Source organism: Falco biarmicus, chromosome 7 (genome assembly GCF_023638135.1).
Source record: "Falco biarmicus isolate bFalBia1 chromosome 7, bFalBia1.pri, whole genome shotgun sequence".
In the NCBI taxonomy this organism is placed as follows: Eukaryota; Metazoa; Chordata; class Aves; order Falconiformes; family Falconidae; genus Falco; species Falco biarmicus.
Window position 1 is genome coordinate 67174764 of NC_079294.1, and position 58471 is coordinate 67233234.

The 58471-nt window shown below is 48.5% G+C and overlaps 3 protein-coding genes across 3 annotated transcripts; 1 reads left to right on the forward strand and 2 right to left on the reverse strand.

Moving 5' to 3' along the window:
• Positions 1–1074: 1074 nt before the first annotated feature.
• CILP (cartilage intermediate layer protein) lies at positions 1075–13642 on the reverse strand. The gene is made up of 9 exons (XM_056346760.1): positions 12508–13642; positions 10688–10812; positions 9393–9476; positions 8363–8416; positions 6760–6945; positions 5309–5623; positions 5096–5204; positions 4459–4616; positions 1075–3831 (listed from the first exon to the last, which is right to left on the reverse strand). Exons 2-9 carry the CDS (start codon positions 10743–10745, stop codon positions 1490–1492), a joined length of 3306 nt encoding a protein of 1101 aa, XP_056202735.1. The 5' UTR covers positions 10746–10812; positions 12508–13642; the 3' UTR covers positions 1075–1489.
• Positions 13643–20763: 7121 nt separating this feature from the next.
• LOC130153219 (gonadotropin-releasing hormone II receptor-like) lies at positions 20764–29156 on the forward strand. The gene is made up of 4 exons (XM_056347765.1): positions 20764–22840; positions 24098–24607; positions 25168–25369; positions 25651–29156. The coding sequence occupies exons 2-4, from the start codon at positions 24101–24103 to the stop codon at positions 26058–26060; spliced, it is 1119 nt and encodes a 372-aa protein (XP_056203740.1). The 5' UTR covers positions 20764–22840; positions 24098–24100; the 3' UTR covers positions 26061–29156.
• A 3028-nt stretch (positions 29157–32184) lies between these two features.
• On the reverse strand, positions 32185–37873 carry PARP16 (poly(ADP-ribose) polymerase family member 16). The gene is made up of 6 exons (XM_056347224.1): positions 37577–37873; positions 36759–36896; positions 35750–35956; positions 34481–34652; positions 33488–33629; positions 32185–32892 (listed from the first exon to the last, which is right to left on the reverse strand). Exons 1-6 carry the CDS (start codon positions 37760–37762, stop codon positions 32748–32750), a joined length of 990 nt encoding a protein of 329 aa, XP_056203199.1. The 5' UTR covers positions 37763–37873; the 3' UTR covers positions 32185–32747.
• Positions 37874–58471: the final 20598 nt, after the last annotated feature.

The following is a 58471-nucleotide window of genomic DNA, read 5'->3' on the forward strand; positions in this document are numbered from 1 at the left end:
AGACAGCATAGAGCTAGAATTGGCTTCATACCCATCGGAGTGGATTGGATAGGAGAGGGAAATCCATGCTTGAGCACGTGTTTCAATTCCAGTTTTCATCAAGTAGCACTGCCCAACTTTTTGTGATCTCTTTTGATGGAAATTTCAGTGTTGGAGGCTTACTGACTTGCCTGCACCCTGAAAATTTATTGCCAGTGTTTCAGTGTAAACACAGGATGTCTTCTGTGCTGGTGAGGCCCATGATTCCACTGTAGAAGTAGTGGGGGTTTGATAGGGCAACTTAGTATTTCGCTTGGGGATGGATCACTGTCTGTTTGACCCCTTTGGTGGCCGTATGTACCTTCAGCTAAGAGCACCTGCTTGCCCAGTAGTGTCCTGCTCGTTGTTGCTGAATGTGATGGGAAACCTATCTTCTCCCTGTCTGCAGGGCTCTGCGTTGCCTGGTTTCCTATCATTCTTAAAGCACATGTTCCCAGCCCTTTTTTCCTGCCCATCTTCTTCCACTCTGGGAGCCCTGCTGCTGCCTCCTTAGTTCATTCCTTGCCCAGACCTGCTGCTCTGCTTCTCCCAGCGCTGTTGCTGACTCTCCACATCTCAAGGTGGGGACAGATTCCCTGACTGCAGCATACCATGGCCAAGCCCTGGGCCTGGGGAAGCACCAGCTACCTGCCAAACCCCTCACCCATACCCAAGATTGATAAAGCTGTGACCTGTTTATGAACAGAAAGGTGGAATTTTGCAGATTGTTCTTTGGCCAGCTCTACATGTGGTTTATTTACTTGGGCATTTCAAACAAAAAAGCAATGCAGCATTGTCAAAGTTACAAAATTACTTTTTAAATTGACCTACCCTATCATAGAGCATGGATTTTCTTGTCAAATAATGCAAGAAGCAAGAGAAGACTGTAGTTTTATCCACGTGAAGCCTACAAATCCACATGGCTTCTCTGTCCTATTGAGCATGTGAGTTCTTAGAAATGCAGCTGCCGGTAGTTTAGCTTGAATACAGTCATTCTAAACCAAGCTAGAAATAAATAAAATACTTACATTTCAAGTACAAAACCTTGCAGTTGAATTCCATATGAAGAAATAGGTTTATTTCTTTTCATGTTACTACTGTACAGGTACTTGGGCTGGCAAAGTCTGCAGATGCAGAACAGAAGAATGGTTTATGTACATGACTTAATTGAATCATGTGTTTAGTCTTCCCTTTAGGCTATCATGTGAAGCTGTTTAATGTCAGGCAGAAAGAAGATTTTTTTTTTTATGGATGCATTTAATAAGACATGAACTCCCTATGCTACTGGCCCCCAATTTTTGCATTATGTCTTTCCTTTCTGCTGGGGGGAGAAAAAAAAAAAAGGCACCTTAATTATGTCTCAAAAATAATGACACCTACTGGCTTTGAGTTAGGTTATTGGCTGGTAGGTGTTACTTTCAAATTACATTTAATCGAGTGTGATTGACTTTACTGAGACTTCTATACAGCTCTAGTATGTGGGAGAACGTTGACCTCTTGTTGGGATCCTGCCTTGGGTGGTTCGGCGGCTTGCCGGCTGCCTTCGGTACGCAGGGCTCTCCCCTGGCAGAACCAGTATGGACTGCTGGCCTGAGTTCCTCTGAGACTGGAAGATGCTTTGCTCTGCTGCACTCCTCTCTGAACAGGTGAAAGTCAATCCAACGCCGATGTTGCTTTTCATGGTTCTGGAGGTGCCATCAGATGTGCCGTCAAAACACCTGCCCAGGGCAATTTCCTTGGCAATCCTTGGGTCTTGGTCGGTGACAGTGTAGATGCCGTAGTTGTGTCCCAGTGGGTCGAGAGGAGCCAGCATTGTGTACTCGCTGGAGTCGTTGTTCGTAGCCATGGGGAGGTGGTTCACCAGGTACTCGTGAAGCATGCTGTTGACGCTGTCTCGGCGGCAGCTGCCTTGTGGGACCACTTTCACAAGTGTGCGATCCACACGGTCTTGGTCAAAGAGCATGCCGCTGCACTTGAACTCCAGGCAGGCTGCTGACACATCTGGCTGCCCAGGGTCACGAATGCTGCGGACGTCCCTGATGCCGTAGAGCTTGCCAATGGTACGCGGGTGTGTCCCACCCATGTTACGAGATCTTATATTCACCTCTTGGGGTCCGTTTATTTTTACTTTAATGTAGCAGGCCCTAAATTCCATGGGCTTGGGCCACCATGCCAGGTAGTCATCAGTCCAGCTCATGAGGTCATCTTCACTGAAGGGAACAGTATTATAGTCATACCGGTCTCCCTCTATCCTGTAAAACCTGAAGTGAGCAGCGCTGTGTGGGGCTTCCTCGCATTCTCTAAGGTTTTCATAGGCATAAATAGGGCCATTGTTTTCTTCTGGGGAGTTAGGGCTTGGCTTGGCCATGTTAATGCTGAATGCAGTTTTCTTAGTTTTGGGGTCCTCGTGGTCTGTTCTCCTGTAGTTGAGCTTGTTGAGATATGGCTGTGGGACCCCAACAGCGTTAGGGTTGAGTTTGGGAGCAGAGGACACAGCTTCGAGCTCTTCACCCCCCAGGCTTGCCAAGATATAAGCTGCGTAGGCCCTGGGGTTTTGCTCATCGCAGAAGGCAGGCACGCAGGCGCCGTTTGGACCAGTGACCACACTGTCGAAACGGCCCCATGCTCTGGGGTTGGAGGAGAACCCTGGTTCTGGCTCTGTGTTTATAATGGAAATCACAACCCCTTGGATCTGCTCGCTTTGCAGAAATCTCTCGCTTCTGTAGGCTCGAACTTTGACGTAGCACCGTCTGCTCTCTGGGACGTCCAGGTTAAAAAGCCGCCTTTCTTTAATCTCCATATTCCCAACCAAAAAAGTTCTCTCTTCCCTTTTGCGCCGTCTGCTTTTTTCAAGGTTGAAGTCCCCTTCTTCCTCCCATAATCCTGTCTCTGGGTTCAGGGACCAAAGTTTCATCTCTTGCAGGTGCTCTGGCATCTTGACCTGAGCAGCATCCAAATGAACCTTCACCTGTTCGGCATTAAGAGACTCTGTGCCCTGTTCATCAGTGAAGTCCACGGAAAACATGCCGTATGTGCGGAGTGGAAATATGTCCCCTTCCTCATCTACAAAGTTCAGGTCACTTTGTGTCACAGCAGCCATTGAGACTTTTCTTGGGTCCAGAAATGTCACACTGGCTTTCACTTTGCCTCTGTAGGCTTCTCCATTTTTCCTATAAAATGCATTGGAAGGAATTTCTAATTCAGCAATTGGATCCTCTTCTTCCATTTCTCCCAAAGAAATCACGTTGGTTTCAGTGGATTCCAGCGTAACAGGGGCTTGCTTTCTTAGTAGCTTGATCTCATGAAACACAGCGCCTCCGTTTTCCTTGAAAGGCAGAACTTTTGTTGTGTTCACAAACTTCTGCAGCCGATCGACAAAAGTTAAAACTAGTCTTTCTGTGTCTGCTGGGACATGGATAGAGAAGGTTCCCTTGTATCCAGTCATACTCACTCTCTTGTTCCCCAAGTAGATGTGGCCAAACCTCAGGGGTTCACCATTATCTGCTGCTGTGGCTCTGCCTCGAACCATTATTTTGGTCTCAGTGCATTTCTTGCAGCCACATTCTACGACGACTTTAGTGGGGAGCGTGTACCCGTTGCAGGAGATGTCTCTGGTTTCCATCTTGGACACCCCACAGCAGTAGGCAACATTGTCCTTACATCGAAGTCCTTTATCCAGCTTCCCAGCGCAGGTCTTTGCTGGGCACTTGCCCACGTCGTAGTAGAAAGAGTTTGTTGCTTTTTGGAAGCAGTCGTGAGGAAGTCGGATGGGGTGGCTTTGGGGTTGGGAGTTGCAGGCTGCCTCTTGTCTTCCTGTTGAGTAGGATTTCTTAATGAGCAGCATGAAATAATTGTACAGTCATCGCTATGTGGTCTGAAACCCTGAGAGCTAAACATTGCTTCCAATAACAGTGAGGGTTTTGTAGCCATAAACCAGATGTTTTGCAGGATTTGGGTTGGCTGAATTAATCCAGCCTCCATTTCGGTGAGGCAGGTGCTCAGGTTGAACTTGAGGTACCTGATGAAGAGCAGTGCTGTTTGCAGGAGCATCCCAGCTCCTGCTTACCCACCACTGCCATCCAACCCACCCTCAGCTAGATGTTCTGCAGCTGCCTGGCTTTTTGGCTATGGATAGACTAAAATTTGTCCCAAGGTTTAAAAAAACCCCAGCTATACAAACAGAAATATTCACGTCAGGCAGCAAGTACAGGGAGAAATCTGCTGAAACCAGCAGATTGAGCTTGGCAAGTCACCTGCAGTCCAGAGCTTGTAGAGAGCATCTGGTTCAAAAGCAGCTCTGCTAACTCATAGATGCTAACGGATGCATGAAATCAACCCCAAATACTTTTTCCTGTGACTTCCCATATGTATCACAATTTCTGTTTTCTGCACACTGCCACCTCCCCAGCCACTCGGAGAGCATCGTGCACGTTTTCTTACCTATAACAGCAAGCTTGGCGGGTTGGGACTTCGCTGACCCCCCGGCGCTGCTGGCCTTGCAGAAATACTCTCCTGACTGGTCTCTGTTCAGGTTCTTCAGAATCAGGTTGTTTTTGTATTTGTATAAAGAAGGATCCAACAGTGAGCCGTTGTGGTACCTGCCAGGAACAGGCAGGCAGTTAAGCGGACAGAGCTGACCGCCTGGCTGGAGCAGAGCAATGGTCTGATCCTGCACCCGGCTGTGTGGATTGTGCCAGACCTCTTGCCTCAGTTTCCCCATTTGTAGTCTGCCTGTGTAGCATCACCTACAAATTATTCCTCTTCCCCTGGAAGTACTGAGATGTGGCTGCTGGGCAGCTGGCAGGCAGGCAGAGCTGCTAGTTGTGACTGCTGAGGTTTGTCACGCTCTTATTTGTATGTTTTTCCAGTAAATTCCTTGGCAGGTGATGTTACCGCACCTGTGAGAAATGCCAGCTCGGCACATCTCGAGGAAACCATAATTTGCAGCAATCTGTTCTCGGCATATTTAGCTGTTTTATAGCTAAAAATCTCCCACCTTTATGGAGATGGTAAGGAGATAAAAATTGAATCTGTGGGACAGCTGATGCTTCTGCCTGATCAGACTTGAGTTCCTTACCAGAGGTAGCGGTCAGGGACCGGGGTCCCGGAGGCATCACAGCAGAGTGACACACTCTGTCCCACTCTTCTGGCTTTGTCCTCGGGGCTCCTGAAAATGTAGGGTTTGCCTGTGGGAGAAGGAAAAGGCCTTGTTACTCTTACTCTCCTAAAATCATGGTTTATTTCTGGTTACTTTGTAAAGCCTTTACATTCCTCCCCTTTTTGGGGCTACCTGATCGTTGCAGCTGCACTTGGATCGCCAGGTTTCTTCTGTTGCTCTCAGGCACAGTGACAGTTGCTGTTGCATATTTGGCTTTCTTTATTTTCAGGGTGGTTTTGCCATCGGGACAAACCCCTGGGATCCTAAACATGCCCCTGTTATCAGCCATTGTCAACAGCTTGAGTTTCTTGGCTTGCAGGTAGACTCGGGCATCTGCAGCAGGTGACCCATCCTCAAGAGAGACCTTCCCATGCAGGGTTGCATCCTCACACATGCAGGCATCACAGTCGGCATTGACACGGCCCATGAGGCAGGTGATGTTGCACGCTGGAGGAGAGGCAGGCATGTCAGAAAGCAGCCCCAAGTCCCTTAACACTCATGGCACAGTCTCATGTCTGCTTTTAATTTAGATGCAATAAGGCAGATACTGCATAAGGAATAAATTGTATCCAAAACATATTTTTACTGATTATCAACAGCTGTGCATTAGAAACACAGAGACGATGTAATTTTGAACCTGACAATTAGTAGAAAGCAGCCACGTGGATATAATTACAGCTAGGAACTGTTATTTACCTTCCCCAAAGGGCTGAATTTTGGGGAAATTTGAATCCAGATCAGCATGTAAGCTCTTAGCTCAACCCTGGCAAAATCACAAATCCAAATGCCTTAAACTTTGTAGGTTTCTATTACCAACTCACGCCCCAAAGTCATGACTTTGGCATATCTTAAAAACTGTCTCCCTTATTCAATGGTATCCTGGCTTGGGCAGGACACAGGCTAATTGCAAAATGAGCACTACTCGATGGGTTTAACAAATGGTCTCCCAAACAGTGACTCTGAAACATGTTCATTACCTATAGCAATTAATCCTAAATAACAGGATTAATCAGGTCATTCCTTTTACAATCACAGAGTATCCCGGTACAGCAGCTCTCTGATAATTTCTTTAAAGCTGGAAATAACTGGAAGAAATCAGGGAAAACCTGAAACAGCGTTCCTGGGGAAAACATCAACTCTTTTCAGAATTATTTGTTTAAAAGGGGATTATAAGAATAATACAATCAGTAACAAGCCCCTTCATCAGGGGCAGTGGCAATTCAATATTCCCAACTCTTCTCCTTCCAGCAGATTGCATGGAGACAGCTGCCTGCACTTGCTGCTTCCACTTTGAGAGCTGCTGTGATAACAAGACTAATGAGATTTTTCTTGTATCACCAGGATCTTTATGGGTCCCTGATGATCCCCCATATCTGGACACCCCTCTTATCTTGCTGTTTGGCTATAAACTCCCCACGCTCTGCTCCCTCAGTACTTCACAGCCCTGCTGGGAAAGGCACAGGCATCACAAAATTCTGGCAAGGGAGAGAAAGATGGTAAAATGATCACGAAGGGGGTATAACACCTATGCAGTGGTGAGGTAGGACATTATTCCCCGCCCATAAGTGAAGTTATAGGAGCACCTGAGCAAACATGTCCAATGCAGAGCCGTCCCTCCTCAGTTGCTTCATTACAGTGCACACCCCAGACGCGCTCAGCTAGGCAGGATCTGGTACGCTTCTGCACACCGGTTTGGCCACACTTTGCTGAACACTCGCTCCATTTCGACCATGGAGACAAAAACCTTTTTGAATCTTGCACCGGTGGACCTTGAATAACATCAGTGGTGTGTTAATGAGACGCACATTACACATACAGCTGCCTGAAAACAGGCAGTTGTTTTCTTAGCAACTTCTGTATAGCTCAGACTACGCGTTTGGGTGTTACGCACCCCATGGATTAAGCAAACTCAGTGCTTAGGGAGCTGGAAAATAAAGCACAAGAAGGTATGTGAAGGCTTCTGACTTCATTCTCCGCAGGCTACCAAATTCAGGATGATTAAGATAAACCTGAGAGGAGCAAAGTGCATGCAGCTCTTGCTTAGTGTTGAATAACAGTGGCTTAAGGGAAATCAAACACACATTGTCATTTAAATGCTGTCTGAGGGGCAATGCTTGCCTGTGTTTCAAATGTTGTTAAACTGAAAAAAAAAAACCAACACCAAAAGAAAAGGGTAAAGTTGTTGGCATGATTGTGTTGACTGTCTTTAACCATACTTCAACATATGTTCTTTATAGGGGGAGCATGTGTCCTATCATGAGCACCAGTTTTACTGTGTGTAAAACAGAAGCCTAAGACGCTACCAAGCAGGCTGAGCATGTTAGGGGCCTGCTGATTTGTAAAACACACGAGAGTTTAATATTGGATTAGATTTTTAAAGGAATTTCTTTAACTGGGCTACTAGATACTATTGTTTTAAGCTGCTTTGGATGGATGACAGCCACTCGAAGCCTGTGGTTTGGGTTTGTTTTTAAATGACAACATTCTAATAATGTTTATGAGGATGCACTTGTGACTAAAATTGCCAAAAATGAGGTTTCTTGGAGACGTGTGCTGTGTCATCTCCCACACGTACTCTTCCACCCAATTTGTAATAAACCAGGTTGTGTTTTTTCCTAGAAAGGCAGACAGGCACGCAGCTGGACTGATCCAATAGTGATGGGCGAAAACCAACCCCTGGCTTACAAAAGCAGGTGGCTGGAAAACACAATTTAAATGAGAGCAGCCACGGGTGCGTCATGTCTGGTTTGGAGTGAGCTCTTGGCTTAATGGGTGAGTTTTTAATCTGTTTTAATCTGCATCCCAAGTGGCACATCCATAGACCTGGTTTAGCAATTTGGGGGATGCAGGAGGAGGTGAGCTTGGGGATGTGGTCCCCTCCCAGGTGGTGCATGGATAAATACCTGTCTGTACTTGCCCCAAGCAAAAATTTAACATGCAGCAGATTAAAGTGGGGTCTCGGTAAGATCGTAACCTTGTTTGGGATCGGCTGCTTTAATCTGCAGTGATGATAAGAAAGGAGAAGGAGAGTCCTGTGGAGGAAAATAGCATTATATGGCTCTGGGTAGCACCTTGACAGCAGAAAAATCAGAAAGCAGAGGATGAGGGATAAGCTGAGGGGTTGAGTGCTGTCAGGAATGTGGGGAGGGACAGGGCTACCCCGCAGCACCAGCGGCAGGAACGTACTGCGTCTGGCGTAGGTGAAGATCGGGTCTCGCCGGCGAGAGCTGCTCCTCGTACCTGCGGGCAGAGAACGCGCGGGATGGTTTGGGCAGGGTTTGCCTTCTCCCTGGCTGAGCACCATCCCCTCCCGGTGGCCTGGCTCCAGCAAGCCCAGCTGTTCAACCCCACCAGGTCTGGCACACCCTCTCCTACAGGCAAAAACAGTTTTATAGCTCACTGCTGTGAAGGGCAGATGCTTTATTTTCCAGTTGCACTGGTCAAAACCTCGAGATTTTGCTTTCTAGAGTAGTAGGAGTCAGCCCTGTTCTATGAGCCCCAGCCTCAGTATCACTGCCTTGTACCATCACTTTGAGGGGAAAACAATTTTCCTGGTAGTTTTCCTAAAAATACCTGTCAGCAGGTGGAGGGGACTTCTCTCTGAGTGTGTTTTCGGTGCTTTGATCCTCCACAGCGGCTAAGAGAGCTGCTGGGAGCAGGATGGAAGGCTGGGAAAATCCCCTAATCCCTTGGTTATGGCATCGGCACCTCCATCCCTTTCAGTGCCTACTGGAATTTAAATCCTGAGCCCTGGGCAGTAAAGCTTGAGGGGCCGACGTTTCTCCCGGCGGTTAACGAGCAGAGTGAGTTCTACAGGTAATGAACACCCCGTGAGCTTTAATTTTAAAGCAATGGTGTTGCAAACTGTCCCGGGTATGAGGGCAGGCTGGGCAGGTGAAAGGCAGGTCGGAGCATGTGCTTGCCCATCCCTGGGCTCTCCTCACCCTCCCAGCCCGTGCGTGCCTCTGGTGGGAGTTGGGGCTGTGGTCACACACTTGACCTTCACTTTTCCAGGAGAGGAGCCAACAGCATGTGTCAGCAATAGCCAAAACCCTACAGGAGGTTGTGAATGATTAACATTTATTCCATTGCCTGAATGTCCTCATCTACTCAAATAATATTGTTTGGTTGTCAATTAAGACTGAAAAAAATAATACACATGCAAACACCCCTTGTCCCAGCAAGGGAAAGCCACTCAAGCTGGGAAATAACTTACTCTCCAAGCTGAGCATTACCAGCGGGCTGAAGGTTTTCTGTCCTATCTGGATCCTGGCAAGGGCTGGTTTCAGAAGCCTTTGACCTAAGGGTCAATAAATTGGAGATTAAATTAGATTAATTAGATTCAAGGGATTGGGCATCCTTAGGCTCACTTTTTCAGATTTTCCTTTGGGAGAGCTGCCAGTTAGGGCTCCTGTGGGCTGCAGTGCTGGAGATGCCAAACAAAGGGAGTGATGGAGATATCCCACAGTATCACTGTGGCTCAGGTATGATGCAGATTTGCCATTTCCGTTGTCACCCAAGAAAAACTTCTTTGTGCTTTCTGTGTTGGAGCAGCTCAGATCAAATAGTGTTTCTATAGCTGGAGATATAAAATATATCCCATCTCTCCCTGCACGGGGAGAAATTAACCCAAGGTGGGTGAAGTTGGTTGTCACTATGGGACATGGACTGATTTCTGCACTCGCTTGCTGCCTGCGTGCCCAAGGGCAGCTAGTGGTCGTGGCTGATTCCTGGGGTGCTTGCTGGAACCAGTCCCATTTAAACTGGGGAGCTAAGCCTGATGCTGCCCAGCACCAGCTCTCACCTGTGCTGAGCTCCCAGGGGCTCAGCAGGGCTTCTGGGCACCTCCTCAGGGACAAACTGACTCTCCCTGTTCTTATCCCTGGGCGTCTGGCCAGAGCACTTCAGGGCAAAATTCCTCTATAGCCTTGGAAAACAAATCCAAAGAGTCTGTGAACATGTTTTCTCTGTGAGACCTGCCGGAGCAAAGGGGCAGGCTGCTTATCGCTCGGCACTTTGGTGTGCGTGACCCACCAGAGCAGCAGTGGGCAGACCCTGCTGCTCCCAAGCATCTTGTCCTGGAGAAGAGCCATGTTGCTGCTGCTTCCCGAGGGCTCAGCTCAGAGGCTGGGATGGTTTTGCACTTGGGCGATGGATAAGGCACTGGCTAGGGTGGGTGTGCTCGGAGCAGAGGGGAGCTGGGATGGGAGCTGGGGTGCAGGCTGGACGCCAGGGGGTCTCAGGGGTGGCAGGCAGGGATGGTGCCAGCACAGCCGATGGGCAGGGTGGCTCATTCCTTGTCAGCCAGAGCCTGGCTGACTCACAGACAGGCTTTGCCCTTGCTCCGGGGACAGGATGGGTGCCAGCCGGGCAAATGCCACGCTGACCCAGAGCAGTGCCCAGCCATCGATGTCTGCTGGCTCAGCGGCCGCCGACAGACATGCCTTCACACTGGCGGGCTTGCGGGTAGAGGACAGCACCGTGATGGGAATAGAAACATTTAACTTTCACCTAAAACAGATGTTGCCCCCAGGAGGAGGAGGATGATCCATCCTTTTGCAGTGACCATCGTTGTCTCCAGAGGGTGACCAGGGGCTTTCTGGAGTATCCGCAGCTGTCCCACACGTTCTCCAGACCTGCAGAGACCCATGTCGAGGCTTACCCGGGGTCTTGCTGCTTTCAGAAAGCTTCTCCCATGTTGAACCAGTCCAAAACACGCCGTGGGGCTGCTTGTACCCCCTGCCCCCTCACTCCCCGCAGAAAGCCCCCACTTAGCCCCTGAGGGGGGAGCAGCAGGGGCTCCATGTCTGTGCTCCCATCCCCTCTGCTTCTTGTCGTCATATCTGAGACTAAATCTATTCTGCAGAGTGCTGCTTTGTGATCGCATCTCCTGAAAGTGCCTTTTAACAGCTTAAATACTTCTGCAGGGATGCTCTCACAGCCCAGGCGGCTCCATGGGCCCCCCAGCACCCCCCTCTGCCCCCCACATGAGCAGGGACATCTCCACGCCTCCACCCCCCACCTGCAAACTGGGCTTAGTTCAAGGATGGCATCTTATCCTAGAACATCCCAGGAGCGTGGGGAAGGGGAAGGCTCCTGGGCACCTCCAAAAGCAGAAAACCCCATCCACAAGCCAAGCCTTTGCTGCAAATGCGAGCAAGAAGCTAAATGTTTTCCTTTTTCTGCACGCAGAGATGAGGGACTGAGGCTTTGTGTTGCTCTTCCTCAGCTCAGCGACTTCAGATTTTGGGTTGAGTCCCTTAGCCCAATGGCATCAAGCATTTGGGTATTTAGTTTCTAAAGGTACCCATGGAGCTGGTGTTATCCTGAGCGACACCAGCTGGAATTCCAGGTGCTTTATTTTATGCACTTAAAATTAATGAACTTGGGGGGGGGGGAAATGTTGGCTCAGCCTTTCAGTGCCTCAGTTTACCCATAAAATGAGGCTGACAAAGAGCAGCCGGCAGTGAGAACACCCTGTTATTTGTAAGCGGTATTAACCATCCAAGGCTGGGGAATGTGGGACTAGGAAATACTTTGATTATGGCTCAGCAAATCCCAGTCAAGCAAAAATAACAAGCAACACATGAGCGGTGGTTTGTGGGCTTACGGCGCGGTCGTGAACTCGCGGCCAGACAATAACCAGGAAAAATTAATCCAGGCTGAAAGCCTGTTTCCCACTGGACAGCTATTTTGGGAACTGGCTGTGACTTGTTCAGTGCTGGGTTTGGGACAGGATACTGTCCCGTCCCCGGGACACACGATGCTAAGAAAGGGGGGGTTCAAGCAGCTGGATCCTGGCAGCAGGGAGCGCTCGCATTGCCTGTGTCCCCTCTCTGGCGTGGGACAGAGCCGCGGGAGATCAAACAGCCCTGCGTGAGCAAGGCACCATCCCCCCCTCGAAGCCCCCGCTCCAGCTGTCCCCATAACCCTGCCCCAAATCCATTAGCTGGGCTGTGGAAGGGAGAAGTAGAACACCAGGAACTGTGTCCCCATTGATGTTTTCCAGCCCACAGCCTCTGTGCCTTCATCTGCTCATCAATTAATTTCCACCTCACCCTCAATCACAGCCACGCTTAATTATGCTGCCTTAATAACATAACAAAATTGCCTAACCGCTAGCTGCGATGAAGGAGAAAAACTTAGCGGGGTTGGGTTTGGTTTTTTTTTTCTCTTACCTACAAAAGCCATAAAACCCCCAATTAAGAGTCTTGCCCTCTTGCCTCAGAGCCCCCAGCTGAGCTGCGGTCTAGGGACAAGGCGAGGGTTTGTCAGCTGTGGGTTAAGGGATTTGCAGCCAGTTGGGAAGAAGAGAGAAAGTTGCAGCTTACCGAAACCTTCCCTGCGCTGCTGCCGAGCTGGGCTGTGTGCGAGCCTCCCCGCAGCCAAGGCAGTGAGGTTGCTTATATAGCCCCGCGTGTAGCTTAGGGGATGGCAGCGAGCCACCGGCTGCCGAGCAAAAACAGATCGGACGAGCAAGGAAACCACAGGCTGAATAATCCCTTAATAAGGTGATGGTAAACACAAACCCTCAGCGAAACAGCAACTGCTGGGGCTGGCGGCGATGCCATGGCATGGCAGGGTGCTGTTGGCACTGGGGCAGAGTACGGTGTGGGCACCACAGCCTGGCACAGCACTGTCGGTGTTAGGGGTTCACCCTGGGTCTGGATCCAAAAGAGATGCCACTGAGCATTGAAGATGGAGATACAGCAGCCAGGTACATGGTGCAATGAGTTTTGGGGATGCTTTTTTGGCTCTTGCCTGGTCTGGGACACACACAGTGCCCAGCCGGTGCTGCCCATGGGCCTCCCATGTCTTGCAGGCGTTCCCCACTGCTGCCTGCCCATGCTGCCTGCTCACCTCTGCCCCCACGTTGGCTCTGGCAGGGACCAAATGAGGATGCAAGGATGTGGGACAAAGTCAGATGGATTGGTGGTTTGGACACCCTGGGGTAGCACAGAGCTGCAGAGTCAGGACCGTCCTTGCAAATAAATGTGACTGCATCTCACTTGAGCCATGGGGAGACCTAGCAATGACCCCAATGAGAGCTCCCCACTGCCCTGGGCTGGCTTCAGCCCCCTCAGATCCTTCCTTCCTCTGCAATCATGTTTTCCCATCTAACTCATGGCAGCTGGTCCTGGCTCAAGGATCCCGGGCATTGCAAAGAGCGTGTGGCCATGTCCAAGTGAGTATCACCCACGCACGCAGCCCCAGCGCTGTGGGGTCATGCTGCTGGTTTGCTGCAGGGGTCTGGTGCGAAAGCGTGTGCTTTACGTGGTGGGAGCATCCCTGAAGGCTGGGGATGGGTGCTGGCGCAGCCAGTGGTGTGCGGGGTGTGCCAGCGGTGTCCTAGGCTGCCTCTTAGTAATCCTTGCCGGCCCAGCTGCCAGAGGGAGCGGTGCAAGAGGAACATAGATCAAGGTGTCACATAAAAAATAATTGGTAGTGGACTGCACCGGCTCCTGTTTGTGTTTACAAGCAAAAAGGAAAAAACACCTGAAATGTGCCAGAAAGTGGTAGAATGTTTATCCGGTGGGGAAGTAGCGCCTGGTGAGCTGGAGGCCCCAGACCTGCGAGATAAACATGGAGCTCAGCTGCGTTTCCCCGCTGTGATGAGGACAAGATGTGGGAAAGGTGCCGAGACTGAGAACAAGGAATTCATCTTCCCTTGGATGGCACCTATGTCCCGCCACAGCCAGCCCATCCCTAGCACAGCACCGATTCCTCAGCAGGTGGCTCCGGTCCAACCAGCCGCTTGGCCCGACCTGGCATTGATTTCCAGGGGCTGCACTGCGGGGTAAGGAAACATACTGTTCTGCAAAAGGAAAAAAGCGTTCTTTAGGTTATGGAAACAAAGTGCTAGCTCTAGCCCGGGGCAGCTGCAGGTGTTTCTGCATGGAATTTTGCATCCTCCTTGGCACAGGTGTCTGCTTCTTGGTGTGGGTGTCTCCTCTCCAGCATGGCTCCTACAAGACAGGCTCAGGAGACACTTGTGCAGCTTCAGGAGTGGGTCTGGGACATGTGAGTTCATGCAAAAACCAAGTCTCTAGAAAAGTCCGGTTGCGCAATCTCTCTTGGCTTGGCCATCCCTTGCTGTAGCTCCGGCATGTGGCTGATGTCGGATGGAGCAGTGTGAGCAGAGCCCCAGATGTTTTTAGCGCTGAACACCACCAGCTGCACCACAGCTCTGGGAGATGCTCGCCACTTTCCATCCACCCGAGGTGGACAGTGCCTGGAGAGGGGACAAGCGGGGTGCTGCTCTGTGCTGGGGGTGGTTGCTCTGCAGGGCTGTAGCACCTGTGGCCAATGGGGAAGGATGCATCCTAGACCAAACTGCTTTTACCTTTCTGGCCATCACCTGTGGGTTCACCTGGTGCTTCCCAACCAAAGCATCAGCCCCTCAGAACCCCTCCCAGATTAACATTTGGACCCTGCCTGACTCGCATGGATTTTTTTTGCAAGGTTTCATCACCCATGCGTAATTACAAAGTTGTAATGTATTTATGTGAACACTGCCATGCTTAGTGCTTCCTGGGCCACCAGTGCCGAGGCTGGGGCAGTGTCAGAGAAGTGTGACAGTGGATGGTGCAACAGCATCTCCCTCTCCATGCTCATTCGTGCTTGTCTCTGTTGTTCTTCTTGTGTCCCTCTAATAAACCCAGAGGAAAATCAGCTAGTGATGCTCATCCCGGCTATTTGTGCCTCCCACCCACCCTTTCCAATACGGCATTGGCAGAGTCACCGTCACCAAAAGCTGGTGATGCCGGGAGGGCAGCAGGGATGGTGGGGCTGCTCTCAGGTCTGCACATAAGATTTACAGGCTGTGGGGTGCACGGAATACCCTGTGGGCCCATGAAATGCCCTTTGGGACCAAGGCCGTGCTCCATTACCCGCCAGCTGCCCCCGTCCTCCCTCCCCGCACCCTCTTCGCTCCACCAAAGGGAGCTGACGGTTATTTTCCCCTGCTGCGTGTTTCTGGGCTTGCTTCTGTTTACGGAGCTGGGAGTTAAAATAACTGATTGATGACTTTGTTCCATCCCAAACACTTTGGGGAAGCTTGCGTGGTTTAGGAGGGTGAGCTGGGAGCTGGGATTTCATTAAGCACTTGGCTCCCAGCACTTCTCCAGCCATGCTCCAGGGGTGGCTAATGTTGTTTTTTAAATCCTGTTTTGCTATCCCAGGAGCTGGACTGGTGATTTCCATGGTTTGTAGGAGAACTTGGAGATGTAGCGGGTCCCCGGGGTTCACTCTGAGCTCTGAACCACCAGCAAACCTTGCAGCCACCGCAATATTGTTTCACTTAAGCCCTTCTCCACCGCTTCATCAGCACAAAATCACACTCCAGCTGCCTAAAAGCTTTGGAAAAGAGCCCAAAAAATGAACTACTGGAGTTTGTTTTTATTGTGCAGATGAGGATTTACAGGCTGTGGCCGGGAGAAAAAGAGTAAAAGGACCTTTCCCCCCTGGAAGGATTTGCTTAGGGGCTAAAGCCTCGACTGTGGCTCAGCAGTGCTCAGCTCCACGTGCATCATTTATGAAACAGATGCAAAAAGCACTGCAGAGGGGGGATGCCATGAAAGCCAAGAGCCAGGGAAAGACTGATTTTAGCTCTGGAGGTCGAGAAAGCTTTTTCTGAAGCACTGCAAGAGCCAGGAGTTGGGGCGAGCAATCAGCTGTGGCCGAGCTGCTAGTGGGGTCTGGTCATGGGGTGAGCCCCCAAATGTCTGCTGGCATCAGCATAACACAAGTGACACACACAAACACACCTCCAGCATGAAAAACGGGGAGTGTCCCCTACTCTGTGGTCACATCTTCAAGGAAAAGGGCTTTTTTAGTGCTTTTGCAGGGCACAGCTGTAATCTGAGTGCCCAGGGACTGTTACCTGCATCCCTGCTGCACACATAGAGCCCCGTTTCCAGACCCACACCGCCTGTTGAGGGGTTTGCTGGTCTCTGTCATATCCCTGACTGCTCAAGGATCCTGCTGGGGTTTCCCTCTTGGATGCTATGTCCATCCCTGCCATCTCTCCTTCCCCATCACAGCTTGGAAGAGCAGGGATGTGAGATGCTATGAGAGCACCAGAAGTGTCTGAATAGTGAATCCCTTTTTAATTACGCTGCTGAGCTGGCGAAATTAAGATAAGTAGTCTGGCTCATTTAGGAACTCTCTGCGAGATGGAGAAGGCCATTATTTTCAAGCCCTCCATAAGTAATGCACGTCCCAGCCTCTCCCTCCACTGCACCTGGAGCATTAACTCCTCAGGGACACTCGCAGGGCAGCATCACAGTGCCACGTGCCACTACGACACTAACGTTTGCTGGGAACATCCTGCCAGCAGATGTGGGCTTGTGGCAGGGCCTGCACTATTGCACAACTCGGGTTGGTGATGGGAATGCAGTCACAGGATGCGAACAGGCACGATGGGAATGCAGCCAGGTCCGCACCAGGTCTGCGCCTCAATGAGGACATACAAACTGCAGAGGAAGAGCAGGAGCAGAGCTCCAACCCACAGCCTGGCGGCTGTTTGCTTTAGCTTTGGACAGGCTTTGGTGGACAAAGACCATCCTGTGTCAAAGCACATGTTTCTCTGGGCAATTAATCACTTCTGAAGAAATCCTTAATTTATTGCTCTTATTTACGGGCATTAGCTTCGGGCTTGGATGTACTCCAGGCTGTGCACCCGTGCTGGTGGGGAGGGCAGCCTCCCACCCATGCGATGGCAGTCCCTGGTCTCATCTGTGCCTTTTCCTGTGTGATTTTCTTGCTATAAACCAGGTCGAAGTGGGCAGGTTTGCAGCTGATTTACACCAGCAAAGCAGCAGCCAGTTTTTCCTAAAAACCAGCAAAATCCTGCATGACCTGTCAGTGTGCAGGGGAGGGTTTGGGTCTTCCAGCATATCTGGTTTGTGTCTCTCCTGCTCTGCAGGGATCGCGCTGGCAGGGCATGGGAGAGGTGCAGGCTGTGTAAGCTGGACCAGAGGCAATGGTGATGGCGATGGAGGTGGAGCATCAGGTTAAAAGGTGCTTTTTTGGTGTGCTGATGAGCCTCTACTTGGGGTGGACAGAAACTGTGCATGCGATGGAGCTGGGCAGGTGGTGAGCACTCGTTGAACCATGGGTGAATTTATTTCAGGTTAATTATTGCACTGAGCAATGTGGAGCTGAGCCTGGGCTGGGATAATCAGTGCCGATCCACTTCTGAGTTTCAGCTCTGAAAGAGTTTGCCAGCAGCCGCACTGGCAAAGGAGGGCATGGAAATGCCTCCCCTTCCCAGAGCACCTGTGGTCATGGGGGCAACCAGAGCTGTAAAACATCTCATGACTTCATACATCGTGCCCAGGGCATGTTTGGAAAAGCCAGTCTCTGCCGAGCTAATTCCAGCACTGCTGGGATTCCCCCTGGGCAGTTGTGGCCGTATCAGCTTTCGCTGCAGGGTAAGTGCATTTGCTGGCACAGCAGGCAGAGGTGTTTGGTGAGGTCCAAGCGCTGCCGAAGGGAAGGGCTGGTAGCCTCCTGGTGTGAGCACCTTGGACCAGCTGAGAGGAAAACTGCCGGGAGCAGGCTGGGAAGTCAGCATGGGACAAAAGCCCTTCCTGAGAGAAACAGCGCAACGCTTCCAGCATCACTTTGAGCACTGCCTCCTAGAAACACCTCCCCGGGAGGCCAAATCCGGCTAGAAGGAGATGTCAGCACTGATGCTCATCCCAAGGGATATCAGGATCTCGCAGTCCTAGGGCTTGGCTCAGAGTAGGTTTCTTGCAGGAGGGGAAAAATAGGGTGGGGGAGCAGAAACTATATTCCTCCATCTCACTTAATTCAGTATTAATGGCATCTCTCCTCACTGAACCACTGATCCCTTCCTAAAAGCAGTCACGTCCCCACATAAAGTTCACCCAGCGGTGTTTTTAAGCCTTGAAAACTGCTTGGAGATATGAAGCGTGGGGGAAAGAGGTGCCAGGGGAGGTTTTCCCTTCTTCTCAGTCCTGCAAGCTGCCAGTAAAGCTGCTGAGGGTCCGGTGGGGCTTTCAGCTTTCCCCACATCTCACCTCTCCCCCAGTGAAATGGGGAAAACCAACCCTTGAACCTGGCCCGTGTTTGGGAAGGAGCATCCAAAAGGAGTGCTGAAATAACGGCCTTGGGACATGCAATCCAGTTCAGGAGCATGGAGAGAGGAGGGTGTTTGATGTTTGGAGCAACACGATGGTCAGGTCCCACAGGGAGTAAAAAAGCTGGAGGATGAAAGAGGGCACGGAAGGCAAAGACAAGGACAGCAACTAAAACCCATCCAAAAACAAGGGCAAAATTGTTCATTTCCATGCGTTAGTCACAATGAAAACACTGGGATTTCATAACTTCTTCCAGCTCAAGAAAAATACCCAGTTAGGGCAGAGAAAGCCCTGGCTGGGTCAGTGCGTGCTGGAGCCGAAGGGGACCCACGGCCCCTCCATCGATCCCATGGGTGATTTTCCTGGTTTACTGGGGACAGGAGCATCACGGGACTGGGGTGCTGGCTGAGACTTCCCAAAGCAATGCCCCTGTCTCAGGTTCCTGTCTGGGCAAGGAAGCAATGCTGCTGCTGTGGGAAAGAGGACCTGTGGGTGGAGCGGCAGTGCATGCACGCATCCAGGTTTTATTGTGCTGTGGTGAGCGGATAGGGCTCAGCACCAAAGCCCACCATGCTTTCTGGAGCTTGACCTCAGGGTTTGGTCTAGGGTGATAAGCTCACTCTTCTCTCTTGTCTAGTTTAGGGATGGGGAAAGGGAGTTTTGCTCTGGTCCTGGTGGAAGACTGAGGAAAAACACTGAGCGATGCTGCTCCATATGGGAAGACGTAAATCTGGGGAACCTCTGGGAATGATACTCTGGATATCTGGGCTCCCCTGCCAGCAGAGTCCTTGTCCTGTACGCCATTCTGGCTGGGTCCATGACTTGGATGTCCAGTGTGAAGTGCTGGGCTCAGCAACACCAGGAGCACCAGCCAGGGTGTTAAAAGATGGGAATGGCAGCAGATTTGAGCATCAAGAGCATGTTTTTCTCAGTGCTGCTGTCCAATGCCATGATACCCCCTGGAGAAGGGCTTTTACTGGTAAGGTCTCCAGTGAGGCTTCGATATACGACACCAAATCAGAAACAGCATGCTATTTCACCAAGAAATGCTCCAAAGACACAGTTTAGCAAGACACTGAGCCTGTGGGCAGAAGAGATCCCTCCCTCTGTTTTAAACAAGGGCTTTTAGGAGGGGGATGGGATGACCCAGATTATCCCCATGAGGGATGGCAATTATTGTCCCTCTTGGCAGGCTCGGCAGAGCGGCCAGGGCCGGGTGAGCAGGCAGAATGAGATGCTGGTTTATCCCCAGTAACCACTGAGCTTTGGTCCTCTGCCTTTTGTTGCAAAGGTTTCGGGGAGTGCAGGGTGGTGCCCTGCTACAGACCCATCCGTAGCGTACAGCTGGAGGCAGCACAGCACCACACGCAGCCCCAGTGCTGGTTTTTAATAAGGGTGAAAACTGGGAGCTTCACAACTGCTTGACTTGTGAACTTTGGGTAAGAAGAGAAGCCATTCCAGAGAAGCCATTCCAGAGGTGAGCTCATTTCTAACCCCGGGAAATGACTTCATGGACGCTGGTATTTACTCACAAAAACATTGCATGTCAGATGTCCCTGACTAGACTTTCTGTTTCGAGTCCAGTATGAGACAAAAATTTCCTTGGACGAGCTGCTCCTAAGACAATTCAAGGTTTGGAGGAGAAGAAGAATTGGAGAGAGAAAAAAAAAATCAGCATTAAAAACTCTGAAAACATGAGGTTTTTCTGAGCAAAGGGCGATTTTTGAACAGCCACCCCAGCAGAAGCACCTGCCTGGGGTGAGGGTGCAGGTGATGGGTGCTGCCATGGGATAGCTCTGCTTGAAGGAGAGCAATTGTTACCCCCCCATAACGCCCAGCAGCAGGAGTTTCCCTCAGAGGTGATTTTTCTCTCTTTTGCATAGATAAGATGCCAACGATGATTTATTAGGTTGAACAGCAGCAGGTTCCCTGCCCCTTATTTGCATGAGGTTAATGGAAATTATATCCTGTGCTGCTTTGCCTGCATGAGATCCCGATTTATGTGGGGTGTCCAATGGAAAAACACAGCACTTGCATTTTTGTTTGAGGTCTGCTCATGCAAAAATTGCCACTAGGGCCGTATTACCTGGTGTGGCTTTCTGATTTTTGTTTTCTCCAGCATCCCAGAATGATCCGTATGGCTTCAGGGAGGAAAGTTCTATTTGGGGATGCCTGGAGAAGCTCTGGCTCCCCGTGACCCAGCGCTGGGCTGCAGCTCTGGGGATGTACTGGGGCAGCATCCCAAAAGGAGGGGATTTCGGAAAAAGCTGAGCCGGGGTGTATGGAAACAAGCCCTGCCTGCCAGCACTGTTTCCTAATCCTGGGGACCAGAAACCTCTGATTGTTAAACCAGTGTTCAGAGACTCAGCTGAAGGCTGCTGAGCAGACAACATCCAAGCTGACCTTTGAGGAGATGAGCCAAAAAAAAAAGAAAACACAAGGGGGTTACTGTGCAAACGCCAGAGAAAAATAGCCATATTAATAAGGGACCCCACCCTTAAAATAAGACTTATTGCTAATACATGCCCAGGACATTTCTGTGTGATGGCATGCTAAAAAAATCCTCTCTGAATGGGGACCAAAGGCTTTGTTGCGGCATGAGCAAGACTTACGATTCCCAAGAAAAATCCTGTCCCTCTCTTGCATCATACAGTCGTGGATGGAGAGGACATTTCTAGACAAAAAGGCAGCCAGCCAGGAAGGAGGACAAACAGGGAATACATTCCTGACTCGCTATTTAATTGCTTTCGTGCAGGTGCAAAGAACTAAATGAAAGGAAAAATAAGGATGAGCATGTGGGGCCAAGTCAATCTCAGCTTTAAGCAGGAGTCCAGCACCAGAAGGATGTGGCTGCTGCAATAAACAGGCTTTCACCCAACTTCTTGGTGGGTTTTGTGCTTTTTCCCTCCAGGGACTAGGCTCATTCCTGCGGCGCTGGTGGGTGATGGCCCTGCCAGGTAAGGTGATGGGGACAGTCCCCTCCCATGGGGCAGGGGTGGCTGGTGCTCGCTGGGTGCCTGCCCTCCCACACTGCCCGCTGGCAGTGCCGCCGCTGGGTCTGCTTGTCTCTTTCCCCTCGAGTGTAAAGCACTTTGAGTGCATAAATTGCCCTCTGTGGCCCTGAGCAGAATCTCCAGCCTGATCCCGTTTGGTGGTTAAATGCAGAAGTGACGAAGGGTTTAGGGAACTCGGATGGTGATGCCTCAAGGGCTGATGTCCAGCGCCTACAGCGTCTCCTGGGTCTCAGGAGCTGGTCTCTCCACCACAGAATTTGACTTTTAAACCCACAAAGGGGAGAAGTCCTTTGTTGCTTGTGGCAGGGAGCACTCCAGCCTCAGATATGGTGCAACCCCTCCTCAGAGCTCAGGCATTTCCTCCCGAAAATAAGTGGGAATAGGTTTAATGATGGAAAACTTCCTATCCCAGGAGGTGAACTTCCTTCTTTCAGGGAATAATGCAGAGCCACTGCCACCAGCCTGGGTCCTGCCGTCTGGCTGTACACTGGGTACTTCTTAATTTAATAGACCAGGAGGTGTGAAGGTCTGTAATTACAGTCCCCGGGATGTCCCCGGGAGCATGTTTGCCTGTGCGGCCCCAGCAGGGCTTGGGGCTGGCCCTCTGGCATCCCCACAGCTCTTTTACTTTTGCAGGCCAGAGGAGCAGAGTGTCCTTGGTTTCCCTCCTTGCCCTCGCATTGCACATCATATTTTTTAGGCTCCTGTGAGCTCTTTGTCTTTCCCAGGGTTTCACACCACACATCAAGTTCTCACTGCGTTATGCTGAAAGAAATACAAAAAGAACAAGGCAGGAACTGATAGAGTGCAGAAAAAAATGTATATTCATTAAAATAGCAACATAACCTGTTTCTCTTTATTAATTCCCTCCTGACAGCATTTCCAGTCCAGGCACGTACCTGTGTTCATTTGTGATGCTCCCACGGACCTGTGTGGTCCAGGAGCATCGCTGGGGCGTGTGTCTGTGTGTGCTGAGAGTTTTCTGGTTGTCTGAGCAACGGGATGTTCATCACTAACTCCAGAGATAATTAACTCATTTTTCTGTATTTATAGAAAACGGATGCAGGGAATGTTGGCACTTAGCCCTGATGGGGCCACATTTGGCGACAACATCTTGAATTTTGGCCATTCCTTGCAATACGGTGGCTTTGTCATCATCCCCGCTGCCTGCTCATTAAGCCTGAAAGCGGGCAGCTCGTTACGCCCGCAAGGGCAAGGGGTGCCAGCCCCGACCTGGGGGTGAAACACTGGCAGCTGCCTTAGGCTAGCTGCCTGTGGGCGCCCACCTTCGCGTGCCCCGCTCCTGGTTTGCCAGTGCAGGGGATGTTTGCATCAGCGTTGCCATCTCCTGCTGCCTGTGCTAAAAACAGCGTACTCCCAGCTCGGCCACCGGCAAGGGGAAATTTTGCTGCTTCAAGGGGTTTGTTGCAGGGATGTGATGCAAAGACGCGCTGGAGCATCCTGACTTGTCACCGCCGTGGTGGGAGACCCGTGGGGAAAGACAAGGAGCATCTTCTCTCAGCATCAGGGCATACGTATGCCAGGTACGTTCTCACCAGGGACAAATCGAGACCTGGACATGGGTTTCCCCTTGTTTCTTTCAGACAGTCAGCAAGAAGCTTGGTACTTTTTGACTGCTTTTTCTTTTTGCTACTTGCTTGCTGGGTTGGTCTTTGGGGAGGGAGAGGGCAAAGGCAGCAAGAGGGCTTGCTCTCAGGGGCTTGGGGTGCAGGTGGCGGGGCTGGAGGAGGACAGCTTGCTGCAAGGTGTCAGCATTTCCATCCTGCAGAGCCGGGGAGGCAGATTTGATCTCAGCTGCTCATATTCTTTGTGCAAAGGTGGGGAAAGCTTTATTTTGGTATCAGCAAACCAGAAGTGCTTGAAATGGTAGAAGACATTCCCTGCCTGCTGCTGGGACTGGTAAACAGCTCATGTCCCCAGGAGTTGGAAGTATTTGCCCTTGAAATGTGAGTTGTCCCCAAGCTGGTTGTGCTCTGGCAAAAAGGGCAATTAAATCAAGCCATGTGGGACCACCACGCTGCTCATGACCCCCTAGTCACCCTGCACGTGGGTGTGTTCCCGTCTTCACCTCCTCCTCTTTCCTGCTTTGCCTCCTGAAGGCAAAGGGATAGAGGTGTTGAGCTGGTGCTGCCTGGGTCCCAGCAAGGCTCCTAAATACCACCATGATCCTCTCCTGAGAACTGCTGTCAGTCCTCAGGCAGCGTGGGATCCCCGTTCTCCCCTTCTGGCCACCCCAAGGTGCTCTCACGTATGGCCCCAGATCCGGCGCTGGAGATGGAGGCGGACCATTAAGGTTTAACACTCTAATGGGAAGCACCATGGGGTTTCTAAAAAGCTTAGCTTTGTTTGCAAAGCCCCTTTGGAAGGATGAGTCCTTGAACCGAGCACAGCTGCCTTGGTACAGGCTCAGCCAGCTCCAGTGTGACCCATTCCCAGCCAGGCACTGGTGGGCAGCAGCTCATCCTGTGGTCCTGGCCACCTCTCCCACTTCCCAGCTGCTCAACCACCTAGCAAAGAGCTAAAAATATATGTCTATGTGAGCAATCGCTATAGCTACAGCAGGGGTAAGCCAAGGAGGGCAGCTAGGCAGTGTCACTACAACCGGGAGCTGTGGTGGCTTGGCAAAACGGGCAACACAGAGTGGACAGGCAGGGACAGGGTGGGGCTGGCAGGTTGCTGCCAGTGCCTCCAGTATAGATCCCACTATCCCCCCCTTTCCTCCTTATATTGAAGCTGTAGCACACTACACAGCCGCTAAGAGGGGGTTCACTTTTTGGCAGGGGATGAGTGACGAGCAGCTCCCCACAGCTCCCCGCTGCCCTGCCGTGGAGAGGGATACCAACATCTCAGTCTCTGGCTGCCCTGAGCACTGGGTTGAGCCCCGGTTCACGCAAGCAGCGAGGGTCCGCGTGATCTTCACGGCCATCTTCTTCTTGCTGGCGGTGGGCAGCAACGTGGCGGTGCTTGGCAGCCTGCTGAGGAAGAGGAGGAAATCCCACGTGCGGCCGCTGATCCTCAGCCTGGCACTGGCTGACCTGCTGGTGACGTTAACAGTGATGCCTCTGGATGCAGTGTGGAATGTGACGGTGCAGTGGTACGGAGGAGATACCTCCTGCAAGCTCCTCAACTTCCTCAAGCTCTTTGCCATGTATGCAGCTGCCCTGGTGCTGGTGGTCATCAGCCTGGACCGACACGCGGCCATCCTCCATCCCTTCTCCCATGCTCGCCGCCGCAACGGGTTGCTGCTCCGCACCGCCTGGGCCGGCAGCGTGCTCCTGGCTTTACCTCAGGTAGGGCTCAGCGCCCTCCCTGTGTGGTTTGCCCAGGCTGGGGTGGTTTTGGAGAAGGGCTTCCCCATCCTGGAAGCCCCAACGAATTCATCCCCATCCACAGGCTTCCCCACCATCAGATTGGCTTTGCTGAGCAAAGCGGTGTGGTCGCTGCGTTGGGTGCTCAGCACTGCTCTGCACCTTCCTTATAGCACCAACACCATCGGGGTGTTATGCTAAGGGCTGGGTAAAAATCGAGTCTGCTGTTTTTTATTCCTCATGCACATGGTTATCTTCTCCTAAAATATACATCACTGCACCCCTGCAAAACATGTTGGAGCAGACCAAGAAAAATCTGAGCAGTTCCTGATCAAAATAACATTCGGTATGGCCAGAAAAAAGGGGTTTGCAGCTGTCACATCCCCCTGCTCCTGGCCATAGCCGTGAATTAGGTGCCCAGAGCACCTCTCCCAGTCCAATAGCGGCAGAGAAGTGCTCTCCATGCACAGCCAGGAGCATCTGCAGGACATGGTACCCTCTTCCAAACCCTCTCTGAGTTATCATTTGGTTCTCCTTTTCAGCTTTTCCTCTTCCACTTGCACACGATCCCAGGAGGGAACTTCACCCAGTGCGTCACTCATGGGAGCTTCCGAGCACACTGGGAGGAAACCGCCTACAACATGTTCACCTTCACCACCCTCTACATCACCCCCCTGAGCGTCATGATCGTTTGCTACATCCGGATCATTTGGGAGATCAGTAAGCAGCTAAAGAACAATAAAGGTAAGCAGGTCCCAGCCCTTCAGTGTCCACCATGGCTCTATGATAGAACCTGCTCCAGCTTGGAGTGTTGTTGGGTCTGTCCCAACACCCTTTGAAGGGTAATCCAACTAAGAATATTCACACAAACTTCTTGACCCCCCCCTCCTTGCTGTCTTCTGCTTACTGTGGGTCATGGACCCACACGAGATGGTCTCCCCTCTCTGGCAGAAGCACAGTCATGGATGGTTATGTTCTCCACTTTTTCACCCATTTCCAGCTATTCTTCTGACTCTCCCTGGCAGGTTTGGTAAGAAGTCAAAATGACCACATTTCCAAGGCACGCATGAAGACTCTCAAGATGACCATAGTCATTGTTGCCACCTTCATCATTTGCTGGACCCCATACTACCTCCTGGGCTTGTGGTACTGGTTCCAGCCAGCCATGATCCAGAAGATGCCGGAATATGTCAACCACAGCTTCTTTCTCTTTGGCCTGCTGCACACCTGCACCGACCCTGTCATTTATGGACTGTACACCCCCTCCTTTCGGGAGGACGTGCAGTTGTGTCTCAGGGGCGTTGAAACAGCCATTACCAGGCACAAGAGACACAAACCTGTCTCAGTCTCAGAGAAGAACATAAAAGATGGTGCTGTAAATGGTGGGGTGGCATCAGGGGGCTCCAATGGGACGACTGTTAACACAATCTGCTGAAGAGATGTATCCACAAGGACACGGGAGACACAGCTTTGGGGGCTGCTTTTGTCCCATAGGATCATTCTGGAGACTGTCATGAGGAAGTTTGCCACTCAGCTTTGGTGGGTGAGGGTCTCTGGCCAGAAACTGGGAATGCATCTCCTGCCTGAACTCAGGGTGAAAAACATCTGGTGGTATTCACGGTCACTCTTCCGTTCTTGCAGCCCTGTGACAACAAGGAAGCTGTCCTTTTTGTGCCCTGTGCATGCTCTAGCCCTGATTCTGGAATCAAGCATCTGCCACACTTCCAGCATCAACCCTTTGGAGGAGACATGCCGTCTCCTCTGTGGTCCAGGGCCATGTCCATCTGGGATGGCCCTTTGCACCTACACCTGGGTGCGGAGCTGCTAAGTGGTGTCACCCTGAGAAGCTGCAAAGGTGCCATCAGAAGCTTTTACTCCCTTTTCTCCAGCCACTCTAGGAAAAGCTCTCTGGAAGTTTTGGATCTCCAGGCACAGAGCCTGTTCGGTCCTCCCACAGCTGCGTCAAGCCTTGGGGAGGATCTAAATCTTTGGGGAGTGACTGATGCAGGGGCATTAGTCCCCATGGGCATGGTGGGGAGGGAGGAAGTGCTGCAGGGATGGAGGGGCTCAGGCAAGAGGGGTTCAAAGAACCACAGCGGGATGGGATCGGATGGGGATGGAATGGGGTTTCTTCTCCCTTCTGGAGACAGCCATAAGGAAAGAGAGTCCTTGCTGCATTGTTCTGGCATGCAGGGGGTGGTACGGACACATCCTTACACAGTAGCTCTCTGGGACGCAGGGCTGACCAGGAGACTACTTGGTGTAAGCAGAGAGTGAAAACCAGACCCAACACTGCCCAGCCCCCCCTGCCTGCCCCTGCCCCATGTCCTAGGGTACGAGCTGGCAGGTTGCAGACCATGTCCTGGGCTCCCCATATGTGCTTTGCCCTAAGGGCTTGACCCGACAGCAGCACCTCATCTCTGTCCCCAGCAGGATGGGTGCAGCCACCCCACAGGAGATGCCTGAGGTGTCCCAATGAGGAAGGTGATGGGAAGCACCTGTAGGTAGATGGGGCCCATCAGCACTCATAAATGCCAGCAGGGTGCCGGTGGTCTTTGGCTGCGCTGTGGAGGTAAGGGAGGCTGTGGGAGGGATCAGCTGAGCTGTGATGAATGAATTTTTTTTTTTTTTTTTTTTTTTTTTTGCTTTTCACTAGTGTGTTACAAGTTGCTTGTAAAGATGGAAGCCTCTTCTCTGGGTGTGGGTTGAAGAGATGGGTTTATTCAACTGTGTTGTTCCTTTCTGTGTGACTAGAAATAGTGAACTGTTTCTTTGTTTGTTCTCTGCTGATTGTTATGAAATGTGTTTTTTGCTTTTGAAGAGAAATCTAGTTTTGAGCCAGGTGCGTTGTGGGGTTTTTTTGGTTTTGTGAAATCTTTGGGCAGCTCAGGAGCGTGGACTTGGCAGGAGGTGGCTCCCTGGGCATTTCTGTGGCTACTGCAGCTTTGAATGAGCATCTGGACTTTATCAGGATGAAAGAGCTGTGTTTTAAAAACAAATCTTGACTTGCTGTGGTTGCATGTGTAGGGAAGCTGGGAGATGTCTCCTCCCAAGCAAGCAAATTTCCTTTGGTCGCCAAGGGGGCGTTCTCAACCCTGTCTTTAAGAGGGAATGGATCCCTGCTGGTCAGAAGGGATCTGCACTGGTCTCCCAGTGCCCCAGCTAACAAATTAGAGGGGTGGGAGAGCAGTCCTTGCAGGTTGGCTGAGGCTGGATGATGACGGTATGGGAAGCCGTGGTGCTCAGGGTGATGCAGAGCTGTAGGCAGGTATTGAGCACATGCCTTTCCCCAAGCTAGCTATCATTTATGCTAAACACGCTGACCAAGGAGAAAAAAATTCAATTAGAGCTGCAGGAGCCCAGGCAGGCTAGTGGGGATTAGCATGAGTCCTTTAGGAAGCATCCAAGCTCCAATGAGATGCGTAATCACCGTTTGGCTTTCCTGGGCTTGTTCTGCTCAAGGTTAATTACGCAATGCTAATGGCAGCAGGGCTTGCTGCTGCCAGGCTGGCTTGGCTTGACCTGTGTAAAAGAGTTTCTTGTGAGGTGATGGGAATGACTTGTGGTAGGAGAAGCTAATTTATTCATCAGACTCTCATTTGGTTTCTCTGTTTGTATTACTGATGATCGCTAATGGGGGGCAGACCTTGAAGGTGTGTTGGTTTTCTGGCAAGCCTCAAAGAAGCAGGAAAGTGTCTTTAATCTCCTGAAAACAGTCTTCATCTGCTTTCTGCTGAGTGAGAGAGAACAGGTCTGGCATTGCTTGTACGCTTAAGGCCATTTGTCCTTCCTCACACAGCAACGGGAGAGCTCGGAGACCTTCTCTGAGGAGCAAGAAGTACTTTTTCCCTTGTGGGAGGGACCCACCACCTTTACACCCCACAGGTACAGTGAGAGGACAGAAGCAGCTTTGGCTTTAGGTGAAGAGTAGGAAAACTGAGATGCTGGCAAGGATATGTACCTTGGTCCTTGGGGGAAGCACGGCACATCCCTCAGGATGCCCGCAGGCACTCTCAGCGCTGCTCTTTCTGCCTGCCTCTAGGTACCTTCCCTCCTGCTGCTGGTGCTCGAGGCTGGCATTTTGGGAAGCCCAGAGCGTGGGCAAGGTGCCCAAAGTGACAGCTTTCACGATGGAAGGAAAATGTCACTAGAAGAACATGCTGCCAAGCCGTGTGCCCAACGTATGCAGGAAGGGGGGGCGAGCAGCACCTCCCCAGGGGAGCCAGGGCGGGTATTTTCTGAGTCACTGGGGATTGACCCAGGTCTGGGTCCTGCCAGAGGCGGACCAAAGCCCAGGCCTGGTTTGAACATCTCTGAATTTCTGATTCTGTGTTTCTTAAATCTGTTTGTATTTTAGAAAGCAAAAAATTTTTGCATCACTCATCAGGAGCATGAAACACAGAGCCTTGCTGCTCCCCAACCCAGGGGTGGTCTTGCTTTCTGCAGTAGTTCCCTCTCCCTACCTTGCCTCAAAGCCTGGGTCTCCAACAGCACCTGCCTTCCTCCTCAGCTGGTTCCTGAGATCTCTGAATACATAGATTATAAGTAGATAGATTTAATTATTTTTTTGTAGATATATATTTCCCCATATGGGAGGAAAATTCTCCCACTTCCCCAAAATATTCCTGTTTCCCCTGGAAAACACTAGCTGCCATGCTTTTCCTTGCAGTCACACCAGGATCAGACTTGTCTGACTCAGTTACAGTTCCTTAATATTCACCACAGTAATGTAATGAACATATTAATAAGCACAGGTAGCTCTATATTTTACAACTCCTCGACCTCACCCTGGGCTGCCTGCTTCAGACACAGCAGTCCTTTGTTCGGGAGAAAATTCTGATTCATTCCCCATTAGCATTTTTATAGTACTGTGCATGTTCAAAGAGCCACGCAAGTGGCTTAAGAGGTTAATGCGAACCTTGGGTTAATTCATAATATTGTTAGATACTCGGCACAATACTCTCATTAATTCAGCTGACTGCATCTCACCACGTTGGGCAACACATGCTGAAATCAGCAGGGAGCACAGAAAACAAGCGTGGGAGTAGGATATTAAGTATTTTGCTGGCCTGCTAAGGTAGAATCTGGGCACCTTAAATGTATTTATTTTCCCACTGCCTTTGAAGACACGAGTTGCCTCGCTCAGCAGATGTGGAGCTGAAGCACTGAGGAGGCCGGGCTCAGCACCCCTGCAGGCCTAGGAGCATGAGGGATGGGGCTATGAGCCCTCCGAGAGGCACTCGAGACATGTCCATCAGGACTCAGCCCCTACCTGCAGCTACCTCTTTCTTCTGGGTCTATTCAAACTGTTCAAAGCAGAAAAAGCTGTTTTTTTTCCTTTGATACCTGCTGATTTAATTGCAGTGCTGGGCTGTGTGTGTCTGCCATGAGAGCCCTTGCAATAGTTTTCTCTTTGGGGATATAGTATGGAGCAGCTGGTGCAGAAGATCAGCTTGGGAACTAGCTCCCTACACGGATGCGATTGCCCCACGCTTGGGAAGAGATCTCAGCTGACTGGCTTAAAGCCAAATCAAAGGCCAGACAGGCATTAGGAGATAGTGCTGAACGGCTGCTGTGCACTCATTCCTTTTGCTTACTCTTCAGAAACTTTCCTATGCAAAGCAAGCCTGAGAAGAGAGCCTCAAAACCCTGCTGTGCTCCTCCCCATCTGTTCCTTTTGTCTGACTTGTGAATTCCCAGGTTTGTGCCTTTCCCTGCAGTACAAGCATCTAGCCGTCCCACAACTGCTGCCTAACCTTCTCCCTTTCCAAAGGGCCTCCCATAGCCCGTCTGTTCCAAAAGGTGTTTCGTTTGCAGATGTACAAGCCTTTTAACAACACGGTAACCTTTAGATAGCATCAAATACTCCGGGTTTTCTGCCTGGCACGTTATCTGCCCTAGACTGACATATATGTGGCACAACATTATATATAGAACATGCTGAGGTGGACCAAAAATAGGCAAGTATTTCCAGGAACCCCATGCGTGTCTCAAACCCCGAATTTCTGCATTGAAATATCAAGGAGTAAACCACTACAAAGTAGTTGAATCTGTTGTGCAATAAATTGTTAGTTTATGTATATTTTAATTGCAAATCAACACTATAATTAGCACATTTCCTGGGCTGAGGCAATGCAATGTGCTTTAACAGTGAGCATTATTAACGGACTGTAAAAGGCAATGGGGAATTGGATTATAATGTTCTTGTTTTGCAAGCTGTATGGTGAATAAATAAATTTGTTCTGGCAGCAAAATTAACTGGAATAAATGCTTCTAGCTCCATCCACCAAGAAGAGGGGTTGCTGTAAATGAACTTGTTCTCAGCCTCGAGTTAGAAAACCTGATTATCAGGTCATTATTTCTGGCAATTAGGTACCAGAACAACATCAGATAAAGAAGAGCTTTTCTTTGAAATATTTAATGAGTAAAGTAGTAATCATGGACTCATTTGCTGGAAATATGTGATGAGATTTTTTTTTTTTGTGATTCGGGTTCGCTGTGCAATAAAAACCTGCGCTTATCAAGTCTACTACTGAAAGCTAGACTGCTTGAAACTTGAACTGTGGCACATGTCTAGCTTTTCTTTGCCTAGAATCCCTGGGCTCTTCATCAGGTTTTTCTCGCGCCCAGTCCCTAGTCAGAGGACAGTCCTTTGCTCCTTTTTCAGTTTCAGGTAGTTGTAGGTTGCTTTGTAACAACAGCAAACACAGAGGACTTGGACAGGAGAGGGAGAAGGTTGCCCTGTTTACATCACACGATTAACTTGCACATACCTGTATGTGTGTTTTCAAAGCAATCCCCAAAATGCCCTTCTTCAAGGTCAGAAAAGATGGATCTGAGAGATACTGAGGTTTTTGCACACCAGCATTAAGCCGATGCGCTTTGCAAACAGCTGAACTGCTGTAATTCTGACCATAGAAGACTCAACCTCTCTGTGAGAACGTAGCGTGGACAGTCCTGCGAACATACAGTATCGTGTACAAGTTGTCACGTGGAGGTTTAAGTGAAGTCTACAGGAAGTTACCTGTACTACAGATGTTCACAGACATACAAGTACAACCCTACCAGCTCTGCTGCCATTTTACTCAATTTCTTACAAATGCCTCAGGAAATAGTTGGCATGTTACTGCTAGTTAGTCCATTTCTTCGTAAAGGAAGGCTGAAAACAATTCAATACAGGCAAAAATGTTGAACCAGATCCCAAAATCCAGGCAGTCCCAAGCCCCCAAAGCCTGTCAGGTGGCAGTGTAAGTGGAACCCTTCACCCTCCCTCTTCTTGGCGCAGAAAAGACAAGCGGAAGGCTGTTTGATAGGAATGATCCTTATTCAGTACTGGTGTTGAAAGGCTTCAGTTTTTCTGACCTGCACACTAACCAAGGACAAGATAGATCATGACTGAGAGCACAAGCCTTGCAGATGTTTGTGCCGGTTTTGGCTGGAATAGAGGTAATTTTATTCACAGTAGCTAGTATGGGGCTATGTTTTGGATTTGTGCTTAGTTGCTGGCTGGGGTTAAACCACGATAATGTTTTACAGGGGGTGGAAACATACTAAAACCATTTAACTTCTTCCATTTTGGTGAATGTTTTATTTCTTGTTGTTTTCTTACAACCATTATGCTCAAATATAAAAATTCCTGGCCAAAGTCAAAGTTAGTTTTAAATGTTTAAAAGTGATCTCATCTGCACTGATACATGCTAAACATCGCTAAATTCAGTTTCTGAAACCAAACTAGTAAGACTCCCCTGCAGGTTGCTTTGCCTGACATACAGAAAAATCCTCTTTTCCAACTCATGCAAACATACCTCAGTTTGGCAGAGAATAGTTACAGCTCAGTGTTTCCACGCTTAGTTTTCATTAACTTTAAGTAACTTTTTCCCATGGATCCTTAACAATTGGTTCATGCTAAGCTGCACCGTTGTGATCCTTTTCACCTGTACTGGGCATCCTCATGAATCACAGGAACACAGAAATAAGAATAAATGGAAAGATGTCATGAGGATAATATATTGGAAAGCTCCAGACACCTTTATTTCCAGAGCTCTGGAACGGATGCAGTGCATTGCAGATTGGCTATTATTAAGGCACGTGGTGAAAATAACAGTTTATCACCTTGGGCAATTCATCTCTCCGAGTTGAACATTCTGTGCCAGTAGTAGACGAAGGTTGGCGAGTTGCTGGCCCCTATCACTATTAGCAGCAGTAGGTACAGCATCATCATTACGGCAAAACGGTGGGTATAAATCCAGGAAGACTGACTAGGAGGCCTGAAAAAGGAAAAGTGTAGGTATTCTGTCAGAGACGCACTAACACCTTGGCAAAGAGTATCTTAGGTTTTGTTATTTTAAACGGTTAAGCTAATCTATTAAAAACAGAAAGTTGTTCCGCGATTACTGTAACTACCAAAGCTTGATTCCCCATCCCTTTTCCCTAAGTCTCTGTGCTGAGCCTGTGCTTTCTCCCCATTTCACACCTTTCTCTGTGGTTTGGAGCCATAAGTGCCTGGCCTGTACGCACGTGTTGATTAGCTGGGTGAATGCTGCCACTTGGGTTAGATAAGTGCAGAGTTAAAACTGCCCTAGTTTTACTCTTTGTTTCCTGCCACAGATTACTAGAGCTCTCAAAGACAGTAAGTGCTTACAGGTCTGGTGAAAAAGCACATTTAGCTGAGCCTGGGAATGTGCAAGAGTGAGACAGAGGCAACGTGATGGTGTAAGCCTTATTTCCACAGGAAACTGGCTAAAACCAAATTCTGGCAGTTCAGTGTATCTTTCCTGCTTGTTTTCTGTTGTTTTTCAAATACGCGATGTGTTCATCTGGCTGTTATAGCATGCTCATAGCTCTAGATAGCTGAACTCTTACCTCCTGTGCTGTTTCTGTGAATATACTAGCAAGTATTTAACTCGTAAAAGCTGATTGTTTGTGACAACGAAGTATTTCTGCGGTACATCACCCCCTTCACTGTTTTTCACTCTTGCTCTTTTTCTGTCTATTTCTTCTGAATCTGAACGGGAAAAGAAAAGAAGAGGTCTTTGGGGAAACAGAAAAGCAAGAAAAGAGGCACAACTTCAAGTAACTGTAAAAAAGCAAACAACCAACACCTCACCCCACCCCCCCTACCCCTCCCCAAGAGTGGAAATAAGATAACCAAAGACCTAGTCTTGGTATTCCCCTGAATCCCTTAGCATCCAAGAATAGACTGAAAAGTTTGCTTGAGGCTATACCACTCCCAGTCATCCTTGGTATGGATGGCATTATGGCCCAGACCAGGATGATAAGGAGGCTGGTGTCCCACAGCAGTGCTTCAGGAGCTGCTAATATTAACAGGGAAAGAAAAACAACATCAACGGACTGACTGAGCCCTGCCAGAAGGAAGCAGTCAAAGAAGGACAATCCGAGCAGAGGCTTCCTAGACATCTAGTAAAGCTTGTTATTGATACATTTGTGATGCTTCTGTTCCACCCTCACAGGTGAAACAATCAGGCATTATGGATCACGACTTGATCATACTACTGAAACCAGAAAAAACAAATCATAGAATGGTTTGGGTTGGAACGACCTGTTCTGTCACGGGCAGGGACAGCTTCCATTACACCAGGTTGCTCAAAGGCCTATCCAACATGGCCTTGATGCCACCAAAATATTTTCTACCTCTGAAATAGACTATTTTGAGAGAAGCTTCACAGACAATTTGTTGAGGGGTCAATCAGAAAAGGAGACTGCCACCAGTTTCTACCGAAGGGTATCCACACTCCATACACTGCACTGCTTATACAATAGCATATATGTACAAATATGAGAAGTGCTAAGTAGAAGATGAACTGCCTGTAGTAATTATTATTGCAGTAGTCTCACCTTTCTTTTTCACCTGACACTTTACATCTGGGTGGTCAATGATCTCACAAACAGCTACACAGCTAAGGATAGAGCCCAATGCACTTCGCTGCCAACCAAGACCATGAGGGCTATAAAGGAGAGCCAGGCTCAGGTCACTGGTAAGATAGGTACCTTCACCAAACAAGGACGTCTGAAACAGAGAAATGTATCTTAAAATCCTGTAGAACAAACTATAAACAACATACAAGTGTTCTTTACTTTCAGACTGGCAGTTCTGTTTCTGAAGGTAAACTATGAAAGGCTTTTCTGACCTGTGTTGGTCCTGGTCCACACACTGTTTTTGTCCTGGCACAGCTTCCTTGGGGTGGGGCAGCTGCCCTCTCCCATCCCTCAAATTAGCTGCTTGGCACAGCCTTTGGTGTGGACAGATTCATGCCTTCCCGGATTTGGATTTAGTTTGCCAGCCTAAGTATTTTATATCAACATGACTGCACTGCTGTTAGAGGCATTTCACTGATTTAAGACTGCCATCATTCAAATCCAACCTCCACAAACAAGGCAAGGCTTTACTTCCATTTAAATCCATGCTTTACTAGAAAAGAAGTACTTTCCAATTGTGAATTCCTTTCAAATGTAACTTTTAATAACTCTGAATCAGAGGATTTGCCACACTGGCTAAAATTATTAATCCAGAAAGTCCACTGTACCCGATAAGCTGTTCCTCGTAAAGAACATGGAAAAACATAGTTCAAGTTGACTGGATGGTTAAGCTGCTGCTGTGTCAAAACTGCTTTACAGATGACACACAAAGCCAGGAGTTCCACCTGTTTTTCCATTGAAATTGGAAGAGATGCAAGCCTACAGGATGTCTCTCTCTTAACCAGGCTATTTAAAGAAGGCTCCATTTGCAAGCAGCACCTAAAACTTAGTTGATCTAAGCTTGAGGCCAGGCAGAAAGAATCTCAGCAGGACGTCCACTATCTTCCTCCTCTGCGCACAGGTGCTTGTCAGACAGGCCAGTAGTTTCAGAGGCATTACACTTCCTTACAAAGAAGCAAAGGATAGCTGTAATTCGTCACACTGGAGAAAAGGGTTTCATGCCACTTCCAGTTTTTACCCTCAGGCTGCACTAGAAAATCCAACATAACCGTCCACAAAGGCCTACAAGTCAGAACAGCAGTATAAGATCATCGGCACATTTCATACCCCTACAGGAATTTGGGCCTATTTTTAAAAAGTGTCACTAGCTGCAAGTGAACAAGATGGTGCCAATACCAGGAGCCTCACCCTGTTCAAATGGCAGTGCAGGCCGTTGTGCAGTATGGAATGGAAGTTTTCGAGGCGACTCCCATGGAAGGCATAGATGAGGTCCCGCTCTCCCTTGGTCTCAGCAAACTTGGTATTCATCTGATCGCAATACACGATCTCAAAGAGGTAGTCCGGAGCAGGAACCGCAGCCCCAGACATCCCTGTGAGTTCTTGGATCTTCTCGTACTTAAAATCAGGAAGGAATATGTGTCAGTTTATGGGGTTAGATTAGCCACTGGAAATCCTGCTTACTGCCCCTTAGTCTCTCATATTGCTTTATGTATTTTGATTATGCTTTCTGCATTAGAAATCAACACTGTCACAATTCAGAAGGAGTAAATGGACAGTAAAAATTCTCAGTTTCTTGCTATCAAAGCTAAATCCTAATTCTTTCTGGAAAAATACCACCCCTGAACTGTGATAATGAATTAATTGATGATGTAAGGACAATACCACAATTCTACTTTGGCCACTAAGACAATATATCCATCAGCTGATCTTAGAAGAGATAAAAAAGTGAAAACAGAAGTTGTTTTCATCTTGATACTAATCTCTACAACTATTTTGATCCCTATTACAGAAGTAGCTCAGTGGCTCTCAATCTTTCCATTTTTGGGGTGGTATGCAAAAGTACAAAGTTGTCTTTCTTGGTGAGAAGCACATCCTAGCTCCACAACACCCAGGTTGCACTATTGTGGTCCAGAACATGCAAGTACATGCTATATTAATGGAGGTAACCAATTACAGGGGCTGCCCATCATCAACTACTGGCAGTGATAACTATTTCTTCCCGCCAGTGTTCCTGAAAATTTTATTTAAAACCCAAAACAAACAACCCTCTCTATATACAGGGAAAAAAAGCATTCACGTTGAACTGTCAAGCTCTTACGATAACCAGCTAACTTCTTGCAGGAGAAAATACTCTCTGAAGTGCAAGTTTGACTTAAAAGTCAAACTCTAATCAAGATTTTCAGAATTCAAAGCTCACCTCCTGTTTCTTAGTACTATGTATCATGAAGACCTTAGATGATAAAATCCAACTAAACAAATCCCAGGTCCTCTTCTCTGTGTCTGGAACAGACTCCAGAAGTTCTTTCAGGCTTGGCAGAGCATGGGTATCTGCAAGCTAACAAGACAGGCATTTAGTACAAGGTCCTTCTTTTCATTATGATTAAACAGAGACCTCTAGTGAAAACAAAACAATATTTCACCCTGAGAGGTTGTAAACTGAAAATCAGTTTCTGTTCTAAAATATAAATGTTTGTAACTGGTTTGCAGGAAAGTTTGTCACTTGTTCTAAAAGTAAATACCAGACCGCTTATAAAATAGTTCTATTTACCAATAATATCTGTAAGGTACATAGAAGAATAATCAAATCTCTGAAGGAAAACAGGCCACCACAGTGCAGTATCTGCAGTGGAATAGACACAGAGGCCGTGTAAAGTACAAACCCTTCAAAATTTGAGTTTCACATCAGGCAGGCATTTCCAACGCTTCACATCCCCAACGCGGGATCTGTAAGTTTCTGAGCAGGGGTTTGTCAGGTCTGAATCCCACATGTACTTTAAACCCCGGGTTCGCGGACTGGATATACAACCCGCCCTGCTTTACCGGCTGCGCCGAGGGGCCGCTGCCCTCCCCTCAGCGGGCGGCCTCGCCTGCCGACCCCGCGGCGCGGCCCGGGCGCGCTGGGCCTGCGCTCGCCCCGCTCACTAGCCCTCTCGCCAGGCTGCTGTGGCACGCCGGAGCCAGAGCGGCGTGTTCCCGGTTCGGCTGTGCGCGCCGGGCCGGGGCAGCGGCACTCACCAGCCCCTCGAAGTCCTTGCTGTCGGCGCCCGCGTAGCGGCCCGGGAAGGGCCTGAGCGCCGAGTCGCGCTTGTAGCTCTGCAGCGCGGCGGCGAAAAGGCTGCACCGCAGGTCGGCGGCCAGCGGGTCCCTCCCCGCCGTCTCCCTAAGGCGGGCGGCCGCCTCGCCGGGGCCGGGCGATGGCATGCCCGGCGGGGCCTGCCGAGCGGCGGCCGCTCTGAGAAGGCGAGAGCTGCCGCCCGGGCAGCGTCGTCCCTTCCGCCTCGCCGGCGGGGCCGCGGCCTGGCCCCGCCGCTCCGCCCCGCCGCCGGGCGGCCGCCTCCGCCCGCCCCGCGCCGTTCTGCTCCGCCGCGCTCCTGCCCGGCACGGCGGGGCCGAGCGGCGGTGCCCGGTCCTCGGGGACGTGGGAGGCTGGGGGAGAATGGCGCCTTCTCCTCGGGTGGAAACCGGGAGGGGGGTACAGTGGGGAAATGGCGCCTTGCCCTCAGGTGGAGACCTGGAGAGGGGTACAGGGGGGAAATGGTGCCTTCCCCCTCAGGTGCAGACCTGGAGATTAGGGGTCCAGGGGAGGGAAATGGCGCCATCCCCTCAGCAGGAGAACAGGAACCATGAGGCAGGGAGAACATGGAAGGGGAGCCCAGCTCTTCATGCCCACAACGTATGTGACCCCGAGGCAGGGGACAGCGGCGCCGAGGACGGTGGCAATGTGCTGGAATGTGAGTTGCCCTGTGGTCCTGTTAGACGGCTTGTGCCCCCTCAGCTGCTGGGGCATGGCAGATGCAAACTCATGGCTTGGTCATTGCATTCATGTGAAACAGCAATGCTGATTAGCCAAAACAGTCATTCAGGGCACCTACTTTTTGTGTAAAATCTGGTTTTGTGTAGCTCTGACTATAACAGACTTACGCGATAGCAAGTCAAAAGCATGTAGGTGCCGTTACTCTTTAGCAGTTCCCTTTATCATCCAAGCTGGTAGCCTTGAAGAATGCATCCAGGTTTGTTTCAGTCATCTCTCACAGGCTGGTGTTGCAGAACTAAGGGAGAGTTTACTTTTTAGTTGAGCCTCTTACCAGTGGTTTCACCATGTTGCATTCACTATGTTGCCTGAGAATGAGCTCAGTCTTCATCTCTGCAATACTTGCACAGCATTAGTGCTCTGAAGCCTCTCTCAAGTTCCAAGATGTGTTAGATGTCACCATTGGCAGGGTGGAGGTCTCTTCAACTCAAGCTCTCTTGGTCTCCTAAGTGCAAGTTACTTAGACTGATCAGTTTTGGAAATGTATAGCCATACTAGATGTCTTCTAACACCTTTCTTGGTTTCTTCGTTTGGGGGGATATTGCACGTATCCATGGAGTAACTGATGCGGGTGCCGCACATGTAGACTGTTGCAGATGGTCAGAAAAATGTTAAGGTCACTTGTGGATACCTGTTACTGGGCTCTTATCTCGCAACTGGATGTCTAGATGCTGCTGGGGATGCAATCTGCAGCATTACTTAAGCAAACAGGAGCACTAGCCTTATTAAATACTAAGAGCAAACTGGTACCAAAGCAAACAAAATGTGAACTTCATTCCCAAGTGCAGAGTTCATATTCGTATTCACCCACTTGAATGGCTTGGGAGTATGAAGAGGTTTTTTAATTCTGGATAGAACCAGATAGATCCCAGGCTGTGCAGTTACATGAAATTGAAAATGATTTCACAATGACGTTCATAAATCAAATTGAGTTGTAGGTTTGTTTCCTTGCTGTTTTATCAGAAAAGCATCTTTCAATAACAGCTGCATGAACAAGCCTGCAATATGAAGCCATCAATTCTAGCACTTGCTTGGGTCTGACAGATTTAATGGCAACATGTAGACAAAACTATTTTGAAGGTACCTTTGGTTTATGTAACCCAATTTACTAGGTACCTATACATGTTTTTATCTTTAAAATGTAATCCAGCCTGGGAGGTCCTTTTTGACATATTGGTAGTGTTTTATTATTGTGCAGGTTTTGGATGAAACCTTGAAATCTAGATTTGTCAGTTCTTTGTGGAACTTCGCATACTGATAGATTTGTCTGAGCGTCACAACCAGCACGTTCCAATTCCCCACTGTGTTTTGTGCTGTTGGCTTTCTTAGACCAGGTAAGAGCCATGCTGCATGTGGTCCAGAGGGTCTCCTGCATGCCAGCAGCATAGATGGGTGACTTTTAAGAAGAGGTCTAACATCACACAAAGCTTTTTCTCAGGAGTTATGGAAATTACCCAGACTTGAAATGCAGCCGGAGAGATTCCTTTCCATATTTCTGTATCCTTGAGAGGATGTATTTTACTTTATCTGATGTGGTGCCTTGTTCAGCTGTAAATATCTGATATCTCTGACAGGCTGTTAGCAACATCATTCAGTGATTCAGCTCAGGACATGTTTATTATCTTGCATTATATTAAATTGTTCTGTGCGATCCCTTTGAAAATCAGTCCTTGGCTAATTGGCTGATTTCATTCACTAATAAATCATTAGATGTAATAATTTTTGGCATCTGTTAAAGAACAATATTAGAAAATGGTAGAGATATCTCTTTCAATGCATTTGGGTGGAATTTTACATTGCTATGTTGAGCTTCTGAATTGCTCTAATTTCAGTGCCCTCATTTAAAGTACCACTTACTGTGGTAAAGAGAGGAAGAGTATTACCTCTGATGTCCCTGGGACGGGCAAAGACAATTTGTGTAGCAAAAGGTGTGTTGGTCTCCTGTTCAGGACTGTTAGGTAACAGGCAGCATGCTGTATCGTTTCTCTCACAGCATGCCTGGTGCTGTGATTTTGTGGCAGAGTATGGGCAGGACGTGTACGGCACTGCCAGCTGCGGGCTCCGCTGTGGGGAGTGGGGCTTCCTGGCATGTGATTTACGGAGTGGGGACAGGCAATACTCTCTGAGGAGAAGCTAAAAGAGAAAGACAGCATGGTGAAATGTGACAGGAGAGCTGGAGGGAAACGGGTTTCCTTGGAACCATGTCAGTCCTGGAGATGCTGGGCTCACTGTGCTGCCACTTTTTATATTACTGTAGGAGAGTCTGTCTCTCCAAGTGAAGTGAGGACCATTTGTGGACTTGTCCTGGCATAAAGAAATTAACCCAAAATAGGTCTAAAACATCGCTGGCATCATAATAGTTAATGGAGATTCTAAAAGCATTGATCCAAAACTGATGCCTACCGTTGGGATTTCAAATGGATGGTGCTCCCATTATGGCAAGCTCAGCTGCGTTAGGCAATGACAGATATTGATGAGCTAACAAGTTTGCTGTATCAGGGCTGACTGAGAGTGCTCTCTGGTCAAACTCATCTGACACTAGACTAAAGCCCTGTTTTACAAAGCGGCCCCTGAGCCAGAGATGAAGTACTGAGGGCTTTTGGTGACGGTTTTAAGGGAGCTGCACCTTTCTGTGCTGGCGATGCTGAACACCAACCCTCTGTAGACTCAGTCCTGCAAAATGTGTGAGGATAAGCCAGGATAAAGTCATCATTCATTTGGAGGGGAAGCACAATTCCCCCCTGGTGTTAGCTACAGCAGATAAGGTCTTCCAGCCTGTGCCTTGTGGAAGCCCCAAACCCAGAAGTTCTCATCTCATCCCTCTCCCTACAGCTCTAACAGGCACCATGTTGGCAAGGCTTTGGAGCCAGAAGAAATATGTAACAGCTGCTGTTTTAGCTTGTGCATTGCTGCTTTTTAATTAAGTGCTGTGAGTATGTGCCGTGGGCTGGAGGCTGAGATTCAAAAGCAGCTTTCCAGTCCTCTTAAAAATGACCCGATGAGCAGTCTTTGAACAATATGTTGTGCACCTCAGGGTCTCTTAACGACTGCATCCCACAGTGCCAAACTAGTTTGCACACTTTTGCACTCCTGCTTGGAGTGCTTCTACTCTGTGATACCTACAGGCAGGCAAGACTGGCTGGGGGCACTTAGAAAGAGCTCTCTTGTTTTTTTGAGAAGTGCCCTTCAAATGTATTTCTTTTTTCCAATTTTATTTTCCTAGATAGAAAAGCTGTCCTTGGTGGTTTGCTACGATTTGATACAAAGATGGTTTTGTAAAAGGTTCTGAAAGGGTCATTGCTGGTGGAGGAGTTTGAATAACGTAGCTATACGACTTCTTATGAAATTGAAGATCTGACTATTTAACATAGACTGTAATAAAAATAGTTTATGGTGTTAGTGAATGCATTTCAGCAAAGAAATGTGGCTTAAATGTCTTCATTTAATTCCAGTGTATTTAAAATTGATCTCATGGACCGGAAAAGAGATTTTTTTTCCCCCCTTAACTAGGGTCTGTGAAGGAAATTAATACAGGGAAGGGAAAATAGAAATACAATACTACACTCAGTGAAACAAATGCTTGTGACTGAGGGCTTCGTTACTTGCTAGCCCTACTGGAAAAGCCAGCTGTATAAGGTATGTTTTATTATAGAATTAACCTTGACCTAGGGTTCAAAGAGAAAGGTTAGTTTGAAATAAATCAGTAGTATGGTCAGGTCACTTCAAAGAGTCTAAAGCTGAGCTTGAAGATTACATGCTGTTTATGTGTATCCAGTTGGAATAGAACATATGGTAAAGATAATAGAAGTAAACTATTTATCTCTTCCTGCCACCCCCCCTTAGGATTTAACGCCTTTTTGTCCTTTGCGTATATATGCTGCAGGGGATGTTTTTGTCGTGAGATATTTATTGAAAACAGAAATGTGGAATAAAGCAACCTTCTTAAGTCAGGTGGCTAAAATAGTCTTGCCTTTAACATTTTTCCAATTGCTCAGATAAAAGTAAGAACTGCTCTGGAAATAAGTCATATGAATACGATGAATCATATTTCTCTGTCACTTGTCTCAGTGAATTCATATAGTCATAAGAAAATCAAAACAAAATGTGCTCAGCTCTGAATTGTTGGAGTTCTAATCCAAAAGCAGGAGCGCATTTATTTGTTACATGCCAGTTACATGGATGTAAGAGCTTCCCAAATACCAAATAATTCATGCAACAACCCAGAAAAACGGGCACGAGTATCCGAGCTAGCATAGGGAGTGGGAAATGAGGTTGGTTAAGCAATTTACCCAGAGCCATTCATAGGCTGTAACAAAACTCAGATTAGTCCTCAAGGCTATGGTTGATTCCAACCCATTCTGGGGGAAAGGGCCAGAATCTCACCCCAGATTTCCTGAGTGCCAGTGCTGCTTTAACCACAGGACTGAGTCTTACCTTTTGGCCCATGTTGCCTTATTCTATTGCTCTTTGTGCAGCAAGGAAGGTATCAGGACTTGAAAAGTGGCATGTCCATCAGTCATTTGAGTCCATGTTCAGCTTTGTGCAGGTCACTATATAGGGGAAGTGAAGGAAGTTTTCACTTCCAAACATGTTGGAGGATACAAAGTGCTGTCAATTAATTCTTACTAGATTTCCCAGAGGTTTCTGATGGCTTGTGTCTATCTATGATCAAGCAGACAGAAAAGCCCTTTTCAATTATTCAAGTGGAATTCAGGAACAACTCCACTAAAGCAAGTGTGATGTGTTAGGCTGATGCTGGAGCTTTGCAGTGCTTACAGAGAAGTGGGAAGAGCAGGGCTGGTGGCATTGCTGGGAAGCAGAGGGGATCTTCTGCTGAAATTAAAACCAGCTGCTGAGCCGAGACATGGTCACTGTGTAGTAACTTTGCTCCATACAGTTTTTTCCCTAATATGATACATGCAGTGCACAGATAGTAGCAAGTTTTAAGATTTAGGATTGCCTGATTTTTTTCCATTAATAGGGAAATCTGGTAATTATCCATTTTAAAGCAATTGCTGAACAATAGGAAGGAATATGCTTGTTAAAAGTAAACATGAAAGCAAGCTGGATCTATCTTAGGGTGCTGAGCCTTTGATAGATTTGCTCCTTACGGCAGTCTTTGATCTGCCACACTAGAAAATAAACTCAGTGGGAGACTGGATATGGGATGTAGAGCAGTTCACCTCTAGGTCACAAGCTTCAATCCAAGCCAGGTCAGGAGCAAGCCTCTGGGTCAGCTTTGGCTGGAGTTGGGGATGGCAGCACCTTGATGTCTGCGCTGCACCTGTGTGCTGAGCACAGGGAGAATGCGGGTCTGCAGGGCTGCCCAGCTGCTGTCACCCACCACCAAACCCCTGCAGCAAAGGAGGAACCTATTGCTTCTTCTCTTGTTCGCAAATGAGGGCTTTGCAACTTTTCCAAGGAGATAAATAATATGATCTGGTAGCTAGCTGGCCAGTATTGGCATACCCAGGGCAGCACAGGGGCTGCATCACAATGTGGCTTTTGGGAATGCTCTTGCTGGAGGAAGCTGAGTGCTCTGGGATGGGACACGTGCAGTTCGTGCCCAGCCCTGCACTGTAGTGTGTTCTCCGTCTTTCAGAAATGCAAGATGAGCTGTGCCTGCTACTTAGCAGGCAATCTAAACAAAAGGTCTTCCAGTAGTTGTATCAATCCTGTGGGAAGGGACCTGTGGATGTGCAACAATTGTCCTGGAGGCAGCAATGTCTCCTGGTAAAGTGCTGTTCTGACTGCTTCATTGGCCAGAGACAGCCTAACTTGCCCCTCCAGCCTACTCTTGGCAACATGGGGACAACTCTAAATGCTGTTCCTTCACCTGCTCCTGCTTGCAACCGAGGCAAAGAGACGTGGCAAGGACTTGTCTATGCCCAGGAGACCCTGCGTGCTGCAGGTGCCCATATGGGAAACACAGCTTTGCAGCTCCAGGGCTGGGGGTTGGAAAGGGGGCTCACGGCCACCCTGCCTGTCCTCTAAGTGTGATGCTGCCCAGCGCCCCAAACAGGGGGTTGCAGACCACCCCAGGGTATTTTTATCCAAGTATTGTTTTTCAATGACCCTGACACAAATCAGAAAGAGCTGTTATCTCAGAAATATTTGAGGCCCTGTGTGTCCCCTACTTCAGAGGCCTGATTCCAAAGGAAAGTACAGCTTTGTTTTGGAAGTGGCTGAATGCAAGTGACTCCGGTTAGGAGACATAGCTCATATAACGGGTCACAAATAAACTGAGCTCACAGCAAGCACTTACAGTGGACTATCATAAGGTTTTCTGGCTATGAAATCTGAATTTCTGGATACGAACCTCGATCTGAGCTGAGAAGGAACATGAGAGAAACAGAAATTAAACATGAGAACTGAAAAACTTGTGGTTTCTCACTACTGGGGAAGTCACTTGAGTTTCTTTCTGACAGTTCCCAAAAGAGCAGAAATGGGGGTTTTATTGCACTTCAGCTGTGTCAGCTCTGGGGAGCTGGTTCTGCTTTATCTCATACAAGAGATATCTGCCAAGATTATCTTTGTGGGGTGTTTTGCAGGAAGGGAAACAGAAGTGAGAAAGGTCTGGAATCTCACGTTGCTCTGGCTGAACTCATGTTATTTAAAATAACTGGTTATCTGAAGTTCGGCCAAACCTTGCTCTGCACGAGACTCTCAACACCAGACTAGAGCTGCAGGGAGAAATCACAAGACCCAGGCTGTCTGCTAGGGGACCGCACACCTAAGAAATGGGGGCTTGAGCCCAGAAGGGCAGTCTGGACTGCCTCCATTCGGAGCTGAAGGTCTCAGTGCAGTCAGTGGTGGGACATGTGCTCGTCTGCCGGCCAGTCAGCACAGGGAGCACCATCATCTGGAGGTGCCAGCCTGCGCTGGGCAGTGGGCTGGCACAGTGGGCAGATGGGCTGAAGCTCCCAGTCCTCCCCTCTGCACCTCCCACCTGAATGTGCCCAGAGCCCCTTCAGGGACAGAGTGGGATTTGGAGATGGAGCCAGTCACACACCGCTACCTAGAAATGACTGCGCTCTAACTTGGGGAACATTAAGGCTCTGCCCATAGCATTTTTGCAGTCAGTTTTTCCTTCCCTTTTAAACCACCTGTCATCTTCTTTTATACATTTTTTCATGATTCAAACCAGGGTATGACAGATGTGTATTGCAGGAAGGCTACGACACCTTTTGCTTTAGAGGTGAGGGCAGGCAATGAGCTGTGAGATTGGCGGCAATGTGCCCAGCAGGAGGTCAGGGAACCGCTGCACAGACACAATTTCACTTGGCACAACCTGTGCAAGAGGCAACTCAGTGCCACCAGCTCCTGGGGGCAGCGGGGTCCTGGGGGCCTTGTCAGGAAGTGGCAGAGGAGGGGAACTGGAGATCAGAATGTGAATGACTCAAAAAAAGTCTGAAAGAAAGATTCATGAACTGGTGATGATGGATGAGCCTTCTTGCTTCTCAGGACTGTGTGCTCTGTGTATCGAATGGGGTGTGCAATTTCAGCACCGCATGAACAGTATGTAGGGAGCTGCCTGAGGAATCCCACTTCTGCTGAGCTCCAAAATAACCAGCCTGGGACCCAGAGAGGCCTGACCTAAGCTTCTGCGATGCTTGGCTCCATGGTGTTGGAGAGGATAAAGTAGCACTTAAAGGCAAGTTTTGCTTGGAGAGGTCCAGCCTTCCTCTGCGTCTGAGCATCCCATCTGCTGCGTTGCCCTTTTTTGTGCCGAAGGATGCCTCTGTGGAGTGAAAACAGCAAAAGGAGGGTTTGGCGTAAGCGGCATGTGTTGTGCCTGTTTTAGCTCTCCCTGTTCCAGGGAGCGGATCGTGCCCTGTGCTGGTTTCCAGTTGCCGGCTGATGGCAGCAGTGCATCTGCACAGAGGGACCAGGCGGCTGGGCCCGGCGGGCAGGGCTGGGGCAGGCAGCTCTGCCTGCTCACCTGCCTCTTCCCTTGGCTGCGCTGGCCGCATTGCCCCAGATATTGCAGCTTAGGGTTGTAAGGCAGCTTCCCACTGCCCTGCTGCAAACTGGCCGTTGCCTGCCATCAAGTCAGTCATACACTGGAGTGTTACTGGAGAGTGGCGTGGAAATAAGTCTGCTGCTTCAGAGGGGAAAAACTGCAAGAAACTTTCCTTGTCTGTGTGCCCACCTGCTGATTTGTCCTCTTCAAGCACAACAGAACTGATGACTTGCCTCTGAAAATAGATGCCAGGTGCTGAGTTGTTCCTTTTCTGAAGACAGGACTGATATTTCCTTGGGAGCTGGGAGGTGATGAGGCGATTCCCTCTCCCTCTTGAGGGACTGTTGGGTTTGCCTGGCTGTAATCCTGCTTTTCCCTGGGATCTGTCAGTGCATGGCACTACATTTAAAGGAAAAGAATATTCCCCACTTGCTGCCTTGAACACAAACAATGATTTTAGGGGAAGAAAGGGGATGTACGCTATTGTTATGTTGTTCCCTACCTCAGCCTCACACTGAAATATATAAGCTCCCCTATGAATAATGCAGCTTCAGCCCCAAGCCTGTTTTGCACTTCACACTAACCGGGCCCATAAAACAAGAGGATTGCTCCCGGCATACATTATGCCATATAGGACATCTCCCACCGAGCAAAGCTTTGTCTTCACTGCCACAAAGGCTGTTGGGATTTTTTTTCCCTGTCTCCAAGAGAGATAACGAGCGTGAGAGCTCTCACTTTAAAATGTTAGTGGAAACAAGTCACCTGTGGTTTTTTTTTATCTGGTGCTAACTAGCTGCGGTCTGTACCGTATCTCCCACTTATGGCTGATCCCATGTAGTTTCCTTTTTATCTGACTGCCATGCCCTATAGCAGGAGAGCTATATGGCACTTAATCTATAGGAAAAATATGCTGTATTTAGCTGACAGGCAAAGACAAAATGAGCCAGGTCAGTAGCCTGCACCTTCACAACAACTGCATATGTGTGATTTAAAGAAGAAAGAAGATGCTGGGTGATTATGTAGGTTGAGTCTCTCTCTGAGCAGCTTTGCACTGGCATAATCAATGTCTGCAAGTGAGTATTAGATCTGATTTACATCCAACTGAGAGCAGTCAGGTATTGTCAAGTACTGGGAGACAGACTGATACATTAGGAGTCAAGATTGTTCTGTAACCCAAAATAGGAATTATTTCTTCTTCTTGACTAGGAATTAGGTACCTAAGATGTAGCAATGAGCAGGGGCAGCATGCTGTAACGGCTCGAGGCTCATACATATCTTATCGCATAAAGCGCATCTTTTCCCACGTCCTTGTAAAGTTCAGGAGAGATTTTTGTAGCATTTAAATGATGCTGCTGGTTCAGAACAGGACCCGTTTGGTGTTGGGTTCAGTTGCTCCCAGCCATGCTGTGTGAAGCTCTCCCCCTCCTCAAAGGAAAAGAAAAAAATAAGGCAAGAGGGGAAAAAAAATGTGTCCCACCCTCCCCTTCCCATGAAGATATCTTTACACTCACCCTAAACTACAAAGGTGAGGCTCTTGATGAATTTTGGATTCAAAGGAGCAATATGCCTTCCTGGACATCTGGTCTGTCATCAATAATGACATTAGGATCTGTCACATAGGAATTGCCATCTGTGATCCGGCCGGAGGCCTTTCAAAGGGAAGGAAATGGGAGGGTGGAGATCAAGGAATAGTTTGCTGCAGGGAAGAATGACTTGGGAGCCCTGGAGGTGCATGTGCCCTTCCTTCAACTCTGCAAATCACTCCATTTTTCCATGAGCTTGAGGACAAAGGTAGAAAATTCTTGGGTTTTGGAAAAATCTTGGGAAGCTTTTGCTAAAAGGAGGAGATGAAGCAGGGAAAGGTAAGATTGTCTGCAAGGTGGTTAAAAAAAAGGGCCATGCTGAGTGAGTGCAAAGGTTCATCCAGACCTGAACCCTCTCCCCAGAGGAAGATGATAGTGATGCTCAGAGAAGAGTAAATCAATAGAGAAGCTTGCAGAATGTTCCTGGTGTGCTCTGCAGCCTCCGTTGTGCTCAGGGACTGGTCCACGTTAGATGTGAGATATCTGAGTTGAAGGGAATCGACCAAGGTCTGAAGTCTTGTGCAAACCACTGCAGCACAGAAAGCAAGTTAGAAGTGCTGCCTGCGAAGGGCATATTGCCCCACTCCCAGACTGCACATATCAGACTTTGACTTCTGAAATGAAGCAAAGTTAAAGCTTGCCTTCCCCAGGCTGCCCTTGCAGCACGCTGCGTGCCAGCGAGTCTCCAGAGCCTTCTGCTCATGATTCCCATGCAAAAGTTGTGGTAGTGACTCCCAGGACAGTTGCAAGTGAAAACGAAAAGAACAGTCAGAGTCCTAAAATAGTTAGGAGAGGTTTTCCAGCTGCTTTCTTGCAATGTCTGGGTTACACCACCTGCCAACCCTCTCACAAACCAGTGCTGGTTGGAAAGATGGGCATCTCTGGAAACCCACCTGCTGCCATGGCTGCAAAAGCAATGATATTAAAACCTCCAGGGACCCATTGATGCTACTTTCCACACATTTTGTTTTTCTCTTTATTAGCTAGGTATAAACTTTCTCCATAGAAACCTAAGATTAATTCAATCACCAGCCCATCAGCTATTTATTTAAAGAGATAAGTCCTCATCTTGTATTTTGGCCATCAATCCCCATTACTTTCCCTATATGGTTGATTGAATAGTCCATTGCCTGTACTAATAAGCACCCATTAGTTGTCCCACAGAGCTTTAGTTTTATTAGAAACAATTCATGTCAGTCTAGGCCAGATGAAATGCTTTTAGCTGGATTGTTTTGATTGCATTACTTGGAAGGTGGCATATGAGCGCCTGGCAGGTTAGAGAGATGCAGCATCTGGCAGAGATGCTTTTGCACGTACGTAGTGCAGGAGAAATGCAGATCACAGTGTTGTGAGCAAGGTGAGGATTTGCTGCAAGGGCACATGGAGTGCATTTAAATCTGCAGAAATGGCTCTTTGGTTTTGCCCTGTTTGGGTCAATCTAGCAGGAATCTCCAAGGATTTGAAGATTTGAATGTTCCTGTCTAGCTTTGGGCTTTCAAACATCAGTGGATCTCAGGACTTGTCATTAGTGTTTCTCTTCCTTTTTCATTCCTCCTCTTCATTCCTGACACCACGAGCCCAGAAATTTCCCTTTTGCAGCATTTTGGGCTGCAGTAAGCTGTTTACAAGCAATTTGGCTTGCCACTCTGCAAAAAAGAAATGTGGAAGGCAGGAATTGCTGCGAATTGCTATTCAGCTGCTCTTCATCACGCCAGCTCTGGCTTCCATCTACCCGACAGCCCCGCTAAAAGGATAATAATGCTTTAAAAATTAGAGTCAGCCGAACAACTACTTCATAAATTCATGGCCTTGCCCTGATCCTTTCCAGAAGTTTTGCTTTCAGATCAAGTCCATATCAGACCTTGGATTCCTTCCCTTTGGAAATGTTGCTGCTTTTCTACTTTCTGAGCGCTCACTGGGTCACCCAGCTATGCAAAGGGGGTTACCAATTATCTGTCATTAGCTCAACATAAACAAGCAGCATTTTGGGATAATCTTGTGAGCTCTTCTTCTGAGAACACAGGATAATCTCTCCGTGATGTTGTCTCATTGTGGGATTTTGTCCTTGATAGATAAACTGGTCCTGAAATCCTATTAAGAGCTATTCTGCCTCCCCTGAAAAGAGACAAACTCGCAGATGAAACAAACTCCTGGCGAACTCGGAAGAGACCCTTAGCTTTGTCTACCTGATGGGAAACAGCTCCGTTTTGCAGCAGCTGTTTCCTCTGAAAGCAAATGAAGATCTAACGCAGCCCCAGCTTTTATATGGGACTGATGGTCTTTCTCAGCTCATCAAACCCACCTTGAGCTACCAGCCAGCAACCACGCAAATATACGGTGGGCTTGGTCAGGATGTGGCAGGAAGGCAGCACTTGGCGGAGAGGCTGGTTTGCGTGGGTGATACAGCATCTTTTCAATCAAAGACCTGTCCTGTCTGTGTCAAGGGATGAATTGCCCCATTGGGTTTTCCACATACCCCTTAAGTGTGGAGTGCTAGAGGAGCTGGGCAGGAGAGCTCCCATCATTGCCAGCCAAGGTGAGGTTCAGCTTTATTGTTCTGCTTCATAATTTGTGGAATCTCAGCAGAAAGTGTACCTGGCTGGCAGCTTCCAGAATTTCCAGCCTGATCCCCCAAAGAAGACAGCCTCTATGTATCCTTCTCCCAGGATAATCTGGCCCCAGTGTCTCACTTGATCTGTGTGAGAGGAGGGACAGAGCTCTCTAAAGCTTTCATGTTTCATAAAATAGAGATTTCCATCCTTGGAGATGCATAATGGCTTTGAAAATGTTAAAGCCACTGTAGGGCCTAATGTTTCAGGCCCTTTAAATGACCCTGGGAAGCTCTGCTTTGGCAAAGGGGCTCTAGAGGGAATATTTGCTGCCACCCCAGCCACATGCCCCAGCTCCCAGACAGGAGCACTGAAATCCTTAGCCTTGCCTCGTTGGGTACAGAGCAAGAGAGGGACCCAGGGGTGCCGTGGCAAACCCCCTGAAAAGCATCTCAGTGGCCAAGCTGGGAGGTGAATCTTGGTGGGAGTCAGAGGAGCCTGATGCAAAGCACATTTAACTGAGACCCTGTGGAGATGCTGAGCGCAGCTAGGACGAGACTGCTTGGTGCTTGTCACGTGCCTGGGTGCAGCAGCATCGGCCCTCAAAAATTGCATGTGTAAATGTTGTCACCTTTGTTTGACAACTTTGTGAGGAAAAACAGTCGCTGCATTGATGGCTGCTTGGTGGCCTTCTTGCTCTTGAGTTGTTAATCCATTGCCTTTTCTTTCTCACAGCAAATTGCGGTAACACAGCGCTGCTGATTTCCCATGAATAAATAAAATCAATAACAAACATCCCTAACTCAGATAAAAACCACCTCTGTCTTTAAAGAGACCCAGGTCTTCCTATGCCTGGGATTAAAGAGGAGCCTTGCAGAGAGGAAGCTTAATAATACACGGTGGAGGTCAGGCTCCAGGGAACCAGAAAAGGTTATTAGGATCCACATTTCCTTGAAGAGCAGTTTTGTATCCTGCCTAAGTTGGAGTTTATTATTTATAACAATATTTTGCATTACTACACCTCAGACATGAAAGCCTTGGAGCCCTTTGCGTGGTGGCAGTGTGGGTTTTCTCGTGTGGTTTGTTCTTTAATTGTGGGGGGCTTGTTTTAGTCTTTCTGTGACTCTCTTTAAGTGGTACAACAAATAAACAGAGAATGTATTTTTCAGTACCAGATCTGAAAATGGCAATGCATTGGCTGGTTTCCTGTAGAGGTTCATGCCTCGTGGCTGACATGTAGATTTTTAAGATGCAAGGAAATATTGTCTAGCAGCAGCCTCCTAGACACCACTGCAGTAAATACAAACCCTATCCTTTTAGAAATCCCTGCTTACTCTTCAAATTTAGGGGTTTATGTCATTAAGGAAGTTACGACAATAAAAGAAAAAAATCCATCAGTCATGAGGGGGGTTTGAAAATGTTTTTTAAAAAGAAGGAAGATTTGATAAAAAATATTGAGTGAGGTGTAAAAATGAAATTTCTTATTTTAGAAATCTGACAACTCCAGCAAAGTCAAATTGCTTCTCAAGGGATGTCTATGGGAAGAGGGAGCCTACGCAAGTCTGGAATTCATAAAAAAGGAAGGAAAGTTTTCTATGTTGTCTTAGATATTTGATTTTTTATTTACTCAGAGCTGTTCAGCCATGAAGGACTCCAGTCCCTGCTGCGCATCTGTAGGGTTTGTTGTACATGGGCTTCAGTGTTTCCCTGTAGCTGTTTTCATGTCTGAAAATAGTGACGGTGATCTAAATCTCTCGGGTCCTTTTCCTTCTCGACATTCTGCTTTCGGCCTCCTCCAGGTGTTGGGAGGCAGGGAGGTGCATCCCCCGTAAGTCAGGAAGCACATCTGCTCTTTGAGATGTGCAAGAAGGGATCTTCAGGTTTCTCCAGTTTTTTGGGGAAAAGTATGAATACTTTTTGGGGGACAGTATGAATATAGGAGATGTATTCATGTATCTCATTCCATAAGACCCATTCACTTCCAGTGCCATGTTGCCATGTCCCACCAGTTCTACACTGCCCAACCTTTTTGCGAGCCCATCAGTAATTTCTCTTGGTGCAAACTGTAGATTAATTTTGGTGGAGCTGCAGCAGGGTCTGGGTCTGTCACATCTGTCACCAGCAGAGCCACGAGCAGCTGGGAGAAGGATCTCTCCTTGCTGCAGAAACTGCTGGGTCTGTAATATGTCTCCTGTGCAGCATCTTTGCCTGAGGACTGGCAAGCAAGCGTCCAATCTTCAAAAATAAATCCATCACAGGAGCAGGGAGTGGATGAAGTCGCTGCAGATATAAAGGTCAAATTATAAAGGCCATGTTAAAATATGCTCATAGGAAATGACAGCTTATAAGTACTCTGTTATCTAATTACTTATGTCAGGCAGATAAGTCTTGACAGCAATTATTTTTAACCTAAATCACACAGGCAACTACTGTAGGAGCTTTCCTGGTTCTCAACATTTCTTTTAATTATCATTTTTGGGGCAAAACTTGGAGCTCTGCAGGACAAACATCTGTCCTAAAGGGTTGGGTTTCAGTCTGAAGGTGGAGATGCTGCTTTAGCTATCTTTCTTTTTCCCCGCTTCTGAGAAAAGTAAACCCTGTGCATCCTAGTCCACGTGCAGCCCGCAGTGCTGAGCCTTGTTTGCATTGCATTGCATATGAAGGGGGACCGGGTTTTATTTTCCTGCTGACATTGCTGGAAATGGGCAAGGGAGAGAGCTGTGGCTGAAGACAGAAATTCCTTATGCAGGAGGAGGGCAGCCCCTGGGTCCTGCTGGGTTGCTGAAATGAACACAAACATAGTGATTTGGAGAGGCTGAAAGCTGGTCCTTACCCTGCCACAGACTCATTTTATGACCTTAGGCTGGGCATGGGACTGCACCCGTGCAGGAGCCTGTGGGGCTCATGGTCTTTATGAGCACACGAGGGTGGACATCACAGTCTCTTACTCCATCTCTGCACCCAAAGCGATGCCGTGAGATGACCCTAAGCCCAGAGCAAGAGCATGGGGTGGGAAACCATGTTGCCCTTTTGCAGGCGGCTGTCACAGCCTTTTGCTCCAGCCTGGCACACAAAATCCAGGTCCTCTTGATCCAGCATCAGCTTCCAGCCTCTGGATGATCTCAAATCTTCCCTCATGTTGCTGGAGAAGCTTTCTAGCCAAAAGTATTTCTCTGTGCCTTGTGGAGAGATCTTGGGACCACAGATCATCTTACACAGTGCTTCAGTCTTGGCTCTTTGACCTGTGCCTGGGGGAGCTGCCCCTGTTCTCTCAAGGTCCTTTGACTACCAGCAGAGATGTTCATCATCCTGGGGCCTCAAGGAAAGTATTGATCATGTATGACGAATTGGCGCGTGTGTCGTGCAGGAGGAATGATTAGTTAATGGATGAAAGATGTGAGAGCTTGTGCTTTCATCCCAGGTCGCTGTTTGTTCCTCCCTGACGCGAGGCTCTTCCTGCCCTGGCAGCATGGGAAATGCAAAGGCAAGCCAGGGATGGGCTGCGGGGGGGGAGCCAGTGGGTGTTGAGGGCACCTTCTCCTGGGGACACAGTCTGGGTCTTCTTGGGTGGCACCGCCACAGCTGGCAATTGGATTTTGGGGAGAGGGTTAAATGAAACACCTCTTTGGTCCGTGGTGGTGACATCAAGGGGACCTGGTGCAGCAGATGACACAGGAGGACCCCTTGATGAAATAAAGTCTTCCTCCAATTTTCCACCAGTGCCATGGAGCTTAGATGGCCCTTTTGTCTGCAGCGCAGCTCCTGCAGCTCCGGCCAAACCTGTTACCACCACAGTCTGAGCAGGGCAGTGAATGTCGCTCCAGCAAGGCCCTTCCAAATCAAATAGATTTCCAAACCAGGGGCATTTATTCTGCAAGCAACATCAGTGGTGTTATACCAACTGAAACTGCTAACGAGCAGCTTTGGTAAAGATCTACTGGTTTAAATTTAATTTTTCCTTTCTCTCCACTTCCAAAGATTTTTTTACTTTATAGAAGCATAATTAATTTCACCTCTAAGGCTAAAACGTCACCTTCCTTTAGCTTTCGAATTGGCCTGACTGACACAGCCCTGAGCAACAGATTTGCAGCAACACTCCAGCCACGGGGCGTGGAGACGTGCCACATTATATGGTCTGTAGGGACCACAAGGAACATGGCTGGGTGCTTGAAGCACAAGTGCTAAAAAATATCCGTAGCAGGATTGCTTTGGAGCTCCATAGCTTTGCAGACAAAGCAAGGAAGGAGGAGATGCCACGTGCTTCTGGGTCACACTGCTGTCCGAGCCTGCAGGAATTACTGCAAATAGTAATTGATTCAGTCTTTGTAAACCAGCACAGTATTGCGTGTCCCCACTGAGAGCTCTTCTGCATGAAATGTTACTCCAAAGGGCTGTTTCTGATTGATTTTTTTCACCCCCAATTTTTTCCCTATATGAATGTTTTGGAAGAAAAGCACATTATTCCAAATGCGATTAAGTCATTTGGAAGAGGATTATGGTGTTTTGGAATAACACCCCCTTATTCCAGAATGAGATCAGTCACACGGGCAGTTAATCGGAAACAGCTATTTTGCTCCTCTGGGAAGCTCCTCCACCGCGACGAACAGTCAGACTGCCAGAGTCACTCCTACCACCTGCTGCCCACTGCTGCCTTCTATCCACCCGTGGGGTCTAAGGTCAGCCAGTGCGTTATGGCTTAGTAATTTAGAGATATAATTTAATTACTTCTGAGCCTGACTCTGGGCTTTCTGTAGTAGTGAAGACCTCTATAGAAACTGTGGCGAATAGGTATTTCATGGACTGAAAATCGAGGTGAATTGTAAAGGGCTGTTGCCTTCAAGAGACGTTGGTTTCCCCAACAGCCTCTCCATTTATTTCAGTAAGGGCTGGATCAAACCACACTGGAGGTGTCTGTGCTCACGCCCACAGCATTGCTCTTCCCATCAGCCGTGGGGCTGTGCTACCCCACTGGCGAGCTGCCTGCCTTGGCCACGGTCACGAAGGGCATCGGCACCACCCGTAACGCTGCATCCTCTGCCTGCACGCACAACTGCCGCCGCAGCCATCACATTTCATGATGCAACAACCCAGAAACTATGAGCTTCCATATGCTACAAATTATTTTTTTCATCCTCTGATATGTATTTATTATTGAAAATTAAAGGGTTTTCTAAATTTTTATTTCCAAGCTGGGCCAAACACAGCTTAGGCAGTAAGCAATGCATATTTATTTCCAGCTTGAGAAGGAAAAATATAACTTCTTTCCTTGTGTTTCTATAATTTCTTTTCTGTGCATATGCAAATTGCTGGTTTATTTGTGCAAGATTTATGCAGCTAAATGATGGGGAATTATAGAGGCAATTCAGCACTTAGAAAGGAGAGAGACAATTGCTGCAATTTGCTTGTGCCATGCGTTAATTCTTTCAGAAAATGCTTTTGCTCATTTATTTGCACCAAGCACCGATTTCTGCACCCCTAAGCAAGCTTGGAAAATTTTCTCCAGGGTCAATATACTGTAAATGGTATATATTTCTTTCCGCCTGTGCCATCGCCTCCCCATAATACCTTATAGCAATTAGTAACAATAATGAAATATAGCTGTGATTTCTCAGCACTGGAGAAATGCAGCTAGTGCTTCTGAATCGAGCACATTTTCTGGTCAAATTGGCCATTTAAACATGCTCCTCAGGAAGCTTTAATCCACCTTGATGGATCTCTATGAAATAAGCTCCATGGATGCGAAAACACTGTTGGAAGCAGATTTTTTCCCTACCAAAACTGAACCTGCTCTGCAAGGTGATACAGGTGTGGGGGAACATTTCACCCCAGTGCAAACTGATGCATCGTGTGTGTTCGCATCGTCCTCACTGATACAGCGAGATGTTGGCTTGCAAAGCCAGCGGCAGGCATTTCCCAGGTTTTCCTCCACATACCTCCTGGGTGAGGCTGAGCGAGGAAATCCTGTGGGGCTGGGATCATAGAAGCTTTTCGGTTGGAAAAGACCTTTAAGATCATCGAGTGCAACCATTAACCCAGCACTGCCAAGCTTACCACTAAACCATGTCCCCAAGTGCCACATCTATGTGTCTTTTTAAATACCTCCAGGGATGGTGACTCCACCACCTCCCTGGGCAGCCTGTTCCAGTGAATAATTTTTTCCTAACATCCAATCTAAACGTCTCCTGGTGCAACCTGAGGCCATTTCTTCTTGTTCTGTCACTTGTTACCTGGGAGAAGAGACTGACCCCCCCCTGCCTACAGCCCCTGTCAGGTAGTTGTAGGGAGCGATAAGGTCTCCCCTGAGTCTCCTCCTCTCCAGACTAAACACCCCCAGTTCCCTCAGCTGCTTCCAGACCCTTCACCGGCCTCATTGCCCTTCTCTGGGCACGCCTCAGCATTTCAATGTCCCTCTTGCAGTGAGGGACCCAAAACTGAACACAGGATTCGAGGTGCAGCCTCACCAGTGCCGAGTACAGGGGGACGGTCACTGCCCTGGTCTTGCGGGCCACACTGCTTTGGATACAAGCCAGGATGCCCTTGGCCGTCTTGGCCACCTGGGCACCCTGCTGGCTCGTGTTCAGCCGGCTATCGACCAGCACCCCCAGGTCCTTTTCCACCAGGCAGCTTTCCAGCCGCTCTTCCCCACGCCTGTGGCGCTGCGTGGGGTTGGTGTGACCCAAGTGCAGGACCCAGCACTGAGCCTAATGCCTTAGATCCTCATGCCCAGATGCAGGATGGAGACAGGACACAGGGACAGAGGTCCAGAGCCCCAGGAACTAACCTGGAGGTCCTGCAAAAGGACTTGTTGTAGTTAAATGTCACAAGACAGCTGGTGCCCAGCACTTAGGAAAAAGGGAAGTGATTTAGGTTTGGCCATTATCAGAAAAACATGTGTGGAGGACGGGGCAATGAGAAGAGCAGCCGTTTTCTATTAGGATAAGAGTAGGTCAGGTGTAGTTAAAACTGGGTAAATGGAGCAGGAAATGTGGCTGTATATTACTCACCCAAGATATATTGCACACATTAGCTTTGTTTGATCGGGTTATTCAGAGATTTGGCGCTCCGAGTGGTGTTTTAGGGTGGCCAAATCCAGGCTTTGTACTCTATTAAAATAAATATATTGCTAGTGTTTAATAAAGTCACCGAGTTTAAATGTAACTGAAAGTCTGCAAGCGATCTTTTCTGGAAGTCTGGGGTCTTAATGAATCCATGCCTGCGATGGGCTTTTGAAGGTGGAAGGTGTAATATTAATATTGTTTATGTAGCAAAATAATTTATGAATATTCATTTAATGATGTTACTGGCTTCCAGTGTGTTCTTGGGAGCTCTAATGGTTTTTCTGTCCTCAGAGAGAGCTGCCTTGTGCAAGAGCCAGAGGTTTTGCTGCAAGCGCTTGTAGGCTACCCTGTGCTGTATCTGGGCTGGTGGAGCAAGGCTGGTCTGAAATTTGGCTGTGAAAACCCCACTGTTTTTGCAGAAGGATTAGGAAAATATGCTTTTCTTTATTACAAAGCCACATGCAGTGCAGATGGCATTATTGGCACTGGGCAAGTGAAAATGTATTTGGGCTATTTTTTTTGTGTTTGAAGCTTTTGAGACTTAGTGAAGAACTGTGTGTCCTCTCAACAGCAGGAAAGTGGAGAAGGAGCCGCTAAAGTGGGCAGTCATTGTATGCTAAAATTAACTTGCATTAGGTGATCTTGTAAAAAATAATACCTTTCATCTCAACCGTATCCTATGCAGCAGCTTTATCTGCGTTTACCTTTGATGCTCTTTGACCTATCCCTTGGCGCATGGACAAGCTCTTTATCCTGTCCCTGTGGCTCCTTCTTAATCTCTGGGATAAATATGTCTGATAAACACGTGCTTCTGGCATGGCAGCATCCCTGTTTTCTTTCAGTGGTGGACTGAGGTCCAGGTCCCCTTGAGACACTTGGATCCACGCGGCCAGACTCACCTCATGGTTGGGTGACGTGGCGAGGGAGAGCAAACCTCCACGGGGGC

Excerpts from the sequence above, each read along its gene's own strand:
- CILP (XM_056346760.1), bottom strand. The coding sequence starts at position 10,745 with ATGGTCACTGCAAAAGGATGGATCATCCTCCTCCTCCTGGGGGCAACA. Across the intron at positions 6,946-8,362 it reads CTTCACCTACGCCAGACGCA|GTCCACCGGTGCAAGATTCA; the intron begins GTACGTTCCTGC and ends ATGTTATTCAAG. Across the intron at positions 3,832-4,458 it reads CGCCAAGCTTGCTGTTATAG|GAAGACAAGAGGCAGCCTGC; the intron begins GTAAGAAAACGT and ends CCTACTCAACAG.
- PARP16 (XM_056347224.1), bottom strand. The coding sequence starts at position 37,762 with ATGCCATCGCCCGGCCCCGGCGAGGCGGCCGCCCGCCTTAGGGAGACG. Across the intron at positions 36,897-37,576 it reads GCAAGGACTTCGAGGGGCTG|CTTGCAGATACCCATGCTCT; the intron begins GTGAGTGCCGCT and ends CTGTCTTGTTAG. Across the intron at positions 33,630-34,480 it reads GTGTCAGGTGAAAAAGAAAG|ATTCAGAAGAAATAGACAGA; the intron begins GTGAGACTACTG and ends TTTCCCGTTCAG.
- LOC130153219 (XM_056347765.1), top strand. The coding sequence starts at position 24,101 with ATGAGTGACGAGCAGCTCCCCACAGCTCCCCGCTGCCCTGCCGTGGAG. Across the intron at positions 24,608-25,167 it reads TGCTCCTGGCTTTACCTCAG|CTTTTCCTCTTCCACTTGCA; the intron begins GTAGGGCTCAGC and ends TCTCCTTTTCAG. Across the intron at positions 25,370-25,650 it reads GCAGCTAAAGAACAATAAAG|GTTTGGTAAGAAGTCAAAAT; the intron begins GTAAGCAGGTCC and ends TCTCCCTGGCAG.